This window comes from Herpailurus yagouaroundi, unplaced genomic scaffold (assembly GCF_014898765.1).
Source record: "Herpailurus yagouaroundi ecotype Mexico unplaced genomic scaffold, PumYag 100, whole genome shotgun sequence".
NCBI lineage: Eukaryota > Metazoa > Chordata > Mammalia > Carnivora > Felidae > Herpailurus > Herpailurus yagouaroundi.
The window spans coordinates 17,206,810-17,277,793 of NW_024412391.1; the positions used below are offsets into that span (position 1 = coordinate 17,206,810).

The 70,984-nt window shown below is 46.7% G+C and overlaps 2 protein-coding genes across 3 annotated transcripts; both read right to left on the reverse strand.

Moving 5' to 3' along the window:
- Window positions 1–2,369: 2,369 nt before the first annotated feature.
- Window positions 2,370–23,838, reverse strand: SMO (smoothened, frizzled class receptor). The gene is made up of 12 exons (XM_040472001.1): window positions 22,986–23,838; window positions 9,557–9,762; window positions 8,593–8,802; window positions 8,172–8,344; window positions 7,620–7,839; window positions 7,391–7,514; window positions 6,139–6,231; window positions 5,571–5,679; window positions 4,560–4,745; window positions 3,952–4,100; window positions 3,353–3,487; window positions 2,370–3,114 (listed from the first exon to the last, which is right to left on the reverse strand). Exons 1-12 carry the CDS (start codon window positions 23,320–23,322, stop codon window positions 2,678–2,680), a joined length of 2,379 nt encoding a protein of 792 aa, XP_040327935.1. The 5' UTR covers window positions 23,323–23,838; the 3' UTR covers window positions 2,370–2,677.
- Window positions 23,839–36,269: 12,431 nt separating this feature from the next.
- Window positions 36,270–56,716, reverse strand: TSPAN33 (tetraspanin 33). Of its 2 annotated transcripts, none has more exons than XM_040472003.1 (8): window positions 56,445–56,716; window positions 42,664–42,721; window positions 41,885–42,009; window positions 41,476–41,550; window positions 40,331–40,426; window positions 38,162–38,290; window positions 37,597–37,758; window positions 36,270–37,386 (listed from the first exon to the last, which is right to left on the reverse strand). In XM_040472003.1, exons 1-8 carry the CDS (start codon window positions 56,544–56,546, stop codon window positions 37,285–37,287), a joined length of 849 nt encoding a protein of 282 aa, XP_040327937.1. In that variant the 5' UTR covers window positions 56,547–56,716; the 3' UTR covers window positions 36,270–37,284. The 2 variants fall into 2 exon arrangements, with proteins under 2 accessions (XP_040327937.1, XP_040327936.1); XM_040472002.1 differs by having other exon boundaries at window positions 41,885–42,012.
- Window positions 56,717–70,984: the final 14,268 nt, after the last annotated feature.

Sequence of the window (70,984 nt, forward strand, 5' to 3'; positions counted from 1 at the left end):
TTTAAATGCTCTTGTTGATAAAGGTCAAACAATAGCTCTATCACTGCTGAGGGAAGCAGTAATGGCAAGAGTGAGTGAGGTAAGCAACCACGAAGGGGTATAGAGGGAACACAGCGCGGGAAACCTGGATGGGAGGAAAAATCCAAAGTCAGAGCTGAGACTGGAGAGTCTGGACTTGGTAGTCGGGAAGACCTTGGGCCCAGGGCGGGGATCTGTCGCTTACTACCTAGGAGGTTGTGCGCAAGTCATTTTGCTTTGCTGAGCTTATTTCTTCAAAGAACCAGCTCCTCTGATCCTTCTGAATTAACCAAGAGACTGTCAAACGCAGTGGCCAAGAGCCCACTCTGTAGCCAGATCCCCTGACAGTATCCCAGCATTACCGCTTACTGTGTGGCCTTGGGCGAACTATGAAACCTTTCTGTGCCTCACAGATCTGTGGTGAGATTCAGTGAATGAATGCATGTAAAGTGCTTGGAAAAGAGCCCGGCAAGCATTCAACAAGAGTCAACTATTCTTATAATCATTCACATATAAAGTACCTGGAACGTGATCAGATCGGTATATCAGTTCCCTTCCCCTGGAATCTGGCTCTGGGCAAAATGCTTGTGTCCCCATCACGTGAACAGATCTGGTCAGTACCCCAGAGTCAGTACCTTCCGAGTCTGTGGGTATCACCGCCTTTCCTCCACAGATCCTTTCCACCTGATCCTGAGTCCTTGCAACCTACTTTGCAGTCTTCTACTGACATCTTTTTGGAGGAAGTGGGGCTCACAGGAGGAAGTATGAATTCCTTTGCCCACAGGAGGAAGCTGGCCCTACTGACATCCCTTTTAGGAGACGCCCCCCAAGGGCGCCTGGGTGGCTCAATCGGTTAAGCGTCCAACTCTGGACTTCTGCTCAGGTTCTCATGGTTCATGGTTCGTGAGATGGAGCCCGGCATTGGGCTCCAGGCCAACAGCACAGAGCCTGTTTGGGATTCTCTCTCCCTCTCTCTCTGCCCCTCCCACTTCTCAAAATAAATAAACATATATATAAAGAAAAAAAGAAGAAGGAAGAGGCCCCTAGAGGTGGGGCCCCGGATTGCCACAAGGATCCATGCTCATCTACACTAGCGGGGGCTACTTGCCCCCAGTCGTCACTCCAGGGGCAGCTGCGTGTTCTTGTTCAATCATCTTATGGTCAGTGCATAGTGAGGCAGCTATGGCCACAGAAGAGTTTTTGTCCATATGCAGCTGACTAGCTGGGAAGGACAGCCAGCACGTTAAGCTGATAACAGCTTGACATCTGTCAGTTATGACCTCAACAGTGCCAAGCCATTGGCCTTTCAGAATAGCCCGAGAAGGAAGTGGAAAACAAATGTGGTCAGGACCAGGTAAACGGGTCAAGACCAGGGCCTGTGGATTTTATTTTACTTTACCTTATTTTTATTAAGTAATGTCTATGCCCAAGGTGGGGCTCAAACTCACTACCCTGAGGTCAAGAGTCACATAATCTACTGACTCAGCTAGCCAGGCACCCCAGCCCCCCCCCCCCCCCAAACAAGACCAGGTCAGGATCTATGGAAAAGAACCACACCAAGAGTTTATACAAAAACCTTTTATTTACTGTTTGTATTTCTTCTCCCCATCCCTATCCCCGATCTGGAACCCAGCCAGCTCCTAAGGCTTCCTGCTGTCTGGCTCTTGAAATTGGGGCCTTGGAGACATAGTTAGGGGTTATGAGAGGTGGGAATCTCCTCACCCAGCAGTTGTGGAAGTTGAAGGAAGCGTTCCTGCCTGGCTGAAGCTCCAGCAGCCTCCCAGGTTAGCCCCTCAAGTCAGAGGATCCACCCCCCACTGGATGGACGGGAGGAAGAGATAACACGCTTCTACACCACGCCAGGCTCTATAGCTGAACCAGTCTCTCACCTGGAGATGCAGCCAGCATCAAAAGGGTGGGGGATGGGGGAGGGATGGAGCATGCAGCAGTTCTGGGTCCTAATCAACGAACAGGGAAACAGGAAGAGGTTGGCCTGGTTGCACTGAAATGGGAAAGGGGAAGGAGGGTACAGGAGCACACAGGACGGGCTACTGGCCTGGGGTCGGGCCAACCGGGCACCTGTGAAGAGAGGTTATAGCCCCTACGGGAATAGGCACTTCCAGCTCCACAACCACCTGGAAGAGGGAGAAGGGAGCCCCGTCCCCACCTAGACAAAGGACTAATGACACAATAAACACATTTGGTCTGAGAGTGCCAGAAAAGGGCATCCACTGGCACAGAGAAGGGCAGCCAGCCCTCATCTGCCAGGTATGGGCCTGGCTGCCTCATTGGCTACCGCAGGCCACTCTGGGTACTGTCACCCCTGCCTCGACCGTCACTGTCCCCCCCACCCCCAAGCTCTGCAGATCTCATGACCCTGCTGCACATGGATACTGCCAGCCAGACTCCAGCTGGTGGGGCAGAAACAAGGACCCTGAGCTCCAGGGTCCTTCCCTGGATGAAGCCTGCCCGTGGAGATGTCAGGGCCCTTTCCCACAGTCCTGCTGCCCTGAGACAGACACATAGAGCCCTCCTGGGAGGGCACTGCACCCTCAGGTGCTCTGGAAGACAAGATCCTGGGGAAGCACTCTCAGGGAGGATGAAGAACCTCAGAATGGTATTTGCCGCTCTTTCCTATCCCAGGTCCCACTCTCCGGGCTCAGAAGTCTGAATCTGCATCCATGAGCTCTGCCTCCATCAGGTTGGTGCGGGAGTGAATGGGCCCCAGCCCCTGCCGGCAGCCCTGAGCCCAGGCCGCCGTGGGAACTGGGGCACTGGGCAGAAATGGATCCTGCAGGTGACTGGGTTCTGGGCAGAAGGGGTTGGAGACCAGGGTCCAGGCTCTCTGTCGGCAGGATTCCCCAGCTCCCCAGGCACCTGCGGCCACCAGGCACTTCTGCCGGGGCAGCTGAGGCAGTCGAGGAACAGCACTGGCCGCAGGGGCAGGGGCAGGGTGGTGAAGCTCAGGAGGTGGCACCAGCGGGCACACCTCCTTCTTCCTCTTCCTCCGCTTCTTCTTCCGGCCCAGGCGCTTCTCCAGCTCTGGGGAGATCTCTGCCTCAACCAGCCACAGGTTGGCTTTTTCCTCTGGGGGCACTGATGGCAGGAGAGAGAACGTGAGCCTGGGACGCTGGTCTGTCCACATCACCTGTTCTTTCCTTGGACCCCTACTTTTGAGGTCTGGGACCCACAACTCTAGATCTCTAGTGCCTCAGCCCCACACTCTACATCCTCCAGGGTCTCCCTTTTGGCAGCTGCTTGTGCTCCAGTCCCAAGAACCCCCAGACTCCATGCCCCCACCCCCCACTTCCTACAGAAGCTTGACTCCTTGTACCTGGAGTTGCCACAGGGGTGACAGACACATCCTGGGGCAGTATGGCTCCTCTCCGAGCCACCATCTTGGTGACATGCTGGGCCCAGGCAGAGGACACGTCGGCAGAGGGCTCATTGAGGTCAAAGGCCAAACCCGCTGTGGGGGTAGAAGGAAGGGCTAAGGAATCATGACTGCCCCACTCCTTGGGTGACTGTAGCTCCCTCCCAGTCCACGGAGTCCAGAAAGCCCACCCAGGGAATCACAGTGATCTACCCAGTCCCAGTGATCTACCATCACTAGAGGCCAGAAACCCAGTTCCTAGAACCCAGACTTACTCTAGCCCAGGGAGAACCACTGGAGAAGACAGAAGAAGTGAGAGGGAGATGACTCCTTTTGAAACCAAAGCACCAGCAAGCAGACCCAGGGGCAGAAACAGAGGGCAGAGTAGCGAGGGACGGAAGGGGGATGAGAGAGGGTGGAGTGTGGGAGGAAAGGAGGGGCTGCTTTCTTCCTTCCTGCCTTCCTGCCAGTCCATGTGTCCGTAGCAGCTTAGTGGGGAAGGGGGCCCAGGCGTTGCGGGGATCGGGTGGCTCCAGTGGAGGAAAGGGACCGAGGCTCACCCACAGGCCCGTCGTGGGAGACAGTGTGCATGCTGAAGGAGAGTTCCTGGCCTGGGTTCTGCAGCAGCTCACGCCGCTTGGAGAAGGCCTTGGCGATCATCTTGCTCTTCTTGATGCGTTTGGGCTCATCATCACTCTGCCCAGTCAACCTGAGAGCAGAAGAGATGGGGGAGGGGAAGTCGAGGAGCAGCCACTTCCCATCAAATCCTGTTGAAGACCGGCGAAGCCTTTCCCTCCAGGGATGGAGCCTCCAGAGGGCCCCAAGTCCCTCGAGGACTCTGAGAAGAGACCTCTGCAAAGAAGTGGGCCTAGGATGCAGGGCTCCTGGATGCCCAGTACTCAAATCGCTCAAATCATTCCCTTCTTAGAAGAAAGATGCTGGCGGCAGGCTCAGCACTTGAAGGGTCCTCCTGAGGACAGGAGGTGTCACCAGGGGGCAGTGGTGAGCCACACAGAAGGCAGCTTTAGGCAGCTCAATGCAGACCCTTAGAAAACTGGTCTGCCGGTGACTGTTGAGAGACCACGGAGCAGGCGACCCTTATTGGTGGGGACACCAAGAGTGAGGGAGTAAGGCGGCGAGGTCAGAACCGGCTGGCTGCTGGCCCCACCTGCACCAGGTGCGCCTCCAGATGAGCAGCGTGGCCTTGGTCCAGACCCAGGTGCTCATGGCAATGCCGGTTCCAAACATGGCAAACAAGTTGATCTTCTCCACCAGGAGGCTGGGGCGATTCTTGATTTCACAGTCAGGAATGGGCTTCTTGGTGGGCAGCCCGATGGTCACGTTGGCCTGGCACCTGTGGTGGGGGGGGGGGTTAGTAGACAGGTGAGGCTCTCTGGGTACCCAATCAATCCAAAGACTTTAGAAAGAGCTAAGGCCCACGGCAACGATTCACAGCCCTGGGTGCTCACTAGAGTCACTTGAGACATTAGAGTTACTTTTTATAACTACTAATGCCTGGGTCACACCCCAGACAATGAAATCACATCTCTGGGGGAGGACCAGGTATTAGTGTGGTTTAAAGCTTGCTTCCCAGACTGGAAGCTGGAGCCGTTAAGGAAGAGCCTGAGGCAGTCAGGATGTGGACTGGTGTCCATTTTAATGAGCGTTGTAACTGCTATTCCTGACATCAGCTAGTGCAGCCCTTCTTTCAGTGGATGAGATGCTTCACTCTCAGATTCATCCTCATGGTGACACAAAAAAGCACAGGCAAGGCTAGCAAGTATTAATAGGTTGTTACACGTATCGTGGAGAGGTAACTACTCCGTGCAGGGCTCTATAATAAGCTCTGTAAAAGAGTACGTGAGAATTAGAGTGACTTCTGTGGCCAACACAGAGTCGTCAGAGAAGCCCAAACATGAGAGGGCTGAACAGTTAAACACACCAGCCAGACAGTGGCTCGTGCAGAGAGGAGAGCAGAGTTGAGCCGGGACAGGAGACGTGCTTTGCCGTGTTTGCAAATTACAGAGCAATTGACATCTTGGGTGCCCAGAGCAGGATGGACAGTTTCACCTGCCCGTCAGAGGCAGGTGCCTAGCAGACCCTTGCTGGACAGCAAGGAGGGCTAGGGCTGTCTGAAGTCCTGTGGCTGCCGCCCCCAAGCCCCCAGCACTGCACTCACAGCACATAGTCCCGGAAGCTGCGCTCCCACTCAGCCTGGTTGAAGAAGTCGTAGAAGTGACAGCTGAAGGTGATGAGCACAAAGCCAAAGGCCAGGAAGCCAAAAATGCCTGTGGAGGGCCAGGGTGGGACAGAGCATTACCAATCCCCGGTGTGGGAGCAGCAGTGGGGACAAGGCGTCTGCCCCATTCAGGCCTGAAAGATGGCTGAGTCTGGGGTAAATTCACGCTAGGCTCAGTTTGCTGTATTCTCCAGAATAAGACTTGAAGGGCACTTGAGCCAACTGCGGGAGGGCCCCAGTGGGCACGAGGAAGCAGTCTGGGCACGAGCCTGAATTCTTCCATCCAAGAAGGTCCCCTTCTTTTGAGTTGCTACCACCATGACCTCTCACCCCATCCCACCCCCCATACACACACATGCCCCACAGCCTTGTCTTGTTCCCATGGCTGCTAACTTGCACCACTCACAATGCGTCCTCCAAGATCCCATCCTGCAGGTCCCACAGCCACACAAGTGTGCAGTGTCGGACTGATCAGTACCTCGGGCCAAAGGCCCTGGGGCCCACTCACCGAGGCGCAGCATGGTCTCGTTGATCTTGCTGGCAGCCTTCTCACTCAGCAACCCGGGATGGTTGCTCTTGATGGAAAACAGAGTCATGACTCCTGAACAGAAGAGAGATCTCAGACATTAGTGGGGTGAGGCCACTCTCCCGGGAGGGATGGAGGTGGCAGGCAGTCCCAGGTCTGATTACTCCTCTGCTGATGTAAAGCTTGGGGAAACTGGAGACACTTGAGAAATGGGGCACAGCTGGTGGCAGATGTGCTATGTACTTGGAAAGACGGAGGCAGAGCCCAGACAAACAGTCGAGAAGAGAGAGAAGGTGCCTTCGTCCTGGCCCCGGCTCCCCGTAAGTAAGGCAGCCAGGTCATAGCTGTGCTGATGGAAAAGGCAAGAAAAGAGATGTAACAACAGAGCTATGCGATAGAAGTATGTCAGCCACACCCATAAGCTCACATTTTCTAGCAGCCTCGTTAAAAAAGTAAAAAAGATGCAAACGAAGCTGATTTCCATACCTTCCCCGAGCAATACATCATTGTGTTTTAGTAGCATTTCAATATGTAATCCACACAACAAACTATTAATGAGACAGTTTACCTTTTGGTGTGTGCGGAGTCTTTGCAGTGCAGTGTGGATTTTGTACTTACGATACATCGCAATCTGGACCAGTTTCAACACAGGTGGCCAGTGGCTACCGTACAGGAGAGCACGGGCCCGAAACCTAAATCAAAGGCCCAGACACTGGCAGAAAGAGGTGGGCTGAACAGAAGGCTGACAGCACAGGGAGAGGAAACTGAAGTTTACAAAGAAAATGCAACACAAATGAGCTAAGAAGAGACGGAGGCGGCGGATCCAGACGGGGAAATTAGGGAACAGAGAATCTGTGCATGTTGTGAAAACTGTGTGTGACTATGTTCTGGGGGTAGGAGGCGGATGAGGAGCCAGAAGATGGAGCTCATGTATAAATTCAGGGTGCACACACATGACCAAAGGCCCTGAGTTGGTCCACGTGGACAGGGCGGGTTATTCACCATACAAGTGCACCGGGCCAAGGGCTGAGCGGGGGCTGGAACCCAGCTCAGGCTCTACTCCACAAGCTGTGAGCCCCGGCTCAAGGCTCTGGAGAAAGGGGCTGCCTTGCTCGGGCCAGCACAAAGGTTGCTGCAAAGGTAGCAGAACCGGCAGCTCCTAGCTCCTACTTACACAGAGCGGGTGCTCAGCGCTTTTTGCTGCCCGACTGGTGCCCGCTTGGTGCCTACTCACCTCGGATGAGGAAGTAGCCTCCCACAATGAGCACCAGGCCGATCGGGGCCAGCACGAAGCCTGCACGGTATCGGTAGTTCTTGTAACCCACAAAACAGATGCCGCTCACAGAGTCCCCATCCACCTGCGGCACAAAGGGGGGTGGGGGTGGGAGGGACCGAGTGGGTCACGGGCCCCCCTACCCAAGCCCACTCCACTCAGGTCCCCAGCCTCCTACCGGTCACCATACCTGGGCGACGGCAAGGATTGCCACAGTGAGGACAAACGGGAGTGACCACGTGAGCAGGTGGAAGTAGGAGGTCTTGCCGGACAGAGGCTGATAGGTGGTGCCCAGGGCTTTGAAGGAGGTGTGCCAGGCATAGGTGAGGACCACAAACCAGACGACACCAGCCATAAGGGCGTAGTACACGATGACAAAGATGATGACGCAGGACAGGGTCTCATTGGAGCTGTGCAGACATGTGGAGGGGCACTTGGGGAGGGCATTCCATATTCCCTTTATCAGCTCTCTCCACCCTGTCCCCAGAGCCTTGGCCTCTAACGTCTGGAGGTTCCCTAGGAGTCAGAGCTTGGAGGTGGGACTCAGGTCACATTCGAAGAGGTTATGGAAGATGCCCCTCTGAGCAGATGCAAACAATCACATCCCCAACGCTGGATACCGTAGGCTCAACAAGGCAGAGCTGAACCCTACACTGAAATCTTCAGTTTCAAGCCCACCCTGTCCCTTTTCATTTCAGCCTTCTGTCCGTCACCCTGGCTTCTGGGTCCTCAAAACACCTACGTGGGCTCCCCGAGCCTCATGGTTCCATCTGCACGGCAGACGATCTCCCGGCGGGCGCCGTCCATGAACTGGGCCAACCAGCCGATGCTCCCCACAAAGAAACACGCATTGACGTAGAAGAGAATAACAGCAGGGTAGCGATTCGAATTCCGCCAGTCAGCCACAAACGTGGCCTAGAAGAGAGAAGTGGGATCCGCTCTATGAGGTTAGGGTGATTCTGCTGCCACAGACACCTTTGTCTGAGCCCCCGAACCCTCTTATCCAGACCCTTCCCCCAGGGACACCCCCCAAGGCATCCTCTCCCCATTCCCTCTGCCCTCACAACGCAGACAACTGTCGATCCACTTCCCACTTTATAGGCTGTGTGTTCCGGACCCCCGTTCCCCTAACCCCTCCGCCCGCAGGCCTGCCCTCAGCTGACCAAGGTGAAGAGTGTGCAGAGGCCTGTGACTGCGCCGAAGGCCGCGATGTAGCTGTGCATGTCCTGGTGCTCGGCCTCAGTGAACAGCGGGTTCTGGCACTGGATCCCACATCCCTCCACGTCCTCATACCAGCTCTTGGGGTTGTCGGTCCGAACCAAGGGAGCCTCACACTGGCCCGAACTGTTGAACTTGATGTTCTGCACCTCATTCTGGCACGAGGGAAGGGGAAAAGGCAGTGCAAAAGGGAGCAGGAGGCCCAGGGGCACCCTTTGGCTTAATACGAGGCATAAGGGCAGCTTGGTAGAGTGCCTACGAGCACAGGCTGGAGATAGCTTTCCAGCTTTTGAAACCCCGCCCTGCCACTCAATGACAAACTATATCAAAAGGCTGGGACAAATTATTGGACCTCTCGGTTTCCCCACGTATAAGACAGCAGTCCCTACTTCATGGTGTGGTTTAAGGGGTAAGTGAATCAATGGCTGTAAGAGGCTCTTATGGTATTTGGCAGATAGCAAATAATAATAATTAGTTTTATTACCAACATTACTGCCATTAGTATTATTATTACTTATGAGCCCTCCTTTACCACCAGAACGAGATCACATCCGTCTTGGGGTCTATAGCTGTTTTACATGTGCGCGCCTGGACTCCCTAAATACACAATAAACTTCTTGGAGAGTGAGTTCCTGTCGTCATCGACCCCCGAAACTCCCCAACACCTAGCGGAGTAGGTGCTCAAAAAATATTTGTTGAACACAAGTTATCGTCTACAAATCAACAGACAATCCCTGATAGACTGGCCCCGCCAGTGAGCTTCAGTTTGGGTTTGTGGCTCATTGACCCCACGGCTGCAGATTTGGGGTCTCCTGGGGTCTCCCGGGAGAGAAGGCTGCGGGGCTCCCCTGCCCCTGCTTCCTGTTGGGCCCTGCCCTAGGCTTGCGGCTTGCCTGTCACAGCACTCACCGGGCAGCCCTCGGGGAAGTGGTCAGGGGTACAACGCAGGAAGTCAGGCCAGCCACGCTCCCTCTCCACAATGGCACAGGGGCCTCGGGTAGCCTGGCACAGGGTGCGGCTGGGCAGCTCCACCCGGTCATTCTCGCATTTGGGCATGTACACAGCACACAGCAGGGGCTGGATCACTGCCCAGCAGCGGGGGGCGTTCCGGAGGCCTGGAGAGAGGCAACAGTGTGGATACATTGTGGTGACACCCCTCCTCACTCTGACCCACAGCTGTTTCCCAGGCCTAGGGCAGGTCTCTTTGCCATAATGCGGGAGGTGTCAGGCACAGTGTTTCTCAACAGAGCATTTGGGCAGGAGGATCCTTTGTGCTGCAGGACTGTCCGATGTATTGCAAGACATTTAGCAGCCCTGGACTCCGCCCACTAAATCCCAGAACCCGTTAAGTCATCACGACAATTAAAAAACACTCCCCTTGCCCCTACTCCAGGGTTGGTGACTGCAAGAGGGCCTGAAGGGGAGTTTCTGGGATGCTGGTCATGTTCTATTTCTTGATCCGGTAGTGGTTAAATGTGTGTATTCACCATGTGAAGAATCGAGCTCATGACTCACGCGCTGGTCTGTGTGTATGTTATAATGCAATTCAAGTTTTTAAAAAAACAGCCCCCATTTCCAAAAGCCCTGCTAGGGAGCGTTAGTGCCTCTGGCTGAGGACCCCAGCTCGACTTGCCTTGTACCTTTTCAGGGGCATCCTTAAAACCTTCTACAGGCCTCTTCCAGGGGAAAGGGAGGTTGTGGGACCCACCCCTTCCAGGGCCCATGCACTAGAACGAGATGTTGCCCCTTGCCCAGACCCCAGGATCCCTGTTCCTCTTACCAAGCTGAGGTGAAATAGAGAACAGGTAGGAGCTTAAGAAGAGGTAGTCAGGGGAGCCCAGGTACTCCAAAGCCAGAGGAGGAAACAGGAAATCAGATGGAGAGAAACAGAGGAGGCTCTGTCCAGTGCAGAGGGAGGAAACATGTTGTCAGCAAGACAGAAACAGCACCCCTGCCCCAACCCAGGCACCTACCCTGCTATCCCAGGGGCGGGGCTCACTCAGCATTCCGCCCCCATTGCCCCTCCCGAATCACCCCTGCTTCAGGAATACCGGGGTCCCACACAAGAAGTTGTGTTAGGGGCGCCTGGGTGGCGCAGTCGGTTAAGCGTCCGACTTCAGCCAGGTCACGATCTCGCGGTCCGTGAGTTCGAGCCCCGCGTCGGGCTCTGGGCTGATGGCTCAGAGCCTGGAGCCTGTTTCCGATTCTGTGTCTCTCCCTCTCTCTGCCCCTCCCCCGTTCATGCTCTGTCTCTCTCTGTCCCAAAAATAAATAAAAACGTTGAAAGAAGTTGTGTTAGGAGAAGCGTCTAAGGACGTGAGAGACAAACTGGCGACTGCCACACTGCCAGGCTGGGGGCGGTAGGGGCAGATAGCTGCTCTTTTTAGGAGGGAGGCAATACAGCAGAGGGATGAGGGGCATGGACACTACAATTAGCCTGCCTGGGTCCGAGCCTTGGCTCTCCCATTTCCTGGCTGTGTGATCTCCAGCAAATTACTCTATCTCTATCTCTAGCTTCAGTTTCCTCATCTGCAAAATGGGGATTTACCTCCTGGGAATGTTGTGAAGAGTTTGATAACGCACTTGATGTGTTTAGCATGGTACCCGTCAGATAGTAAGCACTCGGGAAATATCAGCTGTCATCACTTATCTGAGACCTTTGACCGCTCACAGCTCTCACTACCACAAAGCCTATTCCAGGGGCACAGAGCAAGTTCCGGTCAAGAAGCAGTGTCCTGGGGTGCCTGGGTGGCTCAGTCGGTGGAGCGACCGACTTCGGCTCAGGTCATGATCTCACCATTTGTGAGTTCGAGCCCCGCGTCGGGCTCTGGGCTGACGGCTCAGAGCCTGGAGCCTGCTTCGGATTCCGTGTCTCCCTCTCTCTCCGCCCCTCCCCCACTCATGCTCTGTCTCTCTCTGTCTCAGAAATAAATAAACATTAAAAATAAAATAAAAATAAAAAAATAAAAAGAAGAAGCAGTGTCCTCAGGCAACTTTCCTGAGCCTCCACTCAAATCAGAATCACCTAGGGAACCTTTATCATTCTAGAGGGAGAAACCCACTCTCAGAAATTCTGACTGAGTGGGCAGGGGCAGAGAATGCACCAGTGGTTGCCAGGGGCTGGGTAGGAGGAGAATTTGCCTACAAAGGGGCAGTAAGAGGGAATTTTGGGGTCTGATGGGCTTTTCACTATCTTGAATGCAGTGGCTGACTACATAACTCTATATATTTGTCTAAATTCATAGCGAGGTACAACAAAGAAAAAGTTAAATTTACTGGATGTTTACTGAACACTATACTTAAAAAGGGGGGAGCTCACCAGAGTAAAATGTATTCTAGAGGAGCAGCAAGCAGCTGATTAACAAAAATATTATGTTATTTTTCTGGGTTTTGTGATATTTGCAGTGATCAACTTTTTAAAATGTGGAATTTCATTGTTTTTCTTTTTCTCGTTTTAAGTATTATATTGTACCTTAAAAATGAGGAAAAGAAAGACTATTAAATAAATCTTAAAAGACAATTGAAGAACCACCTAGGGAAAAAATGATTTGGATCCTTACCCCATTTCTTACATAAAAATAAGTTCCAGATAAATTCAAATGACTGCATGAGTTTTAAAAATTAAAGTACCAGAAGAAAAGATGGGATGTGGTTTTTAAATCTTAAGTAGGGAAGGCCTTTCGAAGTATGACACAAAACTCAGAAGCTACGAAATAAAAGATTTTAAAAAGACTTCAGAAAAAAATAGGGTAAAAACAAAAACCATGAGAAACGCAATATACTGAGAAAATATATTTCCAATACATATCACTGGTAAAGAGTTAATCTCCTTACATTAAAAAAAATTTTTTTAAAAAATGGGGTGCCTGGGTGGCTCGGTTGGTTAAGCGTCCAACTTTCGCTCACGTCATGATCTTGTGGTCCGTGAGTTCGAGCCGCACGTCGGGCTTTGTGCTGACAGCTCAGAACCTGGAACTGCTTTGGATTCTGTGTCTCCCTCTCTCTCTGCCCCTTCCCTGTTCATGGTCTGTCTTTCTCTCTCTCAAAAATAAATAAATATTAAAAAAAAATTAAAAAGAAAGAGCTCATCTCCTTATATGCCTTAGCTCCTCCACATCAGTAAGAAATTCATGATCCTATAGAAAAATGGGCAGAAGACAGATCTAATCCAAATGGCTTTTAAACACATTAAGAAATATCCAATCTCACTGTTAATAAACTGAAATGTGGGGGCGCCTGGGTGGCTCAGTCGGTTAAGTGGCCGACTTCAGCAAAGGTCATGATCTCGCGTCTTGTAAGTTCGAGCCCCGAGTCAGGTTCTGTGCTGACAGCTCGGAGCCTGGAGCCTGTTTCGGATTCTGTGTCTCCCCTTCTCTCTGCCCCTAACCCACTCGCATTCTGTCTCTGTCTCTCTCAAAAATAAATGAAAGCATTAAAAAATAAATAAACTGAATGTGAAATAAAACTACAATGAGACATAATTTTTTAAACTTTTAGAGGGATACAGATCAACACATTTGAAAACGGCCTATTGACAAGAATGTCAGTGAAACTGGCACTTTCGTACATTTCGAGTAAAACAGAAATTAGTAAACACTTGGGGAGACTATTTGGCATTATCTATCAACATTTTATACTAGTGATCCCACTCCACATGTTTACAAAGCCAATACACAAGACTATTCGTTGCAGCATTGTTTGTAACAGCAGAAGAGTAGAAACTGCGTGAATCCGCAGCCATCAACAGGAGACCGGCTGCATAAAATATCATAAATCAATATAATAGGACACTACACCAGGTTGAACTATTTGCACTGAAATGGAACTATCTCCAATGCATCTTATTCAATGGATTCAGTTGGGTGGGAACAGCCTGAAGAGTAGGCCACTAATGGTTGTGGGAGGAAAAAAAAAAAAAATGTGTACATTTGTACACATGTTGGATGTCTCCGAAAGAACACACAAAAACCAGTGCTGATGGTTGCCTGTAGGCAGGAGAAACGGGGAGCCGGAAGCAGAAGTGAAAGGATTTAACTTTTGTTACTTTTGAGTTTTATACTATGTGCACATACTGCCTATTTTTAGAAGTAATTAAGCTTAGAAAAATAAATATGCGAGTTACTGAGATGGGGGAAGCTCCGTAGAGAAGAGAAGGGAACAAAATTGTAGACCAGAAGAAAAGGGACATCAACTTTATCTGTATTATTTTATTCCTTTTGTTTTATTAAAATACGAAACGGAGGGGGAAAAAAGACACAGGTGTTATGTTAGTCTTTGCATTTTTCTATATTCATAGACTTCTTCAATATTTGCTACAATTTAAGCTCTGAAAATGACTTATTTTTTATTTTTCTATTTTTTTAATGTTTACTTGTTCTTGAAAGAGAGAGAGAGAAAGACAGACCATGAGCAGAGGAGGGGCAGAGAGGGAGACACAGAATCCAAAGCAGGCTCCAGGCTCTGAGCTGTCAGCACAGAACCCGACGCGGGGCTCGAACTCACATACCGCGAGTTCATGACCTGAGCCGAAGTCCGATGCTTAACCAACTGAGCCACTAAAATGACTCTTTATGTGCTTCTGGTGATCAGTCAAGTTGAAAACCATTGTTCTGAGATTGGTTTAACATTAGGAAATTCAATCAATGCAATTTACCACATTAACAGATTCAAGAAGAATAAAATCATATGATATCAATAGATATAGAAGTAGTTAATAGAATCCAACATGCAACCATGATAAAAAGAACAATAGGCAAATTAAGAATAAAAGAACAGGTTTTTTTTTAATTTTTTTAACGTTTATTCATTTTTGAGACAGAGAGAAACAGAGCATGAACGGGGGAGGGTCAGAGAGAGGGAGACACAGAATCCGAAACAGGCTCCAGGCTCTGAGCTGTCAGCACAGAGCCCGACGCGGGGCTCTAACTCACCGACCGCGAGATCATGACCTGAGCCGAAGTCGACTGCCCAACTGACTGAGCCACCCAGGCGCCCCAAAAGAACAGTTTCTTAATCTGATACAATGTAACTACAAGAAACCTACACCAAACAGCATATGTAATGGTGAAGGGTTGAAAAACTTTAGAATACAGAAAAAGTCAAAGATGAGGGTTGCTGCTACAATTACCACTTCTATTTAACAATGTACTGGATGTCTTAAGTAGTGCATAAGGCGATAAAGGTACATAAATAAAGGCTTCGAAAAGATACATGGCTTGAAAAGGGAGACCTCAAACTCATTATTCACAAATGAGATGACTGTGTATATAATAAATAATCAATTTACCTAGTTTACTGGATTCACAATCAATTGCATTTCTATACACCAGCAACAAACAGAAAATGAAATGGTACAGGGACTATTCATAATAGTATTTTAAAAATCAAGTACCTAGGACTACATCTGACAAATGACATTTAAACTCTGCACAAAACTGCAAAACAATTGAGAAAATGAAAGAATATCTAAATAGATGGAAATATATAGTGAAATGATAGGAAGACTCAATACCATAAAGATGTCTTTTTTTTTTCTTCAAATTAGTCTGTTTCCTCAGTGTAATCTCGATCAAAACCACCAACACCTATTTTTATATTAAAATACAAAAGGTCAAGGAGAGCTCAGACTCTATGAGATACTGCTGTATTATAAATACTATACTATACTATACTATACTATACTATACTATACTATAAGTATTAATAAGAACAGGGGAGGTTCTTGGCTTGGAACTCAGACACGATTTTTTTTTTTTTGACGTTTTATTTATTTTTGAGACAGGGAGAGACAGCATGAACAGGGGAGGGTCAGAGAGAGGGAGACACAGAATCGGAAACAGGCTCCAGGCACTGAGCTGTCAGCACAGAGCCCGACGTGGGGCTCGAACTCACGGACCATGAGATCGTGACCTGAGCCGAAGTCGGCCACTCAACCGACTGAGCCACCCAGGCGCCCCCACAAACGATTCTTTTTGTTTTTTTTAAGTTTATTTATTTTGAGAGTGACAGAGATGGCACGAGTGGGGGAAGGGGCAGAGAGAGAGAGAGGGAGAGAGAGAATCCCAAGCAGTCTCCACACCGCCAGCGCGGAGCCTGATGTGGGGTTCGAACCCACAAAGTCGTGAGATCATGACCTGAGCTGAAACCAAGAGTAGGACGCTTAACCGACTGAGCCACCCAGGTGCCCCTGGAACTCACAAACATTCTTGTAGAGAATTTAGGGGCCCATGAACCTGCACCGGAAAAAAAATTACATCTAACAGAAATTTGGCATTTCCTTCAATTATGAATGTAAGCCACATACCACAGTGACGTTATCAATACTTGTGTTTTTGTCACAGATATTTTGTTACAGATAATCTCAAAACACTGTTACTGTTCATCACAGCCTTGACATTATGGTGGTTATCAAACACATACTATATCTTACTTAGTGTATTAATAAAGAAGCACATATATATTAGATCACAAATTTGTTTTAATGTATTTGATAACTATAGCTCAATATAGTTCATTTCCTTTGAAATCTTATATGGTCCTTTTCAATCCTATGTGTTTTACCTTATAAACTTAAAAATATTATACTGAGAAGGGGTCCATAGGTTTTACCAGACTGCCAGAGGTTTATAGCACAAAGAAGATGAAGAACCATGCTATAATTAAGATGGTGCATACTGGCAAAGAATAGACAAAATAGAGCTATGGAACAGAATAAAGATCCCAGAAACTAGGGGCGCCTGGGTAGCTCAGTCTGTTAAGGATCCAACTTTGGCTCAGGTCTTGGTCTCGCGGTTTGTGAGTTCAAGCCCCGCATCGGGCTCTGTGCTGACAGCTCGGAGCCTGGAGCCTGCTTCGGATTCTGTGTCTCCCTCTCTCTCTGCCCCTCCCCTGCTTGCACTCTGTCTCTCTCTGTCTCTCTCTCTCTCTCTCTCTCAAAAACTAAATAAACATAAAAAAATATTAAAAAAAGAAAAGATCCCAGAAACTAAAGATATCTGGACACTTGATTTATGGCAGAACGGTGGAGAAAGGATATTCCTTTAAAAAAAAAAAAAAAAGATGCTGAGGCAATATGTATGAAACTAGTGAATTATATGTCTATAAATTGAAAGTAAAATCTAAAAAGTGCTGTTTCGTTTTTGAGTAGGCTCCGCACCCAGCATGGAGCCCAATGCTGGGCTCGAACTCAAGCGACACTGAGATCAAGACCCGAGCTGGTGTCAAAAGTCAGATGCTGTTCTAAGCCACCCAGGCACCCTTAAAACGTTTGGAGAAGATAACATAAGAGAGTAAGTTCATGACTTTGTGGTATAAAAGGACTTTTTAAAATAAGGCCCAACAGGGACTCCTGGGTGCCTCAGTTGGTTGGGCTTCTGACTTCGGCTTGGGTCATGATCTCACAGCTCGTGAGTTCAAGCCCCGCATCGTGCTCTGTGCTGTCAGTGCAGAGTCCACTTTAGATCCTCTGCCCCCCTCTCTCTGCACCTCCCCTGCTCACATTCATTCTCTCTCTCTCAAAAATAAATAAACAGTAAAAAACAATAAAAGATAAAAGAAGACACAATAAGAACTAATCATAAAAAGTTTTATAAATGACTACCTTAAAGCACAGAACTTCTTTTAGCAGAAGGCACAAAGAAAATAAAGAGGCAAGCCAAAGACAAGAAAACAGTTTCGATGCATAAAATCAATAAAGGACTCAACTCTAGCATAAATAAAGAAGTCCTACAAATCTTCTGAAAATGAGCGCCCAAAGGAAAACGGGGGCGCACGGGGAGCTCAGTTGGTTAAACGCCTCCCTTCAGCTCAGGTCATGATCTCACGGTTCATGGGTTCGAGCCCCACATTGGGCTCCATGCTGTCCACGCGGAACCCGCTTTGGACCCTCTGTCCCCCTCTCTTTCTGCCCCTCCCCCCCTCACACTCTCTCTTTCAAAAATAAATAAATAAAAATCTATTAAAAAAAAAGAAAAATGGGGCAGAGATTTGAACAGACATTTTATAAAAGGAAGAATCCAAGTGGGCAGTAAACATTTGACATGGTGCTTAACCTCACCAGTAATCAGGGAAATGCAAATTAAAACCACAAATACATACCACAATATAGCCACCAGACTGGCAAGAATTTTACATGGTGACAATACCAAGCATCAGGAATCATGTGGGCACTGGTGACTCTTCTACACGATTAGTGGGGACCACATTGGTGGAACCACTTTGGAAAACTGTTCCATATTACCTAGTAAAGTTGAAGGTATGCAATTATCTAGTTATTCCATTCCTCTGAGTATGTACCTAGGGAAACTTGAGGCGGGTGAACCAGGATATACTTAGAAGAATACTCACCACCATGTTGTTCACAGTGGCCAAAAACCGGAGACAACTTAAATGTTTAACAATAATAAGATGGATTAATAAATTGTGATGTATTCTACAATGGAACACTATTCGGCAAAGAAAAAAAACGACCTGCACTAACATGGATGAATCTTACAAAACAAGGTATAGCAAAAGAAGCAAGACAAAAGACAGAAGAATACACGTATCACGATTTGTCTAAAGTTCAAAAACACTCAAAACTAAAATATACTGTTTAAAGATTCCAAAACTAGGTGACAAAACTATAGAGGGAAAAGGAAATGATAATCCAAAACATTAGGGTAGTGGTTACTTCTAGAAGAAAAGAGAGGGACAAAGGGGAGCTTTTGGGGGGGCCCCACCATGATCTGGTTCTTGACTCAGGTGTCACTTTATAATTATTTGCTATTAAGTGCCCCTGTGTTTTATGCACCTTCTGCATACATGCAGCCATTTCACAGTTGAAAAGTTAAAAATCTCGTGGCCCTTGGCTGGCTCAGTCGGTGAAGTGTACAACTCTTGATCTCAAGGTTATGGGTTCAAGTCCCACCTTGGTTGTAGAGATTACTTAAAAATACAATCTTTATTGAGGCACCTGGGCGGCTCAGTCAGTTGAGCGTCTGACTCTTGACTTCAGCTTGGGTCATGATCTCGAGCATCGTAAGTTCCAGCCCCACATCGGGCTCTGCACTGACAGCAGATTCTCTGTCTCCTCTCTCTCTGTCCCTCTCCCTCTCTCTCTCTCTCTCTCTCTCTCTCTCAAAAATAAACTTTAAACAAAAAAAGAAAAAGAAAATCTTTATAAATAAATAAATAAATAAATAAATAATAAAAATCTAAAGGAAAAGTAAAACTCGAGCCAGTAGGTGCTTTCCTGTATTTTCATCCTTTCCAAATGTACATATCTTAACTGATTCTGATCACCAGCCAGGTTTGGGAAAAGCTCTAAGGAAATTCTTTCCGGTCTGCCCCTGCAAACAACCCAGCGTCACCAACAACATCCCTCCTCTCATCGCTCAACCAGATTGTCTTGAGAGGAAAAGAGAGATTCCTCCCAGAATTCTCTGGCTCTTTTCTCCTGGCTGCCCCCGGCTGAATGACAAGGCCACACACCCCTGTGCACACACAGAGCACAGCGGTGGTCAAGGAGGCTACGTGCTGGCTGTCAGGGGCCTATTTCCCTCCGCAGCCACAGGTCTCTGCTTCCTTGCCCCATTTACCAAACCAGATTTGGCCCAAGGTGGACTGTGGCCTGGATATTATATTTGTCTGGTCAGCTTGGAATGCCTGAGAAGAGACATTTCAAGCTGTAATGGGGAAAGATGCTGAGTGCCTGAATGAGCCCAAGTCCAAAGGGTTGAAAGATACAGGAGGGACCTGAGCTCTTTACAGATCCAGAAAGCAGTCCAGCCTGGGCTATAAACTTCCTCACTCAATGGCATACTTCCAAAAGGCTCAGCAGTCTGGGCCGAGGAATAACACAGTGGCCGCTCTCTTCAGCAACTCCTATTCCAGATCTGCTGGTAATCTCCACATACACGTCCACTGAGCACCACTAATTCACATGGCCCAACTGAACCCAGGCTTTCTTCCTAAGCCTACTCCTCCTCCAGCATTCCCAGCTTAGTGGAAGAGAACGATATCACCTTCCCCGCGAGCCTGAAAAACCTACATCCTCCTGCTCACTCTTGCCTTCCATCTAACTCATCAGCAATCCCATGGGTTCTAGCTCTAAAATTCTGGGATCGGTCCACTTCCTCCAGCCTGCTGCCCCATCCTCTCTCACCTGGATCTCCACCTCCATCGTGGCCACCACCATCTCTTACCCGGAATACCATCCCCTAAACAAGCAACCAGGCTCCATGCCTCCCCTCCTCCCGTGGCTTCTTCACACAATACTCAAAGAGATCTTTCTAAAATGCAACGGTGATTACATCTCTCCCTTGCTCAAAAGCTTTTAGTGGCTCCTTATTATCTTCTGGATAACATCCAAACTTCTTAATATGGGGTATGAATCCCTTTATTTTCTAACTGCCTAGGTCTTATCTCTTATAATTCTATCCCTCACCTACTTTGATCCAGCTCTACTAAAATCGTATACTCCTAAAGTAGTAAGCCCTCTCACCTCACCTTTGCATGCCGTCTCCTCTTCCTATTCCTTCCTATCCTACCTTTCCTTGGCCCAAAGAATTCCTACTTGTTTCTCAGATCATAGGTTAAATGTCAATTCTTCTGGGGGGTCTTCCCTTGCCCTTTGTGTTCCTTCAGCACCCTACCCTGTCACAATGCCTCTCCCAGGAAATGCTAAAGCTGTTTGTGTGTCTTCCCCTTAATGGCAGGAATCACGTCTGTATTCCTCGTCTTTACGTGCCCCAGAACCTGATCCAGGCTGACACGCAGCAAGCACCCAATGCCTAATTTAATGAATGAGTGGATGGCTGTGTACTCAGAACTCCGAGGCTTTAAAAAAAAAAAAAGCGAAGAACAAGTCTCTACCTTCAAGAGGTCACAGATGAAGACAACCTAGATCATTTTCATCCTTTACCCACAAAAATACCTCCAAGAGCCAGGTGACACTGACCACCTAGACATGGTCAAATCAAGACCACTAACTCGGGACGGGAAAAGTCACTCACCAGAGGCTCCCGGCTAAAGGCCTGTCTGTGATTCTTACACTTGGCTCCGATCTACTCCACCCGCCACCGACCCCACCGCCCAGAACATCTAGCAGAAAGACCCAAAGCAGAAAGAACAGCTAGAATACACTTGGGAACGTAACTGAGCTGAGGGATGATGGCAGCAGAGAAAAAATTCCGAATGAACTAAAAACCTGAGCCCCAGGCTGGCACCTCTACAGGACCCTACTCCACCGGAGGCACAGCTAGTAAGGATCAAAACCACACAGCCAGGGGCGCCTGGGTGGCGCAGTCGGTTAAGCGTCCGACTTCAGCCAGGTCACGATCTCGCGGTCCGTGAGTTCGAGCCCCGCGTCAGGCTCTGGGATGATGGCTCAGAGCCTGGAGCCTGTTTCCGATTCTGTGTCTCCCTCTCTCTCTGCCCCTCCCCCGTTCATGCTCTGTCTCTCTCTGTCCCAAAAATAAATAAACATTGAAAAAAAAATTAAAAAAAAAACCACACAGCCAGCAGATGGTTCTAACTCCTAAACTTCCCTGCTAAAACACTTCTGCCTTGCTCAGCGGCTGCTATCAGGAATACGGACTGGAAAGAGGTCCAGACCCTTCCTCCTTGATTTGATGGTAACTACAGAAGGGCAGCATCACACATGCTTTTAACTTAGGAGAATTCAACCATGGGCCCCTGCAAAATAACTAAGTAGAGAGAGGAGGGGCAGGGGGGATATCCTCTCAGTGTGAGCAACTTAGAACTGGGTGAGATTCTCGTGCTGAGATTTGTATTTTCCACACGACTGGCTCCTAAACACAAACCTTCTCAGAGAAATCTGTTTACACCTTTCTTTTGTGTTCCTTTTTTTAATTCTTTCCGTCTTCTGCTCTTTTGCATTTATGTAACTTTAAGGACTAAAATTATAGTTTCTACGTATTACCCTTCTTATATACTATATTATGTGTTACACATTTATACAAACATATTACCATAAAAAGAATATATATGCAAAAATTACCTACACCTTAGGTTATGGTAGCTTATGAACTTTTCAAAGCTCCTGTTGATTACACATGGTTTCTGCCTACACGCTGCCTTTAGAACCCGATACCCACTAAGGATGTAGGTCCACCAAGGGTACCATCTTCCACGTTCCTCTGCCATCTGCCAGAATGATACCAGGCCAGGAATGATAGGGCTTTGTCCAACATTCAGCAAAGACTCAGAACTCTAGTGGCCAAGTTGACAATGACAGGCAGCCTATATCTCGGCTCCCCGCTTCAGGATCATCACCAGCCCCCAGGGTGGAACCGAGATGTAGGGCACCCAAGGCCTGCCACATTAGAAGGAGCTTGCCAAGTTGGCTCCTGACTTTTGATTTTCTTTTTCATGGACAGCTTGGAAATCACACTGACTAGAAGCAAGGGCTGACAAAACCAGTTCCCTTCCCCAACCCCCCTTCAGGGCCCTAACCCAGAAGAGTGACAAGTGGGGAGATCATCCACTCCACACTGCTAAGGAAGGATTTATTTGGGTTTTTTAGGCCTGGCCATAATCCTAACCTAAGGTTGGGGGCTTTGGGACTTCAGGCCACTATGGAAGTATCCACAGGCTCTCAATATCCCGGGCTTAAGTGTCCTTCTGCAGCCCTGACCAGCCTGAGGATCCAAATTTCCAAAGAATACACAAATAATCCTTAGAATAGTCTCATTGCTTCACGACCTCAGAAAAGGATCAGAGTCCCCATTTTTCAGACGAGGAAAGGGTGAAATCTGTAATAGCAAGACAAGATCACCGTTTTCTGGACTTCCTGTCTCCCCAAACAAGATTTCTGGAAATTTCTGGTTAACTTTTAATTACTCAACACCAGGGGGTTTCTTATCCATCTCAAATTTCACTCAACTCTTCCCCCCCCATCCTGTCCCTCAATTGCCTAAACCTTCTAGCCCATCTTTCCTCTTCAACTCCACTTCCCGGTTTGTCTTCCAAGATCTAAACACCTCCTTGAATCCTCAGGGGCTCCGCTCTCAGAGCAGCGCTTACGAGGAGCAGCTCCACTTCTTAAGAAACATCCTTTCCCGAGGCTCAGAGCCCCTGCCTCATGGGCCCCTCATTCCCCCGCATCCTTTGCGCACCCACCCTGCTCAGGCCTTTTGTGACCGGCTCCCTCAACCGTCTCGCCTCATCACCGAGGGTCCCAACCTGCTTACAGCCGGCACCCACAGTTTCAGACTGTGTTCCTCCACCTCTCCCGGGTGCAGCCCTTGCCCTCGCCAACGTTCAGGCCTGAGCCTATTCTTGCCCAGAGTCCCGCATCCCACCACCGCAACCCCGGCTCCGGCTTCCGCGCGCTTACCCGACCAGAGCACGAGCTTGCCGTGCGCTTCTTCCTGGGAGTCCGAGTCCCCGGCCAGCAGAGTGGAGGTGGCCCCGTAGGGCAGCGCCGAGCCCAGGCACACGTTGTAGCGTAGCGGCTCGCAGGAGGCTGCCCGGCCGCAGTGGCTCAGCAGCGGCGGAGGGCCGGTCACGGCCGCGCTCCTTCTCGCGCTCCCGCCCGCGCTCCGCGGCCCAGGCCCAGTCGCGTTCCCGCTCAAGGCCGCCCCCCGGCCTGGGCCCCCCAGCAGCAGCAGCAGCAGCAGCAGCAGCCCCAGGAGCAGGATCCCTGGCCCCAGTGCGAGGCGGGCAGCGGCCATGGCCAAACCCGCCAACTCAGCAGAAGCCCCGGCGCCCCCGCCCGCTCCCCGGAGCCCCCCGGCCACACACGCAACCCTTGGGGCCGCGGATGTGGCTCAGGCGACCTGTGCGCCCGGCGAATCCGGTGCCGGGCCCCCTCGCCCGCTCCGCGAGCCGCGGGCCCTCGGCGCCCAACTTCGCAAACTTTGGAACCCGGGGCCCATGTTGGGCGGCGGAGGCCCCGGCCGGGATGCACAACTCCCTACTCTTTCTCCGGGCAATCCAAGTTGTCTTCAGCCCCGGGAGCCCCCTGGGCCCCCAATCTCCAGCCCCATTCCCTCTTGAAACTATCTTCCAGCCCCGCGATGGAGGCCAGGCGCGGGCAGGCGGTGGGGGATAGCTCCCCGGCTTCGCCTCTGCGCCAGCCCCGCGGCCCAGCCGCCACCTTCGCCCGAGCGCGCCGCAGACCCCCGACTTCTCCCCACCGACTCCCCGGCTCCTTTGTTGCTCTAGCTCGTTCGGCTCTCTGGAATGCACGGGCCTCGCGGAGCCAAGCCCGGCCCCACCTCCGCCACGGCTTGGGGAGGGACTGGCAGAGGGAGGGAAGAGGAGGGGAGGGGATGCGAGAGAGGAGGAGCGCTAGCTTCAGTGTCCCGGGCGCCCGGAGGGGCCGGGACCTGGGGGCTCTGGGGACCTTGTTCGCCGCCCTGGCGCAAGAGATGCGAGGAAATCGTGGCTGGGAGCCGCAACCAGACTCAGCGGGCACCTGATCGGCCTGAGGATCTTTCGACTTGGCAGTCTGCAGGGAATAGATAGACTCTTCTGGTTTACAGTGGGAGACACGGACGGGGTGGGGGGGGGGGGGGGGGGGGTGGTGTCTGAAGTCAGCGGAAGACTCTTCTGCATCCTTGCCCAGTCCCCCAACCCCGCCAGTTTTTTCTGGTTTCGGTTAGATCTTTCAACTTGTCCCGGGGTCCCATGGATGAGAACCAGGGTTTGGGGGACTCACTTACTCAATCCTTCCAACTCGGGACCTGTGGGAGAGAGGAACTCAGAGTCACTCAGGGCAGCTGCCCCGTTGCTGTTACCTGTGAGAGCAGGTGTCTGGAAACCAGACGTGCCAACATCAGCCTTTATTGCTACAAATGTGTGAAGTGTGAACTGTGGTTTCCAACGATTGACCCTGGCATGTCTTTGGTTATGGTCGAAGGAAGCCATCCCATTTTGATGGCCCTTGTTGCTCATATGCTGGCTGAGGAAGTTTCTGCTGCTCCCTTTCCCTGTTCTGCTCGTTTTGCCTTTCCTCACTCCTTTACTTGTGGTGCTTTGAGTCACCGTGCGACAATTGACACCTATAGCCAGGGGTCCAGCCAGGAGAGTGGACTTACACTGAGCAACTTTCCCACGTTGCAACACGCTAGGATGGTTTCTCCTTCCTCACCCCTACCCTAACCCCTTCAGCATAGCTGATGTAGACTAGTTTTGTTAGGTTTGGCCGTTTAAGAGCAAATTAGCTAGTGCACTTCAGCAACAGCCTCTATTTGTAGGCAAGCCCCAGAGACAGAGATACCGAAAGAGGATTTAATTCAATTTAGCAAATCTTTCTGAAATCCTAGATGTACATAGATAGCACCATAATAAGCATGGTATCCTTGCAGAACTTGAGAACTTGCATTTCACTGTGGAGAGAGTCTTGCCCTCAGGAGATAGTAATATATCATAATAAAGTAGCAAAGCCTTCTCCACCAGGGCAGGGACCTTATTCTATTTTCTGTAGTCACAAGGCATCCAGACAGGCATATTAATCACTTAAGTAAACTGCCAAAGTGAGGCGTACAATGAGCGTGCAATAGGAATTTATAGCAGGGAGAGGTTGGTGTGGGTAGAAGGGGAGGAAGTGGGATTTGAAGCCAGCCCTGAAGCATGAAAAGGAGGAGTTAGGAAAGTAGAGAGGAGCAGAGCTGGCGTTACGCATGGAGGAAACTGTAATATACCCCAGAGCACGACTGGCCTGGCAATCAGGACGTGGTAGAGGATAAGGAGGGGAAATGATTGGTAAGAAGACTCAAATGCCACATGGAGGCATTAAGGTTTAATTCTATTGGCAACAAGGAAACAGTGCAGATTTTTGATCGGAGGAGTGATATGCTTAAGAACATTAATCAGGCAACGTGAGGATTGTATGAAGGGCAAGATGCTGGAGGCAAGCGACCATTCTAAGGGAAGTCACTAGTGATTTATGGAAGAAGTGGGAATAGACTGTGTCATTAGAGCATAAGATTCCCGCTGGAAAATCACTTAAACATTGTTACCTCCTTGATTAATTCTTCTGTGATATAAATGAAATGCTGCTATAACCTGTCCAAAGTCTGAGCCACAGAGAAATTCACATGATACCACGTTGACATTTTGCTTTGTGAACTTTCTCCACTTATTTTTTAACTGGCTGTTAGTGCGGCCGTTTTGAAGCTCTGTGCGATATTCCACGTATTAGAAGGAGCCTATGGACATGCTCGGGCAACTCCTTACCTCTCTATCTAAAAATGTTAGTAATTCATTAAGTGCGAAGACGCTACCATTCCTCGTCTGGTGTTTCTTGGCAGGTGTGAGGAAGAATACATCACTGCAATATAGTTACTTTTACACTGGAGATAGAAGAAGGTAAATGGAGAAGATCCTAAGGTGTTCTCTTCTGGCCAGAATGTTCTTCCCTTCGGGAGGAGAGAGAAGATATTCTAATTCCTCAACTCTGTGTGTGTGTGTGTGTGTGTGTGTGTGTGTGTGCGCACATGTGTGTATGTATGCATAACAGAAGTACACATAGAAGTATACTTCTGTTTACCAGGCTTCCGCATTCCTTTCTGGATATCTTGCTGGCCTAGGCAAAGGGCAGCAGGAAAGCAGACTGAGACAATTCTCACAGCACTGAGCACAGCTACTGGGCCAGGTTCCCATCAGTGGCAGCTGCAACAATAGTCACGGCTCCACATTTAAAGTGCCAGTGCTGTCGTGCAGAAACAGCAGAAAGTGGAGTCAGACAGCGGGTTTGGGAGAGGAAGACAAGTGCTCAGTGGGGACTGGGGAAGAGACCCTAGTGGTTCCTGAATGGCATCCAGGGTCTTGGACAAACTCATCCATCCCCTCTTGTAGGCATACCAAGACCTGCCATCTCCGTTAGAGGCTCTTCAGGGTTACTTGACACACTTCTGGTCTCCAACCTGGTGGCAGGGCTGCAGAGTGTCTCTCTCCTGAGCCTGAGTCTCCCCCACCCTCAGTTCCTCAAGAGTCGGAACCCCATCTACATGCCGTGACACAGTCCTTCTGTCAGGGCCATGAGAAACTGCCCTGTGTTGAAAATGCATTACGGTATTTGATTTGCTACAAGTAGCTTCTTGATTTCTGAGTTATGCTCACCAAATATTTTGGCATTTTAAAGTTACACGTTCAACGTTGACTCTCTGTCGTTTGCCTCTGTGCCCTCCACTACAAAGAATGAACCTGAAGCTGTCTATGGAATATCGATGGTATCTTTGAGAACTTGGTTGCCTTCTTATGGTTCAATTGTCACACCGGCCAGAATTTAGGGCGTAATTTTGCAGCGCTCCATTTTCTTCTCCTTCTAGTGTTTCTTATTTTGTAACTAGGGGTCAAGTCAGAGAGAAAGGACAATCTGGGAAAGGGGCTAGGTAAGCTACCTCCTCAGAGAGGCAGCACAACAGATATGGAGTTAGAGACCTGAGTTGGACCTTACTAGCCAAGGACATTTTTGAACAACTTATTCTAAGCCCCTATTTCCTCCTTCACAAAAAAATGATATGTTATCAATTGTGTTTCTATACATAAGCAGTAAACAGCCTGAAAAGGAAGTTAAGATGGCAATTCCATTTATAGAGCAGCTAAAAGAATTGAATACATAGGAATAAATCTAACCAAGGAGGTAAGAGACTTGTACACTGAAAACGACACAACATTGCTTGAAGAAATTAAAGACCTAGATAAATGGAAAGACACTCAGTGTTCATGGATAGGAAGACTTAATGTTAAGATGCCAATAGTACCCAAAGCAACCTACAGATTCAATGCAATCCCTATCAAAATTCTAACAGTCTTTTTCACAGAAATAGAAAAGCCAATCTTCAAACACATACAGGATTTCAAGGGTCTCAAAACAATCTTGAAAAAGATTAATAAAATTGGAAGACTTACACTTCCCAACTTTGAAACTTACTACAAAGCTGCAGTAATTAAAACAGTATGGTACTGGCATACAGACAGCCAATAGAATAGAATAGAGAGCCTAAAAACAAACCCTCACATATATGACCAATTGATTTTCTACAAGGATGCCAAAACTATTCGAAGGGGAAAGGACAGTTTTATCAATAAACAGTAATGAGAAAACTGGATATTTATATGCCAAAAAAATGAAGTTGTATACTTACCATACACAATGTATAAAAATGAACTCAAAATAGATCAAAGCCTAAATTTAAGAGCCAAAACTATTAAATTCTCAGGAAGAACGTATTGGAGAAAATCTGCATGACATTGGATTTGGTGCCAGTTTCATGGGTATGACCAACAGCACAGCCAATAAAAGAAAACATAGATAAATTGGACTTCATCAAAAGGAAGAACTTTTGTGCATTAAGGGATACTATCAGGAAAGCAAAATCCAACCCACAGGATGGGAGAAAATATTTGCAAATAATGTATCTAATAAGGAATTAATATCCAGGATATATAAAGCACTCCTAAATCTCAACAACAACAACAAAGCAACCCAAGTTTAAAAGGGCAAAGACTTGAATAGACATTTCTCCAAAGAAGATCTATAGATGGCCAAAAAGCACATGGAAAGATGCTCAACATTATGAGTAATTAGAGAAATGCAAACCACAATGAGATATTACCTCACAGCTACCATACTAGGATGGCTATTAGAACACACATACACACACAGAAGATAACAAGTGTTGGCAAGAACAGGGAGAAATGGGAACCCTTGTGCGTTGCTAGTGGGAACGGAAAATGGTTTGGCTGCTGTGGAAAAGTTTCATGGTTTCTCAAAAGCTAAACACAGAATTGCCATATGACCCAGCAATTCCACTTCTAGGTATGTGTCCAAAAGAAGGGGCGCCTGGGTGGCGCAGTCGGTTAAGCGTCCGACTTCAGCCAGGTCACGATCTCGCGCTCCGTGAGTTCGAGCCCCGCGTCAGGCTCGCGTCAGGCTCGCGTCAGGCTCTGGGCTGATGGCTCAGAGCCTGGAGCCTGTTTCCGATTCTGTGTCTCCCTCTCTCGCTGCCCCTCCCCCGTTCATGCTCTGTCTCTCTCTGTCCCAAAAATAAATAAAAAACGTTGAAAAAAAAAAATTTAAAAAAAAAAAAAAAAGAAAGAATATGAAAGTCAACGTACACTTCACACATTATACAAAAATTAATTCAAAAGGAGTCACTGACTAAAATATAAGCATAAAACTATAAAACTTCTAGGAAATAACATAGAAGCACATTTTCAGGACGCATGACTGGGTAGAGTTCTTAGACTTAACACCAAAAGAATGACCAATAACTAATAAGAGAAGAGGTTGATAAGTTGGACCTCATCAGAATTTAAAACTTTGTGCTGCAGAAGACACTGTTAAGAAAATGAAAAGACAAATTACAGACCAGGAGAAAATAACCACAAATCGAATATCTGACAAAGGTCTAATGTCCCGAATATATTTTAAAAAATTCTCCATACTCAGCATTAAAAAACCAAATAATCCATTTAGAAAATGGGCAAGACGTGCACAGTCACTTCACCCAAGGGAATATAATGGTGGCAAATAAGTACATGAAAAGATACTCAACATCATTAGTCGCTAGAGAAATGCGAATTAAGTCACAATGAGTGATCACAACATACTTATCAAAATGGCTAAAATGAAAAACAGTGATTAGCACCAAATGTTGGCAAGGCTGTGCAGAAACTGGATCACTCATACACTGCAGGGGAACGTAAAACGATACAGCTTCCGCCAGTTTCTGGAAAGACCATACAGACACTTACCATACAATGGCACCATACACTCCTAGGCATTTAGCCGAGAGAAACAAAGACTTATTTTCACACAGAAACTTGTACACAAATGTTCATAGCAGTTTTATTTGTAATAGCCCCAAACTGGAAACTAACCAAACATCTTTTAATGGGTGAATGGTTAAACAAACGGTGGTACATCCATACCGTGGAATACTACTCAGCAACGAAAAGGAAAGAACTATTGATACAGGTCACTCGGATGTATCTCAAGGGAGTTATACTGGGTGAAGAAAAAAAAAAAAACAGTTTCAAAAGGATACCTAGTGGGTGATTCCATTTATGTAGCATTCATGAAACAACATAATTATAGAGATGGAGACCAGATTAGTGGTTGCGAGGGGTGAGTGATGGTGGGGAGGGATCAGTGTGGCTACAGAGAGGTAACACTGATGTGTCTTGTGATGATGGCACAATTATTTCTTTGTAATAGTTTTATTGAGCATAATTCATACATGTAGGTCAGTACCTTGATCGTAGTGATGATGACACAAGACTACACATGTGTTAAAATTACCTAGAATTATGCACACATATTCAAATAAGCACATGTATAACAGGTGAAATCTGAAGAAGCTCTATGGATTGTACTAATGTCACTTTCTTGGTTTTGATACTAGACTAATATTGCAGAAAATGGTAACATTGGGGGAGATTAGGGAAAAGCACATGAGACTTCTCTGTACCTTTCTTTGCAACCTCCTGTGGTTCTCTAATTATTTCAAAATAAAATGTACTTTTTTCAATTTAAGGCATTTTAAAACTGCCTCACCCAAAAGAGCACTCTTCTGTCCCTCTCTACCCTTACGTCCTGCTTTATACTTCTTCATAGCCTATATCTCTTCCCGGCATTATGGTATATGTAAGATATAAGATAGAACATTTTGTATAAATCTCCTTCAGTAGAATCAGGAAGGCAGGGCCTTGTGTTCTCCACTGCAACTCTGTCCTAGAATGGTACTTGGCACGTTTGTCTTTGTTGACTGCGTGAGTTTACCTGCCTTCCTGTAGATGTACATTTCATTTACTGTGTCTATAAATAAATTGGCCTTTACAGCCTCCTGCCAGAGTCACCTTTATCAAGGTATCCACCCCAAACTCTCTGTTCAGAGAAATTTCAATTTCCTTTTTTTTAAGCAATAATATTTTAATACATGCAATTCTCTAATGGGGAATAAGCAATTTGACTCCACTGTTTATTCCTTCCTGGCTCCAATCAGGCCTTTTGGGAATATGTCCTCCTTTAGTGTGTTTCCGGGATAGTTAAACCTTCAGCTATGAGAAGGCAGCTAAATTAAAGGTCCTTGAATCTGACAGAGTTGACCCCGTGTTCCTCAAAAAGAGCTTTAGGAGGGCAATGCTTCAGAATGAGTTGTTCAAATAAAATGAACATTTTTTACAAGAGAAAGAAACAGTACAAAGAAAATCCATTAAACTCTCAGCCTTCTATCTTTTTTTTTTTTTTTTAAGGTTTATTTATTTGGAGAGAGAGAGGGAGCCCATGTGCAGGGGGAAGGAGCAGAGAGAGAGGAGAGAGAATCCCAAGCAGGCTCCCCACTGATTGTGAGTGCAGAGCCTGACCCCACAAATCTTGAGATCATGACCTGAGCTGAAACCAAGAGGGGAAGCTCAACCCACCGAACCACCCAAGTGCCCGTTAGCCAGCTATCTTATTACAAATGGTCACAATACCTTTTGGTATGCATCTGTGGAAGGCAAAATAATGGGTCCTAAAAATGTTAACATTCTAATCCCTAAACTTGTGAATATGACACCTCGCCTGGCAAAAGGGACTTTGCAGATGGATGTGATTAAAGTTAAGACTTTGAAGTGGGGAGATTAGCTTGAGTTATGCAGGTGGGTCCAATCCAATCACTTGAGTCCTTAAAAGGAAGAAAATTTTTCCAACTGTAGAGAACCAGAGAAATAGTGTTGCTGACTTTAAAGGTGGAAGAAGGGGCTTCAAGAAGCTGGAAAAGTCAAGAGATTCTCCCCTGGAACCTCCAGAAAGGAATGCAGTCCTGCCAACACTTTGGTGTTGGCCCAGTGAGACCCATGTATGTCAGATTTCTGATTTACAGAGCTGGATGATAATAAGTTTGTGTTGTTTTACGCACTAAGATTGTGGTACATTGTTCTAGCAGCGAGGAAAACCAACAGGGTATCTTCATCTGATTATAGCTTTTCTATTAGCTTTGCTTGTAAGCAATAGAAACCAAGTTGAGCTTCCTTAGGGCGAACGAACCAGGCTTCTCGGGAAGCCTACAGTGTCTCAGGGAACCCAAAGCAGGACAGCCGCGGAGCTGCAGAAAGGTTATAGGATCATAGTGAAAGCGGCCACTGGGAGCATCCTTCCTCTGCCCCTTTCTTCTCTGCTTCCCCACTCCCCATCTGTTTCATTCTGCTCTTTCTGTAAATACTTTCTCTGCTACTTAGTCCATAAAGTATAAGAAGCCCGAGCCTCAGTTTCCCTTTGCTTCTCTTTCTGCACCAGACCAGTCAGCCCAGGCTGAGACTAGAATCTCATTCTCAGTTTTGAAGGGAAGGAACTCTGACACAGTTTGGGCTAGGTGCCTGTTATTGGATGAATACAGTTTCTCATTGCTCCTCTCTAAATGTATATATATTGAACCCCAACCCTCTCAGTACCTCAGAATGTGACTTTATTTGGGAATAAGGTCATTGCAGATGTAATTAGTTAAGATGAGGTCATACTGGAATAGGATGGGCCCTTATTCCACTATGATTGGTGTCTTTATAAGAGGGAATTGGGACACAGACAGATTGCCACGTGAAGAGAGAAGAAGAGGTCGCAGTTAAACTGCCGTAAACCAAGGAATGCCAACTAAGGGTAAGGCTCTGGAGGCTTAACCAGAAGCTGGAAGAGTCAAGAAAGGATCCTCCCCTAGAGGCACCAGGAGCATGGCCCTACCGACACCTTGATTTTGAACTTCTGGCCTCCAGAACTGTGAGATGATAAGTATCTGTAGTTTTAAGCCACCCAGTTTGTGGTACTTTGTTACAGTAGACCTAGGAAGATAATACAGTGCCCAAGACTGATCCAGTTAGCTCTATCTAGGAGACCATGTCTTACAGTACAAATATGGCTCCTTAAGATTCACCCCTAGGGGTTCCTGGGTGGCTCTGTCGGGTAAATGTCAGACTTTGGCTCAGGTCATGATCTCGCAGTTGGTGGGTTCAAGCCCCACGTCAGGCTCTGTGTTCAGGGTCTGGAGCCTGCTTCAGATTCTGTATGTCTCTCTCTCTCTGCCCCTCACCTGCTTATGCTGTCTCTCAAAATAAATAAATGTTTAAAAAAAAAAATTCACCCCTATGGCTTGAGGGGTAGGGAGTCTGTTTCCAAAGAAGGAAGAATTATCGTGAGTTGGGCAGGTACATTGAAAAGCTGTCCACTATAGATCCCTACAGCTAGGATCAATATGATATTCCAATTTTAATTTTTTTGTTTTTCTTGAAAATAATTATTTTACCCCCTAGAATGCAATCCAGTGTATATGACAGGTGAATCTCAGTTGCTTCTTTCTCATACTGTAATCCATTTGTCCTAACATTATTAGTGATTACCCCTTCCTTTCATCACTGTGTTTATTAGCCAGTGAGTACTGATGGTTGAAAATGTTTCTGGAGTCTCTATGCTATTGCATTCACCTGATTGATTTACTAAATTCCTGGCATGGTAGTGAGAAGACTCTAGAGGCTAACTTCCAATCTAAATTCTAGAGCATCACTATTCCTCACTTTATTCCCTCCTCTAAGTATTTTATCCACGGCAATCTGGAATATCTAATTACTCTTATATTTTGTGGGGAGAGGGTGCAGTTTACAAAATGTTCCTGACCTCTTTAGAGCAATGGCCCAGGGGAACTCTTCTGGTAGAAGAAGCTTTCTGTGTCCCCTTTTTGAAACTGGTCCCTGACCCTATTAACATATCTGTTCTTTAGGATGAGGGCATGTCAGGAAATAGCATATTAAAGGACCTCCATATTAAACTGTGTCATAAATATGTGTCTGTCATACCGTAAGCACTCAATAAGTGTTAGGTAATTTCTCGAATGAAGGCCAGACAACACCCACCTCAAGCTTTTGCCAGTAACCAACAATAGCTCATTCCTACCTTTCCCCCACCTTAAATCATACATGAGAGTGGGAAGGGGGTATAGTAGGCTGAATAATGGTCACCCCAAAATATCCATGTCCTAATTCCTGGAACCTGTGTGTTTATTATCTTACAGGGTACAGGGGACCTTCCAGATGTGGTTAAATTAAGACTCTTAAAATTGGAAGATTATTCTAGATAACGTGGGTGGGCTCAATATAATCACAAGAGTCCCATACGAGGGACATAGGAGAGACAGAGAAAGAGTAGATGTGACCACAGAAGTAGAGATTGATGTATTCTGAAGATGGAAACAGGGGCCAGGCAAACAAGTAGTCTCTAGAAGTTGGAGAATTGATCCTCTAGAGCCCTCAGATGGAACTCAGCTCTGATCACACCTTGATTTTAGCCCGGTGAGACCCATTTCAGAGTTCTGACTTCCAGAACTGTTAGCTAACAAATTTGTGTTGTTTTAAATTTGTAGCAATTTGTTACAGCAGCAACAGGAAACAAATTGACTCAAGTCCTTGCTTAAATTTCAGGGTTTGAGGCCCATAAAACCTAGCAGTACCTTTCTTGCCAGGTCGACCCCAGCCAGATTTTCACCATCCTTCAGGCGGTTCCCTCCACATCTGCCCATCTGGCCTGAATTTTGCTGCCGTAAGAATTTTCTTCCATTCACCCACCTTTGAGGCCTAGATTTGATAGCTATTCTAAGATACTGGTGTTAACCCCACCGCTTGTTTGAGACTAAAGTTATTAGAAACAACTTCAGGGGGGGCGCCTGGGTGGCGCAGTCGGTTAAGCGGCCAACTTCAGCCAGGTCACGATCTCGCGGTCCGTGAGTTCGAGCCCCGCATCGGGCTCTGGGCTGATGGCTCAGAGCCTGGAGCCTGTTTCCGATTCTGTGTCTCCCTCTCTCTCTGCCCCTCCCCCGTTCATGCTCTGTCTCTCTCTGTCCCAAAAATAAAAATAAACGTTAAAAAAAAAAATACTTTAAAAAAAAAAAGAAACAAATTCAGGGAGCAAATTAAATTAAAACATGAACTAACAATGAGAACACTTTTTAAAAACTGGGGCATTTTCTCTCCCAGCATCGGGCCAAAGAGAAAGAAAGCTAGAGGAGAGACCGAGAACCAGAGACACTGAGAAATGAATCTAGCTAAGAACACTGAGCTGCACTATAAGCTTCTAAACGTTTGCTAACGGCCCTTTAAGACCTAGGACTTGGGGGCACCTGGATGGCTCAGTTGTTAAGCATCAGACTTCCGTTCAGGTCGTGATCTGGCAGTCCGTGAGTTTCATCTTTGGGCTCTGTGCTGACAGCTCAGAGTCTAGAACTTGCTTCAGATTCTGTCTCCATCTCTCTCTGCCCCTCCCCTGCTCCTACTCGGTCTCTCCTCTCTCTCAAAAATAAACATATAAAAAAAATTAAAAAAAAAAAAAGACCTGGGACTTGGGCAGAAAGCAGAGACCTAAGTAAAAGTGTAGCTTGTAGTTTAAGAAGTCTGGGTTGGAATCCTGGGTCTGCGGACCACCGTTCTGTTCTCTTATTCCGAGAGTTCCCCAAACAAGCCCCTTGCCAGGTGAGTTCCTCAAAGCCACTGAACCAGGAAAGTGCGTCACCCCAACTCCTAACCCAAAAGGTCCCCGTCACCAAAAGAAATATAAAATGCTTTATAAAATCTACCTTCGACACAGAGAAAGCGCGCTTTTTAACTCTTCTCTCAGAATAAAATGCCCTTACTTTTAATTTTTTATTTGTGATGATTTTTTCTTTCCGTTGTGTTACCAGCTGGAGCTAAACATTGGCTGGGGCCCCAGGCGGCTGCTGGAAAGACGCCCTCCCAGGCGCAGAAGGCTCGTTTGGAAGAAACTGGGGGCGGGGAGAGAACTCGAGACTGTCTCTCCAGCGCTGTAGGGACTCTTTCGAGTCTTTCCCCGGCCCCCGCTGTGCCAAAGCTCCTAGTCTGAGACCCCCGACAGCAGAGGGCGGCGAGGACCTTTTGGGGAACACTAACCGGATAGCTGGGCCACGCAACCCCCAACAGCTCCCTAGTTACCCGGCTCCCACCTCCTCCAGGGCTAGGGGCGGAGGCGCCTGCTTCGGCCGCCGCGGGGGCGGAGACCACCCACAGCGCCGCGCGGCCCCGCCCCAGCCCCGCCCCCGACGCGCCCGCCTGGCCTCCCAGCTTGCTGCCCTCGCACGCTCCTCCCCGCGCGAGGAAGCCAGCAGCTCTCTCCGCTCGAAATTTCGAAATTTTTTTTGAGTCCTCCCTAAAAACTAAGGTGGGCCGCAGTACGGGCTCCTGCAGGTAAAGATGGAGTAGGCGGCTGGAGAGTCCAGACTGGGGATGAAGAGATGCCCTTCCTCCTCGTTCCCCTCCCCGCTGTAACAGAGAATACTAGATTCTGATTTCCAGCTGTACTCTTACCTACCCCCATCCTAAAAGTTTTGGGCAGCAAATTTGAATTCACTTTAGTTTGGGAAAAAATTAACGTCAGGTTTTGAGATAAAATTACCCTGTTCCCAGATCAGTATTGGGAACCTTTCGACCTAATTTAGACTAGAGAGGGCGGGGTTGTGGGAGGGGACTAGTGCATCTGGTTGCGGGAGAGATGGAGCGAAGGATGGGGCCCACAAGGTGCTGTGTTTAGGGGAGTCTCCAGTCCCCACCTGGAAGGAGGGCCCACCCACTGGGCCCTTCTACCCCCCCCCCCCCCGCCCCCTTCTAGTTGCCAGAATGGAAAATTCATGGAGTCAAGTTTAGCCCAGGTCAACAAACTTTTATTGCCACTTCTGGCTCCCCCTGCCCCAGCAAGGTCCCTGCTTTTCACACTGTAGAAATACTGAGCTATGGTGTAGGGGAATGGCGGGGCGGGGGAAGGGTGGGGGGGTGGGGAGGGATTACCTAGCCTCCCTCAGCACTGCCAAAGTTAAAGAAACCCCACTTGCTGGAGAGGGAGGGCCAGATGAGAGGAATTCAAGGGCACAAATGGCTCAGTCCCACCTCTGCTGGCTGCAGAATATAAAGACCATGGTTCCAAACCTTTTAAAAAGGGTGGAGTGGGGGAGACGGATGAATTTGGCTGCTGTTGTACCCCTTGCCCCTGCTGCCATGTTTCCATGGAAATGAGGGAGGGGCAGGATGCAGCTCACTCTCACTACCTGGGAGGATGGCAGGGCGGCATTTGGTAAACATATCGCCTTCCACTCCTACCCAACACATTCGACTGTCCCCAGCCGACCCCAAGCTCACTGCCTGTTCCATTCCCTTCTGGAGCTGGTATCATGCTAACTGGACTCCAGGTAGGGCTGCTAGTGCCCACTCTCCAGCCAGGTCTTGCTGTCAACAGATGGAATCAGAAAACATCCAGCAGGCTCAGTAGCAGCCCTAGTGGAGCTGTAGGTCGTAGTGCCTCCGTGTAAAGCAGCACCTAGTACCCCCAAGACTCTGTGCAACTGCTGTTTCCCAAACACCTCTGCCCAGACAAAACTCAAAAACAAAAAAACATAAACCCAAATGTGTAAGGTTAAAAAGAATACAAAATAACTCTAACAATGGTGAGGGCTAGGATGGGGAAAGGAGGAGGGTCATCCTTCCTAGACTTGAGCCACCTATGCCCCCTGCCTTCTGCCCAGCTGGAGATGGCTTCTCCCCACTGGACTGCTGCTGGGGGACTGGAGTCCAAGTCTCCATTTGGTGATGAGAGCTATGCCCACTGCTGTTGGTCGATGAGGCTCGCCTGTTGCCAATGTGAGGAGGTGCAGGATGGATTCTCAGTACCATGGGTCGGCCCGGTGCTGCTGATTGTAGAGCTGTAGCTTGATCTGATCTTTGATCTGATTCACAAGGATCTGAGACAGCAGGATTCCTACCAGCTGGGAGAGGCGAGATGGATGGGGCCCTCAGCAATGAGTGATGTCTTTGTTTTCCCTGACTCAGTCTTCCCAGTGTGGTCAGCACCATCCGATCCCCTGCTCCTTAGCAATAGCTGTGCCTGACACCCTAGCTGATCCCCAGGGGCCCTCCCCAAAACAAAGGAGTCTTTGCAGAATTATACGACCCACAAGGCTTACAGGGTAAGTTACCTGGGGGATGGCCAGGCCCAGTGCTACACCACCAAGAAGGAAGAGGTTGCTGTGTATCCAGTTGACCAATTTGTCAATACAGCCATTGGTATAGATGACTTTACTAGCTTCCAAGTAGTCAAGGGCCTGCATACCTTGGCCACACATGGTGTTGATCACTGCCTGGGGAAAGAGTTGAAAAGCTAAATGGGACTCCTATTTTCAAACTTTCTCTTTTGGGCCCTAGCTGATGGGCTTCCCACCCTTCTTAAACTCCTAAAATGTTAGGGAATACATGTGGAGGATCCTAGCTTGGAAGTTGCTAAACGCAAGCTTCCTTTCCTCTGGGAGGTCTGAGTTCAGTTCTCCTTGTTTTAGAGACCTGCACCTTCTGAATCCCCATGTGGACTGTGGGAATGAAAAGTTAACAGAGCCATTAGATTGGGGTGAAGAAAAACATCTGACAGCTGTCCTACAAAACTGACCGGTTAAGCTACTGAATGGGGAATTCCCAACAGCGGCTACCCTAATTGGAAAGTAACTGAGATTGCTGCCCAGGAGGAGATGAGGTGGGATGTAGGCTCACCTGGTTGGGGGTAGGCAAGCAACAGGAGTAAGGCACAGAGCAGCGCTCACGGCTGGGGTTGTCTTCTGAACAGTTGAAGTACATGTTCTGCGACCAGTCCTTATAGGAATTCCCTCCACAGCAACTGAACTGTAACAAAGCCCACCACAGAGGTTAAGAATCACCCACCCCTCACATTGAGATGACCAGGGGAATTCTCACAGCAGCCAAAAGTCTGTGGCCAGCTTCCAGTTGTAAGTTCAGGTTGTGTTTAAACACAACCTTAGGGGCGCCTGGGTGGCGCAGTCGGTTAAGCGTCCGACTTCAGCCAGGTCACGATCTCACGGTCTGTGAGTTCGAGCCCCGCGTCGGGCTCTGGGCTGATGGCTCAGAGCCTGGAGCCTGTTTCCGATTCTGTGTCTCCCTCTCTCTCTGCCCCTCCCCCGTTCATGCTCTGTCTCTCTCTGTCCCAAAAATAAATAAACGTTGAAAAAAAAAATTAAAAAAAAAATAAATAAATAAACACAACCTTAAACCTTGAGTTCACATTTCTCAGTGGCCTTCACCTTTATATATCTTGTTATAACAACCAAAGTTATATATTTTGTTTTTTATACATTCAATTATGAGCTCCTTGAAGGCAGGTTCTGGTTTTGCGGTCCTGCATAATATAGAGGCTGGCAAAAGGAGGTGTTCAAAAACACTGGCTGAAATACTTAAAGGATTGGTGTTGAAAATATCTGTCTTAATACAGAGGAAACAGAAGAGAATCTTCAATATTGTGGGCCCCTAATTACTCCATAAAAGTAAGGAGGATCCAAGTCAAGTTGCACCAAGGGAAGAGGAACTCAGTACTGGTCTCAAAAGCACTTTTATTTAAAATTCAACTTTAGGGGTGCCCGGGTGGTTCAGTCGGTTAAGCATCCGGCTTCAGCTCAGGTCATGATCTTGTAGTTCGTGGGTTTGAGCCCCACATCGGGCTCTGTGCTGACAGCTCAGGGCCTGGAGCCTCCTTTGGATTCTGTGTCTCCCTCTCTCCCTGTTCCTCCCCCACTCATGTTCTCTCTCTCTCAAGAATAAGTAAACATTAAACATTTTTTTAATAAAATAAAATTCAACTTCTGATTCATAGCAGCATCACTTCCTTTTTTTTTTTAATTTTTTTTTATGTTTATTTATTTTTGAGACAGAGAGAGACAGAGCATGAACAGGGGAGGGTCAGAGAGAGAGGGAGACACAGAATCCGAAACAGGCTCCGGACTCTGAGCTGTCAGCACAGAGCCTGATGCGGGGCTCGAACCCATGGACCGTGAGATCATGACCTGGGCTGAAGTCGGACGCTCAACCGACTGAGCCACCCAGGCGCCCCTAGCAGCATCACTTCCATTTAGAAGTGACCCAAGTGTGCATTGCAAGATGAATGAATTAACAAAATGTGGTCTGTACATACAATGGAATATTATTCAGCCTTAAAAAGGAAGGAAATTTTGGCATATCCTACAACATGGATGAATCTTGAAGAACTGCTAAGTGACTAAACCAGTCACGGAAGGACAAATACTATATGATTCCACTTATATGAGGTCTGTAGAGTAGCCAAATCATAGAAAGTAGATAGTTGTTGTTAGGAGTTGGGGGAAGGGGAAGTGGGGAGTTAGTGTTTAATGGGGAGGGTTTCTCTGGGACAGATGAAAAAGTTCTGGAGATGGATGGTGGTGATGGTTGTAAACAATGTGAATGTACTTAGTGCCACAGTTTCATATACTTAAAAAGGTTAAAATGGTAAATTTTTACGTTGTGTATATTTTATCATGATTTTAAAATTTTAACTTTTAAATAGGTAATATGTAAAAATCTGCCCATTTCCTTATTCCCCTAAAAGTAACCACTTAGAATTGTTTCTACATATCCTTCCAGATTCCTTTCGTAAATATTAATACATATTTTTTCCTCCCTCTTTTTATACAAATGGCAGATTACTATATATACTACTGTTCTGTTCTCTTAAAAGTACTTTTAAAGTACTCTACTGTGCATGGTTTTTTGCCAAACCTCCTTCCAGAATCCATTACCTGACAGGTAATGAAGAAGCCCACAGACCTGAAGGGTGAGGTGCCTCTTGGGATGGCATTAATTTTTGCCTACAGCCTCTCAGACCACAGCTGACCTCCCCCCACTCTTAGCCCATACCTTCTTCTGGCCAAAATCAATGAGGTTCTGTAGGTCCAAGTCATCTCGGTAGTGCACAATGGCATTATTGATGATCTCACTCACTTTCCCTCGTGCCTGCCAGAGACATGAGTAGGGGATCAGAACACAGGACTAACCCCTAACCTGCTCCTCCCTTCAGGAATAACCATGACAGTAGCCATCCTTCTTCATTGAAGTCAACCTTGAAATCGGAACCAAGTCCTAGGTTGATGGCCAGTTCCAAAAAGCCTATCCATCCCTGGGCCCTCAGGTACCAGTAGGTAAGAGAAATGCAGGACCTGCTGTTGCCACTTCTCAAGGCCACATTTCAAGATAATCCAAGATTTATCTATCTGGGAACACTATTAACCACAAAATACTTGTTGATGCAAAGCAGAGAATCCAATATATAGATTTTAGTAGAAAAGGGCTTACAAAGCTGAGACACTGACCTCTAGTGGACATAAGGAAACTGCATCTCTTTAGACTCCAAACAGATCTGTATCATTTTAGGATTTTACTAAGCCAGAAGGACTAGGACATTCTTCAGAATGAACTCAGTGACTCCCCATTTCATAGTTTACACCATTCCTTCTTCCTTCTTGCTCCACTATTTTTCTCAAAGTTTCTATAGTTCAATACGACTCCTGGCAGTCATTTGCCCTTTGAGAAATGAATTCTGGTTCTTAATTAAAAGGACGATCACTAAACAGACCACTTCCAGACATGGTGAACACTGCTCAAAATCTTGTTTAGTTTCCCCCTTCTTTCCTTCTGTGTATCCCAGTAAGCAACTTTCAGAAGAAATAAAAGTTTCTTCGTATTGTCTACAGTCCACTTGATAATTATATTTTACCCAATAATTTGCCATTAAAGTTTGTAGATTGCTTTGACTTTGTGTTCATAGAGTTTATTTTCCTGTTGGCCTCTGTAACTGTCAGAGGGAAAACACCTTACAATCTGGAAATCCTCTCTAAATATGGTGACTTTAAAGGCCATTTGTTCATCCCTAAGGAGAATCTTTCCAAGGCTGATGCTTCTCAGGGGAAGGAGTGCTGGTTAATTAATCAGGCTAAGCATGGGCAGGAACCTTCTCTTCCTCCCTCCGGTTCACACCTAAGAAGCCCCTGGGGCCCCAGTGCTACCTTGTCTGAGAAGACAAAGCCCAGGATCCCTGCAGCCAGCTGTAGCAGGAACACGATGGTGAGGCAGAGTGAGAACTGTAGGGAGTGGGCAGGGAAAGAAGACAGTCAATTACCATGCTTGGGTGTAGCCCCTCCCAGGGCCATGGGGAGTACTGGGTACTGGGGGCTACAGGCACTTCTCCCAGAGGCCCCGCACATAAGGCCGCCGCTGCCTCTCACATGCTGTCTTGAGGGTGGCCACCCTGTGCTGACTCATCTGGGCTGAGCTCTACAGCGGGGAGTGGACAGCACAGGCCTTGGAGAGTAGGTGGGACAGATGAAACTGAAATGGTAGTAGGAACGGCATCAGGAGGCTGGGAGGCATATGGAGGGGGCCAGGGTCTTTCTGGTGGGGTCCCTGACCACTCACCGTCTGTAGGAGGCAGATGTTCTCACGGAGGGATCCAATGCAGCCACAGAAGGTGAGTAGGAACATGAGAACGCCCACCACGATCAGCAGGATGGCAGGGTCCACTGCCAGGCAGGCCAAGGCTGCTTCTGGGGGAGAGGCTGTCTCAGTCTGAGCCTGGTGCTGTCTGAGAGTGATACCCAGGGACGAGGTGGGGGATGCCCTCCAAAACTGTTCCCCTCTGGTGGGGGAATCTCTAGTATGGTTGGATGAAGGTATGGGGAGGCAGTACTCTCCTCCGATGGGGAGAATAAAAAGGACCGAGAAAGGTTTGTGGCATTTAATTTGAGGAACTAACAAATAACAAAGTGAGAGCTTTTATTCCCAGGCTTAAGAGAGGACGAACCACTTGCGCTCCAGAAATGAATTAGAATGGCATTAGGCTCCCCGTTTTGCAGATTCCGTTTCCTGGAGACTTTGTGCAGTAGAACTGGAATGGAGGTTGAGTTACTCCAGGACAGAGTGAGGGAGGGGGTAAGGCCTCTGATTACTCTCTGCTCCCAGAGGCCTACCTACTTTCCTAGACACTTCTTAAGCCTAAAATGTAAGCATATCCTGGAAGATTCGTGGGAGTTCAGGGAAATCCAGGTGAACTGGCCTGGGTGGCCTAATACCCTGCGGTAGGGTGCTCAAATCAGGCTAGAGGGCGGCTGAGGAAAGCATGTTAGAGGGCCACGGAGGCAGAGGAGGAAGGGGCTTGGCAAGAGTCATAGGGAGATAGAGGGGGACCTATAGCTCACCTGCATGCTTCATCAGCCGAGCATAGACTCCCACAGCCACCATCACCATGGAAATCACCTGTGGACACAGGAATGAGGCAGACTCTGAGATTTTGGAAACCAGGGGGCCCTGAGTGCTGTAAGTAACCTTAAGAGAAGCAGGAAGATGACTTTCCCAGGACCCAGAGATGACCATCTCTTCCTCCCAAGAGATACAGTTGATGGCATCTGTTTTGCCTTCAAGAAAAGCTTTTACCAAGATGATCTCAACTGATCCTCACAACACAGTTATCTTGTGAGGCGGCTGTTCTCCTCATTTTACAGATGAGGAAATCAAGGCAATACGAGGTTACAGACCGTAGCTAAGAATTGGGCTTTGGAACCAGTCAAACCTGGGCCTATGCTAGACAAATCTCTGAACCTCAGTTTCTGTATCTGAAGATGAGAATTTAAACAACTACATCTAAAAAAATAAAAACCACTGTGAAATTAGATAAGATAATGTATGGAAAGCATTTAACACAGTGCCTGACAATAAATATTATCTGTCATTACTAATAGTTAACTTTTCCAGGGTGACACAGAAACTCTGAAATTTTGAATTTGAATCCAACTACCTCAAAGGGCAGGTTTTAAAGCTGAAGCAGGCCTGAGTCGACGAACACTCCCGAGTGTCTAAATCTCTTGGAGGTCAAAATGGTGTCCAATGCAAGAATGCAAGCACATAGCAATGGAAAGAATGCATCCATGAACACAGGTGTGTAAAATGCAAACTGGCTTGGCAAGGGAGCCTTTATCTTTATAAACCTGGATTCCAGTGTGGAGCACAATAAGAGTTTAAATGCTTCAAACTTCCTGGCTTCTCCCTGAGAGATCAAACCCATCAGAGACTACCAACAATCCCCAAAGGGGCCTTTTCTGCCCTCCACCCCCACCGCAGGCCTCCAGGAGTGCCGGGCAGCCCAATGTGCACATCTCTCGGCCACTCTTTCTTTGTGCCCAGTCCCCAGGCTGGTGCTAAGCAGCAGCTGGCTGTCACCATGGCAATTGCTGGGGCCACACTCTGGCTAGAGGGAGTTCTCAGCAGCAGGGACTTGACCAACTCAGTGGGGAAGGAGATGGCTGGCTAGACTCCACTGTCCTACAAGACAGAGACCAGCTGGAAAAAGCCATCTTGGGGCTTTGGTGGGAGAAGGGAATAGGGCCCCTATAGAGCTAATAGGGTCAAAGTAGTTACTCAGGTTACTCAGCAGAAAGATATTTTTCCTCAGTGGCCTCTGCTTTCTGGTGCGTTTAGCAGTAAATGGAAACCCTTATCTAAAACCGGATCTTTCAGGACTCTTCCCTGACTATATACACAGCCTTGCCCCCAATCATTTGACACTGCTTCTGACTCAGGACTAGGTGTGTTATCTACTGGCCCTCATGCTCTTTGTCTGGGAGAGAGGGAGCTGCTTGCAGAGCTGTGAGTGGGGCTGGAGGTGCCAGCTGGCTTGCTGTCCCCCAGGACAACCAGGCTGAGGGAGCAAGGGGGAGTGGGTGGGAGGCAAGGCAACCACACAACAGAGATCTCAGTCATCCCTCAGCCTGTAGGCACAGCCCTTTGCCAGAGTGATTGAGCAGCCTGGCCTGCCCTTTAAAACTCCCCATAGCCACTTAACAGTTCTGAATATCCCTTTACTGAATCATTTAAAGATATGAACCTGCTCTTTATTTCTGTTCTTCCCAGACTCCTCACTGTTTTACACATGTTACACTTTTGCTAGGATGTATAACTTGCCACAAAGATGGCCTCTGATTAAATCCTAACGCAGCTAAAACAACAAAGTAAAGAGATGCCACGTATCACGGTAACTTAATTCCCTGTGTGGGCCTGTCATGACAGCAGTTGTTGTGTCTCTATCTGTGGTGGGTAGCACAGAATAGTGTTCCCCCAAAAGGTGTCCTGTCCTAATTCCTAGAATCTGTAAATATGTCTGGAAATGGAGAGTAATTATCCTATTGGGCCTTAGAAGAGGGAGGCAGAAAGGTCAGAGTCCGAGAAGGAGATAGGTATGACAATGGAAGCAGAAATTGGAGGGGTGTGGTGCCATGAGCCAAAGAAGATGGGCGGCCTTTAAAAGCTGAAGAAGGCAGGAAATAGATTCTCCTCTAGAGCCGCCAGAAGGCGCCATCCCTGGTGATACCTTCATTTTACCCAGGGAGACCCATTTTGGAATTCTGATCTCTAGAATGTAAGAAAATTGTGTTGTATTAAGCTACGAAGTTTGTGGTAATTAGTTATAGCTGCATTAGGAAACTACCACACTATCCAAATTCAAGTCATCAGCTGCTATGTACAAGGTACTCTGAGGACTGCAAAAATGAGTGAGATGTAGTCTTGTCCTTAAGGAGACTGCACGCTATGTGGGAGAGGAGCAAGAGCATCTACAGCCTATGCTTCCCCAACTTGAGTGTCATTAGAATGGGAGGAAGAGCAGGGAGGGAAGAACTGAAAACTGCTGATGCCTTAGCTGCACCCAAACCACATATTGTAATCCAGGCAACAGTATTTCTTTCTTTCTTTCTTTCTTTCTTTTTTTTTAGTGTTTATTTATTTACTTTTGAGGGGGGGGGTGGGGGAGGAGAGCGCACGAGCAGGGGAGGGACAGAGAGAGGGAGAGAGAGAATCCCGAGCGGGCTTCTCGCTGTCAGTGCAGAGCCCGATGCAGGGCTCGATCCTATGAACCGTGAGATCATGACCTGTGCCAACATCGGGAGCCAGACGCTTAACTGGCTGAGTCACCCAGGTGCCCTGAGGCAACAGTAGTTCTGAATGTGTTCCAGGTGATTCCAATGTGCAGCCAACTTTGAGAACCACAAGCCTAAAGCACACTCAGCCAGGGATCTAGAGCAGCAGGTACGGGTTACATTAAAGTCAAGATGAAGACTTTAATATTATTGTTAATATTTAATATGATCACTAATGATACTGCTTTCCTGGGGCTCACTAGCTAACTAAGGATTGGTATTTCTATCACTGATCTCCCTCTTCATCCCCGAGTCACAGCTTGCTTGCCCTTTCACACTCCTATTCCTGCCCACATCTCCCACCCTGAATTCCTCAAAGCTACTGCCCTCCCAAAGTTAATGCTGCTGCCGTTAATAGCATAGCATTTTAGAGCTGAATAGAACCTTAGAAATGAGCTCAGCCACTCACCTTTTTATAGATGAGGCCCAAAGAGCAAAGTGATACTTGGCCAAGTGCACATGGGTGCAGAGGAAACATCTGGACTAAACCCAGTTTCCAATCTCAGTCTGGTACTCTTTCCACTCTATCAGGCTTTGCCACAAAATCCTTAGAACACCCCACAATACCACCAATGACCTCCTTTCACGATGAGGATAGAGATAAAGATACTTCTTAGAATGGCTTTTCATATTCTGGCTAGAATGAAGCCTCACTGGAAATTTTTAAGAGCTAGACACAGTTTTTAAAATAGCTGAGTCTAGCAAAAGGCATGTTCCTGAAGAGTTGTCAATCAAATTATATAAAATAACTTGCGTGCACCAATACCTTTATCCTTATATAAGGTGAGTAATCACCTTATAATGAAAATAACCAACCCCTGGGCTCCTTGGGAAAATGGCTGAATCTCCTACTGGAGCAGGAGATATAGAAGATAAGCCTGGAGTATCTCGCAGTGCCAGAAAGTAAGGAAATGCTAAGACACAAACAAAAAGACCCTCCCTCACACTGAGGTGGGTATGCCAAAGGGACATCAAAATAAGGAAGAATGAAATTATTACCCCAAACATAAAATAAGTATCTATGAGTCCATACTGTTAGAAAGGACTTAAATTAAAAAAAAAAAAAAAAAGGACTGAAATAAATAAACGAGGGAGAAAAGAAAATCTCCCATGCAGAAGAATTGCAAATGGTTTGTGTCGACAGTGTACTCTCAAGGAGGTAGAGCACAACTCCCCGCTCCTAAGTGTGGATGCTCATAGTGACTTCCTTCCAAAGAGCACAGTACGGAAGAGGGGGGGAAAGAGGGTGGAGACATCTGATAGACACTACCTCGGCCAGGGGAGTAAGATCAACATCAACAGAGGTAAATCACAGGTATACGATGTGATATGATGAAAATGACACTCTGGGGCGCCTGGGTGGCTCAGTCGGAGAAGCGTCTTACTCTTGACTTCGGCTCAGGTCACGATCCCAGGGTCGTGAGATGGAGCCCTTCGTTGGGCTCTGCGCTGAGCATGGAGCCTGCTTAAGATTCTCTCTCTCTCCCTCTGCCCCTCCCTCCCCCTTTCTAAAATGAAAAAAAAAATTTTTTTTTGTTTAAATTTTTTTTTTTGATGTTTATTTATGTTTGAGAGAGAAAGAGAGACAGAGTGCAAGCAGGGGAGGGGCAGAGAGAGAGGGAGATACTGAATCCGAAGCAGGCTCCAGGCTCTGAGCTGTCAGCACAGAGTCTGCTGTGGGGCCTGAACCCACAAACCGTGGGTCAGATCATGACCTGAGCCAAAGTCGGACGCTTAACCGACTGAGCCGCCCAGGCGCCCCAACCCACATTTTTTAAAAAATATCAGACTTTCTTAAATTAGGATTCATAGGCATGCAATGTCACAAACTTTAATCAAGGGGATTTCTAAAAAAACACAACAAAACCGAAACCAAATAATCAGGGGGATTTTCTCCTCACACCAAAGTGTAAGGCAATGTTAAAACTGTTCAGGTGTCAGAGCCCCAGGAAGCTACAATGCTCTGTTGGCATACCCCATACAATTTGGACATATTAAATTCTTCTCGTCAACTTTAATATGCTATCGCTGCTCTCTAATTTACAGCTCATACTTCCCTTTCCCCAATTCTCCCAATAATGTCCTTTATAACCTTTTTTTTCTTTTTTCCTGATCCAGGATCCCATCAAGGATCATGCATTTAAGATCAAGTCTCCTTTGGCCTCCTTTGCAGCTTGGCTTCTTTTTTCTTTGTTTTTGGTCTTTCAAGATACTGACTTTGAAAAAAAAAAAAATGTGGTAAAGTATGTACACCACAAAATTAACCGTGTTACAGTCCAGTGGTCTTGAGTACATTCACATTGCCGTGCAACCATCACGGCTATCATGTTCCAGGACTTTTTCATCACCCCGGATAGAAATCTCTTACCCATTAAACACGTACCGCCAGAAAGTAAGGAAATGCTAAATAACAAACAAAAAACCTCCCTCACACTGATGTGGGTATGCAAAGGGACATCATCCCCTCCACTCCTCCAGCCCCTGGCAACCACAAATCTGCTTTCTATCTCTAAGGTTTTGCCTAGTCTGCACATTTCCCGTAAATGGAATCATACAGTATGTGGCTCTTTGTGTTTGGTCTCGTTCACCGAGCATAATGTTTCAAGGTTCATCCCTCCTTTGGCGTGTGCTTCATTATTTTTATGGCCTAATAACATTCCATTATATGGATATAACAAAATGTATTTATCCATTCATCCATTGATGGACATTTGAATTGTTCCCACCTTTTGGCTACCGTGGTTGCTGTGAATGCCGGTGGACAACTTTTTGTTTGAATACCTATATTCAATTCTCTTGGATATATATCCAGGGATGGAATTGCTGGGTCACACGGTAATTCTGTGTTTAATGTTTTGAGGAGTTACCAGACTCTTCCATAGTGGCTTCAACATTTCACATTCCCCCCCGACAATGTGCAAGGGTTCCAGTTTCTCCACATCCTTGCCAACACTTGTTCTGACATTTTTTTTTTTTGACACTGGCATTTTTTTTTTTCTATGCCCAACGCGGGGCTTGAACTCACGACCCCAAGATCAAGAGTCACATGCTCTACTGACAGAGCCAGCCAGGTGTCCCAACACTGGCATTTTTTTAGAAGTCTAGGCCAGTTGTTTTGTGGAACACCCCTCAATTTGGATTTGTCTGATTGTTTCCTCACAATTAGATTCAGATGACACATTTTAGAAAGTGGTTATTAATTTTTGAGAGAAAGAGAGAGATTGGGGGTGGGGCAGAGAGAGAGAGAGAGAGACAGACAGACAGACAGACAGAGGATCCAAAGTAGGCTCTGCACTGACAGCAAAGAACCCAATGCAGGGCTTGAACTCAAGAACCAAGAGACCATAACCCGAGCCGAAGTCAGATGCTTAAACTGAGCCACCCGGGCACCCCTCAGATGACACATTTTTGACAGAAATACCACACAGATAGTTTTGTGTCCTTCTCAGTGTGTCATGTGAGGAAGCACAACATAAATTTCTATCCTAGAATTAAGGAAAAATTTACTAAGTGATGACAAGGCTGTTAGGCATATGTCTCTACATCTCATAAAACAATAATACAGGCACTACTCTAGTTTCCTAGTTTCCATAATACTTGGTGCTACTTGTCCTCTTCCCTTTGCCTTCTGCTAGGGTTTGCTGGCAGATAAGCAGCCACAGATGCTAATGTTCATGGGAGAAAATAGAAAATGGAGAAAATTCTCTGCCTTGTTTGACTTCTTTTCTTGCAAATTGCAAAAAGACGTCCATGATTTGAGGTTTTTAAGAAAAACCCTTATTCTAGCCCCAGGATACTACTTCAGAACCATCAGTGATAAGAGAGGAAAAGTTACAGGGCCCCAAGATGAAACTCTAAACAAGAGTTCTTCTGGATCTAGTGCCCAAATGCCAACAATTACAGGCATGGACTTCCACTGGATTGTACCTTAAGACAAGGCGGTGGGATGAGCCCTTATAAGTGGACCTAGGAAAGGTCCTTGGAGACAACAGTGGGGTCTCTGTTCCCATGACAGATATAAAACAGCTCTATAAAATATAAAATACAAAGACATCATTAATTAACACTTCTCTCTGGCTAACAGTAGAAATGTGGGCAAAGGTGGTGGGAATGCAAGCTGGTGCAGCCACTCTGGAAAACAGTATGGAGGTTCCTCAAAAAACTAAAAATAGGGGCGCCTGGGTGGCTTGGTTGGTTAAGCGTCTGACTTCGGCTCAGGTCACGATCTCGCGGTCGGTGGGTTCGAGCCCCGCGTCGGGCTCTGTGCTGAAAGCTCAGAGCCTGGAGCCTGTTTCAGATTCTGTGTCTCCCTCTCTCTGTGACCCTCCCCCGTTCATGCTCTGTCTCTCTCTGTCTCAAAAATAAATAAACGTTAAAAAAAAAATTAAAAAAAAAAACTAAAAATAGAACTACCCTACGACCCAGCAATTACACTACTAGGTATTTATCCAAGGGATACAGGTATGCTGTTTTGAAGGGGCACACGCACCCCCATGTTAATAGCAGCACTATCAACAATAGCCAAAGTATAGAAAGATCCCAAATGTCCATCGACAGATGAATGGATACAGAAGACGTGGTGTATATATATACAATGGAGTATTACTCGGCAATCAAAAAGAATGAAATCTTGCCATTTGCAACTACGTGGATGGAACTGGAGGGTATTATGCTAAGTGAGATTAGTCAGTCAGAGAAAGACAAAGATCCTATGACTTCACTCATATGAGGACTTTAAGAGACAAAACAGATGAGCATAAGGGAAGGGAAGCAAAAATAACATAAAAAGGAGAGGGACAAAACAGAAGAGACTCTTAAATATGGAGAACAAACAGAGGGTTGCTGGAGGGGTTGTGGGAGGGGGGATGGGCTAAATGGGTAAAGGGGCACTAAGGAATCTACTCCTGAAATCACTGTTGCACCGTATGCTAACTAACTTGGATGTAAATTAAAAAATAAATAAATTATTAAAAAAAAAAAAAGAAAGAAAGAAATGTGAGCAAAGGGGGTGTGAGGCAGAAGGAAGTCAGGCCCAAGGTTAGCTAGCCTTCACCTAGACTCAATCCTTATCTATCTGCCTTTTGCCAGAAGGAGCACTCATCCCAGCTCTCCAAGGCCATCCCTAACAGGTGACCTCCAGGAGCTATTTCTAGCAACAGTAATAGCTGTCTTTTGTCAAGCGCTAAGGGGCAGGCACTGGGCTAAATAAACACTTTATACACGCTATTTCATTGAATTCTGACCACAGTCCCAAGAGGGTGTTAGCATCTCTATTTTACAGAACTGATGTTGGGAGAATTCAAGAAACTCTCCCTGACTCACTCAACAAGTGAGCCGCTGAAGTGGGACAGGAACCTGTCTTTCTGTCTCCTGAGCCTTGTGACCTCAGCCACCTGGCTGCCTTCCTCTCTCCACCTCAGAGGCTCACAGCAACACCAGGGCATGTGCATTCACCTGGGGGCATCACGAGAGGTGGGAAGAAGCTGCCTGCAATTCTCTTGGGGGAGCAGCTGGTAATCTCCAAACTGGGCAGGGCTCAAGGGGAAGTAAGATAGCACTGGGAGGTGATGATGCCAGCAGGGCCCAGAGGGAAGTCCCTGGAACAGCACCCTGAAAGGAGAAGACGGCATCACCACACAGGGCCCACCAGCCCCCGAGACAAAGCCCTGGGCCTTCTTTGTCTCCACATTGTAAAGTCCAGTCTGTGCGAAGTGGGTGCATCTGTCTCAAAGTCCTCTCCTCTTCCTTGGAATCTCTTCTCCTCTTCTGTTGAAGGGGGGTGGGGGAGGACACACATTCTTTGCGTGGGAATCAAAAATCCTTCCCCTATCCAGAGGGACACTGGGAGAGAGGGGTCTGCACCTTCAGTTTCAAAGTCCTCTCCGTCCTTATTTTCGGATAAGCCTGCTAGACCTAAAGCAGGGCCCCCTCTCTCACTGCCCAGGGTCTGCACACACTTCTGGGGCCATCCCAGCACCATTTGTTCCTGGGTTTCTGAGGTGTAGACTCTCTCTGTGAGACTGGCTCTTGGCTTTCTCCCTCTGGATTGGATGGAATTGTCCTCCTGGAGTGGGGGAGTCCACAGAGCTCTTTCCTTTCCAACGTCTGGGGCCAACCCTTGAATTTTTTTTACGTTTATTTATTTATTTTGAGAGAGAGAATGAGAGGGCAAGTGGGGAAGGGGCAGAGGGGGAGACAGAGAGAGAGAGAGAGAGAGAGAGAGAGAGAGAGACTCCTAAGCAGGCTCCATGCTCAGCATGGAGCCCGACTTCACTTGGGGCTTGATCCCATGACTGTGAGATCGTGCCCTGAGCCGATATCAAGAGAGTTGGACGCTCAACCTACTGAGCCATCCGGGCGGCTCTGGAGCCAACCCCTTAGCTTCTCCTTAGGCCGTGGCTGGTTTTGGTTCCCCAAGGTTATAAACAAGGGAGAGAAGTCCACAAGGACTCACAGTAATGTAAACACTTGAACTATCGCCCTGGAGTTCCCAGCCTGACACAGAATCTGCTATCAAGACTCTAAGAGGTGCTACATGTTTTCTTTTATTCTTTTAAAGGCTGCTTGAAGTTTATGATTTCCTACTTGGTACAAGGCAAACAGAGCTGTTGAGATAAGAAGGCATGTGTGTGACTTGACAGCATAGGATATCCTTCTTGTCTTCCTTTTTAGTGTTTTGTTTTGTTTTGTTTTGTTTTGTTTTGTTTTGTAATGTGACTATTTCATTTATTAAGCCTGCCTAGTCTACAGGGGAAGGAGGAGAGTTGGGGGAGGGGGATGGGCTCCGCTTCCTAAGGTATTCAGGTGTGAGTATGTGGGTGTGGGAGCGTGTGTGTGTGTGTGTGTGTGTGTATGTTGGGGGTTATGTTGGGTGATAAAAAGGTCTCTGCCATTCAGGAGGGATTTTTCCAGGTTTGATGCCTGGTCATTTCCTCAAGGCTTCTGAGCCAGGTTACAACAGATGGTACTGCAGGTGACATGGGACATTCTGAGTGCACTGAGGACTCCAAGACAGTGGTCCTGGAGGGGGGTGTGAATTTCTTAAAGAAGACACCTCACCTGGGGCGCCTGGAGGGCTCAGTCGGTTAAGTGTCCAACTTTGGCTCAGGTCATGATCTCATGGTTCATGAGCTCGAGCCCCATGTCAGGCTCTGTGCTGACGGCTCAGAGCCAGGAGCTTGCTTCGGATCCTGTGTCTCCTTCTCTCTCTGCCCCTCCTCCACTTGCGCTCTGACTCTCTCTGTCTCTCAAAAATAAATAAATGTAAAAAAAAAAAATTTTTTTTTAAGAAGATACCTCACCAGAGGCCTGGATCAATCTAGGAATGACCTGGATGGGGGTCCACCTGTGCTGCAGTGGAAGTGGAAAAATCTGGGTGCCGTAGATAGTAATTACGTATGGCCCTGAGGGACATGCTGGGGGCAGATGGCTGACCTGCCTTGAAGGAGGGTGCTAGGCCACGGGACCCAGTGCAGAAGAGAACGAACACAGCTGGATCCCCTCTTCCCAACCAAGAATGCTCAAGGACTTTAGGTTGTGCTGCATCTCGAAAGACTAGTGTTCATAAGAGAGGAAGGAAGGGCATCTTGCCTTCACCCTATAGGGGCTGCTCCCTCAGCTGCCATTCAATAAACATTCAGCAAGTACCCACTCTGCCAAACTCTGCTGGGCACTGAGAAGCAAGAAGTGAATAAGGCAGTCTACCCTCAGGGGCCCGAAGTCTAGAAGACGAGACATAAATAAACACCTAATTGCAGCACAGGTAAGGGATGTGGCAATCAAGGTATATATGAGGTGTATGTATATAAGCCCTGAGGCATAGCCACCAAGGAAGCATGGGCTGAGACACAGGGACTGGAAGTCTCAGTTCTGCCTGACTCAAAAGCCACCCCAACTGCTGCCCTGGGTGGGACAAGGACCAGTAAGGAAGGAGGTGACTGCTATGGGCAGCACTGATAATGTTCCTGCCAATGTATGCCCAAGGCTGATAAAGCATGTACTATGGCACTGGTCTTCTCTCTGCACAGAGCTGTCCAACACAGGGAGGGGAGGAAAGTCAGCTACTTCTTAACTGAAAGATCGTAATACAACTTTTGGAATCGTGGGGCAACTACTCCAGGTCATGGGATCCCAACAGTCAGTAACCCAGCAGCACGATTCTGGGGAGAAAACCAGAACTCCTAGGTAAAAGGGGAAGTGAGATCTGAAACACGAACAGGAGGAATTGGTCCTGCTCCCAAAGAAGCCAGCAGCTTTCTGAGTCAGACTAAATGACCCAAGTGTCAGGGTTCCAGAGCAGCAGCAGAGATAGCCAGTGCTGCCGCCACCACTGAGTGTGAGCCCAGACGACACTGGCTACCTTCCCATTGTGTTCCAGCACAGAAACAAACAGCACCCATACGCGGCCCCCCAGCAGCTGGCCAGAACATGCACTCTGCCTGGAAAAGGGTGCCATGGGTGTCTGGAATTTGATTAGGATGGTGAAAGCCAACAAAAAAGAAAGCACTGTAACCAGTCCCTGAGGAGGGTGGGAAGAAAGATGACCCCTGAGCTGGGGAAGCAGCCCTTCATCTCCAACCGCACTTGTGTGGAATGTAGCTCCGAGGCTCTGGGCCTGGGGGGAAAGTGACACTCAGTAACACCCAAAAAGTACTGTCCTCTGAGAAGGTCGATGTCCCAGGGACACCAGGACACAGAGAGATGCATCCTTAGATCAAGCCCCAGGTCCTGAGGAAAGAAAACAGTCCCTAAAGTGATGTATTCATCTTTAAATAGTTCACAGAGGCAGAAAAATTTTCTCCTTTAGAGGAGAAAGATTAAGGACAGAGAGACAGATATATTGGCTTAGGGTCACACAGTAAGTTGATGCCAGAAAGAAACTGGGCCTCTTGTCCTTCATTGTGCCATTTCTAGAGCCTCTGACTTTTTGTGAGTTTAAAGTAGGGCCAAGAAGGGGCTCTTCTCTAATTTGGGGTGGTGCCAACTTGGTTAGCAAGGTCCTCTGACCTTGAATGAATCATTTTTACCAAGGCAAATGGGTCCATGGAGCCAAACTCTCTCCCTGGCTGCGACCTCTCAAAGTCATTTGTCTGGTAAAAGGAGGGGTGGAGCGGGGTGGGGAAGTCCAAGAAAATGACCATGAATGCAAGTGTAACAGATGCACCCAGCTGTTGTCGCTGGGGAACCCAGATAAGGGTGGGGTGCCACAGGCTCCAAAAAAGAAGCAGAGTCTTGGCTGATAAAGAAAGTCAGAAGGTGGATCTGAGGTCCCTGGGATGCTAGGTCCCTGGGATTCTGTGAGCAGGTAGGAGGGTTCACTGGGACTTGCCCTTAAGTAGGGAGTTTCCCTTAGAACATCCCCCAGCCTGGGCAGAGTATTGGTGATTTTTTTTTTTCTTCTGTTCTTCCCTAACCTCCAGCTGAGGCAGAACCTAGACCATGGGAAGTTGGGCTAACTGCTAATACTGCTGACTACAGTAGCAGCCATCTGGGCCAAGGACTTCCCCTAGAGGCACAGTAGTTCAATAGAAAAACCACAAGATCAAACTTACTAACCAGCTGTTGGACCTTGTTGGATAAAAATAATTAATATCTCTGGGCTTTAGTTTTCTCATATATAAAATGTGGGTGCTGGACAAGATGTCTTCCAGATTTTTCTTTTTTTTTTTTTTTTTCCCAGTGCTAAAACTGAGAATTTGTTAGGGACTCAAACTTCATTTTGAGTGAAATGGTACAATGGCTGAGCTCTTATCACCACCCTCTGGGATTTCTCTCATTTGTCCCAACAGGCTAGCACTTATGCACTTTGTGTCTGTTCTTCAAACCACGGCCCCTGTGAACCTTTATGGCAACTGGCTTAGATGCTGGGTCTGCTCCCTCTCCTAGGAAACATATTTTAAACTCATGCTTTCTCCCGCCTGCACATCTGAACTTTAGGTCTCAGGTGGAAATATGGGCAGGGATAATGGGCACCTAAAGCAGCAGCTCTGGCTTGGCTGGAGTTGGAACAGATATGGGGGTTGGGGGAGGGACCTCTCTATGTTCCCAAACCCAGAGGAGCTCAGGGACTCCATAGATGTGAAACAGGATTGAGCTAGCATTTCATGAGCTGGTCCAGCTAGATTCTTAACTCCAGCAGAGTACTTCTGCTATCTCTGATTATACTGGGTTCAATTTTGGGGAGGAGGGAACTAGGGCCTACAGAGGTGAACATATTGCCCAGGTTAAATCAACGATCAACTGCAGGCTGGAGATGGGAATCTCGATAGCCCCTGTCCAAGAGTTTTTTCACTTTTCCACCCTCATCAGAAGATTCTGAAAGGACTGCTGGCCTTCCAGCCCAACACAGGGTTGGTCCAATGTAGAGAAGATGAAGACTGTCAGGCTCCAGGGGATGGAGTTTGATCCTGAGAAAGGTGGGGCAAAGTTTGGGACAGTGATGGGAAAGACATCCACATCTGGAGGACATTCCTGCCCCTTCTCCACCTTTGTGGGGAGGGGGGCACCAGAGGCCTCCAAAAGGAAAAGGTGAAGAAGCCCTGTAACCCATCCTCTCTGATGTTAGGGGGAGGAACGGTCCGGGTTCCCCTGGCTTTCTCTTTTTTCTTTGCTGCTGGGCCTCCCAGCCCCCAGGCCTGGAAGTCCCCAATCATGAATGTACCAGTGGGTCTGCTTTGGGCCAACAGGAAAACCCGCGTCTCGCTCGCAAACCCATTTTCTGGCCTGCCACAGATGCCCAGAGGATACCCCTAAGTCTTTACTGAATCTCTTGCATTACCCTCCCTCCCCCCACCTCCCCACCCAACGCCCCCTCGCCCCCTCGCCCCCTCGCCCCCTCCAGACGCGGCGCCACCGTGGTGTCCCTCCCCAGGATGAATTACCCCAAAGTGTCATCAGCCCAGAAAACTAAGCAGGCATCCCGGGACGCCCCCTCCTCAGAACGTGGGCGACCCACTCCACGCTCGAGGGGTGCCCTGCATCCCAGGTGCCCCCCCAAGACCCCCAAGACTCACCCAGAAGAGCATGTTGAAGAAGAAGAGCAGGTATTTCACCAGCGGGCTGACGAAGGTGAACTCCTCCCCATAGGCGGCCGGCGCCCCGGGTCTCCGGGCCATGGTCCCGCCGCCGTCCCCCCGGGGGCCTATCTCCCCGCGGCGGCCGGCCCACCTGCGCGCCCTGCGCCCGGGGGCATGAGCCGCGCCTCCGCGGGAGCCCGAGAGGCGGGGGAGCTGCGCCGCGGTGGGAAGTGCCCGAGCCGTGCGTCTGGTAGGAGCGCGGGCAGGGGAACTGCGCCGCCACCGGAGCCGCCGGGAGTCGCTGGAGCCGCGGCGCGCAGCGTGAGCGGCGGAGACTCCGCGGCGGCGGGTGGACCAGCCTGGTCCGCCCGGCTCCCAGGAAACCGGGCCCGCCCCTGGTTGCTCATTGGCGCGGCTGCCGAAGCCTGACTTCTCATTGGTCGGTCGCTGATGTCACTAAGTGTCCAGCCATCCCTCTCCTCCGAAAGGCGGGGGAGACACCTGTTCTGTGAGGGACAACTTGTTAAAGGGTCAGTGGTTCTGCCTCCTCCCCCGAGAAGGGAAGCATCCAGGCAGCAGCCGCTCAAGGGAAAAGGGATGGGAAGGAATGCCTACTGCATCACACACCCACGTCCCCTACCCGGTTGCCGTACACATATGGAAAGACACCTACGTTAAAATCAACAAGTACGTACACCGCGTGTTGAGCAATGCGCCGAAAGCTGGGGGAATGCAAGAGAGTAGAGATAATTCCCGGGGGATGACAATAAAATCGGGGAGACAAAACTAACCTACATGTAACAATTAGAAAATATTTAAGAGTAGCGGCAACCCTGTGTAGTAACTACATATTTTAAATGCTTACTTCAGAAGCTCTGTGACCCACTGGCTGAAATTTGGAAACATCACCAACAATTCTGCCATCCTAATTCGTTACTGTTTCAATCCTCCTCCCTATTTCCTTAGAATCTTTTTTAACATGTTGATCTGACACAAACAGGTTGAGAACAGTGCAGGTGGTGGATACTGTGCTGACTACCATAAGTAATGCAAACACGAATATAGATTGAATGTCGTATCCCCCCCCCCCCCATTCATGTGTTGAAATCCTAACCCTCCCTCTCAAGGTGATGGTATTAGGAGATGGGGCCTTTGGGAGGTGCTTAGGTCATGAGAATGGAGCCCTCATGAAAGGGATTAATGTCCTCATAAAAGAGACCCCAGAGAGCCCCTTCACCCCTTCCACCGTGTGAGGACACAGGAAACAGACAGCCACCTAAGAACCAGGAAGTGGCTTTCACCAGACATTAAATCTGCCTGAGTCTTGATCTTAGACCTCCAGAACTGTGAGAAATAAGTTTCTGTTGTTTATAAACCCCCCAAGCTATGGTATTTGCGTTTCAGCAGCCTAGATAAACTAAGAAAGGGATTCCACCCTCATCAGTTGTGTGACCTGGGCAAGCTAGTTAATGCCCCTGAGACTCAGTTTCTTCGATGTTAAATGGGGGGAGTCCTGTCCTATAATGTTGATGTAAGGATTAAATGAGACAGTGCATGCAAATCGCTTGGCACAGAATGGCAAATTGGACAGTTCACTAAAGGCAGTATTTTGTTTGAGCAGAATTTAGAATCCGGTAGGGAAATATGATAACTGCACAAATAACTATAACACATTTATTTAGTGGAGGGTGAGCGAAGATATCATGACAAGCGAAATTAAGGGAGGAAGAGACTTAGAATAGCAGAGATGAATGGGAAAGGTAATCCAGGTGGACAAAAGGATGAACCACATCCCAGAGGCGCAAAAGCACAGTGTGTTTAGAGAAAAATAAGCAGACTGGTTTGGCTAGAGCATAGTATGCCTAGTATAGTGGAGGAAGAAAATGCTGACTGATGCCAATACATGTTGAGTTAAAGTCGTGGAAGGGTTTGAATGCTAGATTGGAGAGTTAGTGCTTCATTGGTTTGGAAATAAAATTTGTGGTTTTTTAAAGATTTTATTTTTAAGTAATCTCTACAAACGTGGGGCTCAGACTTATAACCCCGAGATCAAGAGTCACATGTTCTACCGACTGAGCCAACCAGGAACCCCTGGAAATAAAAGTTTTGAAGAAGGGAATGATGTAAGATCTGCTTTTTGTTTGTTTGCTTTTGTTTTTGTTTTTAATGTAGAGTGGCAAAGAGGCTGCAGTGTGGAAGGTTTGTTGAGAGACTACAATTAGTAGTCTAGGTAATCAGAACTTGGGATCTGATTTCAAGGCGATGGTCAGAGTTGATAGAAAAGGGTTGTAGTGAAGCCATTGGGAAGACAGAATCTCTATGGTGGGGGGTAAGGTTGACAGGAGCTCTAGGAATGGGGTTCAGAGAAGTGAACGGGGGCGCCTGGGTGGCTCAGTCGGTTGAGCGTCCGACTTCGGCTCAGGTCATGATCTCACAGTTAGTGGGCTCGAGCCCCGCATCAGGTTCTGTGCTGACAGCTCAGAGCCTGGAGCCTGCTTCGGATTCTGTGTCTTTCTCTCTCTGCCTATCCCCTGCTCACACTCCGTCAATCTCTCTCTCAAAAAATAAATAAACATTAAAGAAAAATTTATAAAAAAAAAAAAGTGAACAGAGGGCAGGTTACTGAGACATGGGCCATTAACAGATGACCACTTGGAGAGTCATTTTAGTATGGGGGGGGGGGTTCAGAAGCCATTTTACAAGAAGTTAGAACTGAATGGGTAAGCAAGGACAGGTACCTTTCTTCAGACGTTACAGGGGTGAGAACTGAGAAGAAAGACCAAGCTGCTGGAAGTTTCTAGTAGATGACGGTTCAGAGATCAGTTTTAGTACAGACAGGTAGATGAAGGCAGATCCCAAAGGGTCAAGGAGGAAATGGGGGGAGGGGGGTAAAGTGGATAAAGACTGTAGACACCTCAGTCTGGAAATTTAAAAATTATAGGAGCTTTGAGGAACCTTAGAATGAAGGGCCAGTTCTCTTTCAGCATTCAAGAGACCTGACGTGTATAGTCAAAACAAGCCAGTAAAAAGAGACTGAAGTGGTAAAGGATGGGGCGGTTTTGGAGTTAATGTGTAGAGATGGGATCAGCAATCAATGGGATGACCACCGTGTCCAAGGACGGACAGGATGGAAGTGAGGGTAGTGCCTGTACAGTAGGAAGCCATGCAGCTGTAGAACAAAGAATATAGAAATTCTACATGTACTCAGTTGGAACAATCTCCAAGATAAATTATTAAGTGAAAAAGGCAAAGCGAGGAATGACGGGGATAGTATGTTACATTCTGCCAATAAACAAACAAACAAACAAACAAATAAGAAATGACGTTTGTATTTGCTTGCATCTACCTAAATAAACTCTGGAAAGATATAAAAGATACTAAGAAAAGAGGTTACATCCTGGAGTAGGTGAGAACTAAGGTGCAAAGAAAGACTTTTCACTGTGTGTCATTTTTTTTTCCTCTGGCTTTTGAAGCATGGAGTATATTAACTATTCAAAGTATTAAATTTAGGGGCGCCTGGGTGGCTCAGTCAGTTGAGCATCCAACTTTGGCTCGGGTCATGATCTCACAGCTCGTGGGTTTGAGTCCCGCGTCAGGCTGTGCTGACAGCTCAGAGCCTGGAGCCTGCTTCCGATTCTGTGTCTCCCTCTCTCTCTGTCCCTCCCCTTCTCATGCTCTGTCTCTCTCTGTCTCAAAAATAAATAAAAATAAAAACATTAAAAAACCCCACAAAGTATTAAATTAAAAAAAAGTATATCCTTGGGGCGCCTGGGTGGCTCAGTCGGTTAAGCGTCTGATTTCGGCTCAGGTCATGTTCTCACGGTCCGTGAGTTCAAGCCCCGCGTCGGGCTCTGTGCTGACAGCTCAGAGCCTGGAGCCTGCTTCCAATTCTGTGTCTCCCTCTCTCTCTGACCCTCCCCTGTTCATGCTCTGTCTCTCTCTGTCTCAAAAATAAACATTAAAAAAAATAAATAAAAAAAAAGTATATCCTTATTATGGCACGCTAGGCAGACATTTAAAATAATGTTAAGGCACCTGGGTGGCTCAGTTGATTAAGTGTCTGACTCTTGATTTTGGCTCAGGTCATGATCCCAGGGTTGTGGGATAGAGCCCACGTCAGTCTCTGCACTGAGTGTGGAACCTGCTTAAGATTCTCTCTCTCTTTCCCTCTGCCCATCTCCCCTGCTTGCACTTGTTCTCTCTCTCTCTAAAATAAAAAAATAAAAAATAAAAAATTGCATAAAATAATATAGAAAATGTAGATACTGACTTGGGAAAATATCTATGATACAGGAAGCGCAGAAAAGCAGATTGTAGAATAAAGTACATAAAGTATCTGATAACCAGGAAATGGCTTTGACTTATTTCAGGTCGTTGGAAGGCATTTTAATCACTTGGAATGTATAATGTGTCCACTTAAATTGAAATCACAAAGATTATGTAATAGTATGTAACATTTTAACAATGTAAATGAGAAATTCTAAACAGCCTATTCCCAATAGGAAATATGAGTAAATATCAACAGATACAAATCAAAGAAAGCATAAAAGTAAAATTATTTGCATTGATGTGGTAGGATGTATTACAATTTCTAACCTTGAAATTGTTTATTATTTAGGTGATTATGAACAGAACTAAAATATTTGAACAATATTTCTGTAAGGCAAAAAAAAAAAAACAGTCACGTGGCTGGAGCTAACGTTGGCAAGAGGGTGTGTGAAGGAAGAAAGAGTGACAAGGAGAGAAGGTGCAGATCCTGTGGTTCGGGAAGGAGGAGTCTGGAGTAGATAGAGCAGGGCAGGAGACTGGAGGGAAGGCAGTTCAGCAGCGGCGAAAGCCCTGCTGGGGTGGCTGATGACTTTGTGGCTGTCCCAGTTAGCTGGGCCGGTGATTTCCTTAAAAAATACGTGCTTGCCTAGAAAGCCCACCGTGAAAACTGCAAATGCTGGGAACTGCAAACAGGCAAGTAACTGATTCTGTGATGGTTTGAAATGTACCATTGAAAAGCATATCTGTGGGATCTAGGATTGTAAAAGAATTCACTGCTGGTATGTGAGTCTAGGAAAATTGGAAGTTTTGTCTGCAAACCTCTGTTTAGTGCTTTAAATTTTTTTCTTCTATTTTAGTTTTTTATTGATATGTACCATACCTACAAAATGCATTGTTCTCTTATTTATGTGCTCTCCTTTCTACCTTTTGTACATGTTCTTTTAAAATCTGAGATCAGGGGCGCCTGGGTGGCGCAGTCGGTTGGGCGTCCGACTTCAGCCAGGTCACGATCTCGCGGTCCGTGAGTTCGAGCCCCGCGTCGGGCTCTGGGCTGATGGCTCAGAGCCTGGAGCCTGTTTCCGATTCTGTGTCTCCCTCTCTCTCTGCCCCTCCCCCGTTCATGCTCTGTCTCTCTCTGTCCCAAAAATAAATAAAACGTTGAAAAAAAAATTTTAAATCTGAGATCAATACGAAACTTTATGCCCAGAGTAATCTCAGTTTTCTAAAATAAAAAGAAGTATATAGGGGCACCTGGGTGACTCAGTCAGTTGAGTGTCCAACTGCAGCTCAGGTCATGATCTCTTGGTTCGTGGATTTGAGCCCCACGTCCGACTCACTGCTGTCCAGAGCAGCAAAGAGCCTGCTTCGGATCCTCTGTCCCCCACCCCAATTCACCCCACCCCTGCCTCCCTGCTTGTGCTCTCTCTCTCAAAAATAAATAGACGTTTAAAAAAAAAAAAGAAAAAGAAGTATATTTGTAACGGTATAGAAGGAAATGCATAATATAAATAATGTTTATCTCTGTGTGGTAGGATAATGGTGCTTTTTACTTCCCTTTTTCCCCAAATTTTCTTTAGTGAACATGTTTTACAGGCAAAAGATGTTTAGGGTTCTTGTTTTCACTTTTGATTAGAAATGTTTTCAAATACGTAGAAAAATGTTTTCAAATACACAGATTGTTCTTTGGAAAGAATAATCACAAAACATCTATATTCCTAATGCCAAATTTTCACATTTTGCCATGTTTCCTTTTTAAGCTACCGCCATCATAACATTCCATCCTAATTAATTCAGTTTTCATATCTAAAAATAATGATTTCTTAAACATAACTACAATAACATTATAATTCCTAAGAAATTTAACAATTCCCTAATATCCTTTTGTGCCCAGTTCATCATACTCACATTTCCCTAATTTACTCCCAAATATCTCCTGGAGCTGGTTTGTTCAAATTGGGATTTAATCAAGAACCAGCCATTGCTGGCCGATTTGGTGTTACGTGGGGCTCTTTCTAAGAAACCTTAGTTGGAACTTCATAAGCAATCACAACGTTTCGTGAAGAAGGTGGCATTGGCAATCTGGGACCTTAATGATATGTCAGAATTGGGGCACTGGGGTGGCTCAGTGGGTTGAACATCTGACTTCGACTCAGGTCATAGTCTCACCAGTTGGTGAGTTCCAGCCTCACATCTGGCTTGCTGTTGTCAGCACAGAGCCTGCTGTGCTGTCCCCCTCTGTCCCCTCTCTCTCTCTGTCCCTCCCTCGCTCAGGCTCTCTCTTTCAAAATAAATAAACATTTTAAAAAAGAAAGCATATGTCAGAATTGACATGGGGAGAGAAGTGAGGAGGTCATTTCAGGAACTGAGATCAAAGTGAGAAGATGAAAGAGAGAAAGGTAGCAGGTGTGTTTGGGGAGCAGCAAGTAACCCAGTTTATTTGGATCAAAGGAAAAGGAATAATGGGGGATAGAATTAGTAAAATAAATTTGGAGACAGATCATGGAGGGCCTTGAAGTGTTTCTAGTCCACCATGCAGACGGCTTGCGAATCCTAGTGAACCCCACGTGTGAATAACCCTGTGAGACAGTGGCTATGTTTTGATCACCTATATATCCCTGGCACCTAGCAGAGCATACTTCTAAGATGCTCAGAATGTATTCATTGTTGAAAACCCAGTGCTATTGAAGAATTTTAAATTGAAGACTAACATGCTAAAATCTCCTTGGGGGAAGATTTAGGAAATTGGTTGGTAATGATGGGGAGTAGAATAAGAATTTAGAGAAGAGAAGTAGCTGAGTGGATTGAGGCAATTGAAGAAAACGTTGTAGAGGAGGTGGGGCTGGGTGAACTAGATGGGGAAGCAGTAAGCAAAGATGAGAAGTCAGGAATGAGTTGAGGATAGCATAATGACCATTGAGGAGAACGTGTTTTGGGATGCTCTGAGAAATGAGATTCCAAAAGAGAGGGTCAGGAATGGTTTGGGAGTCTAATGTTGGTCAACATCTCTGTTATCACTTAATAAATGACTTCTGATCATACTTGAATTCAAGATTTGGGGTTTTCTTATTTAAAGATTAAAAAAAAAATTTTTTTTAGAGAGGGGCGCCTGGGTGGCTCAGTTGGTTGAGCGCCTGCCTTTGGCTGTCGTGATCTCACAGCTCATGGGTTTGAGCCCTGCATCAGGCTCTGTGCTGACAGCTCAGAGCCTGGAGCCCGCTTCGGATTCTGTGTGTGTGTGTGTGTGTGTGTCTCTCTCTCTCTCTCTGCCCCTCCCCCGCTCGTGCTCTGTCTCTTTCTCTGTCAAAAATAAATAAGACAGAGGGGAGCCTGGGTGGCTCAGTTGGTTGAGCGTCCGGCTTCAGCTCAGGTCATGATCTCACGGTTTGTGAGTTCGAGCCCCGTGTCGGGCTCTGTGCTGACAGCTCAGGGCCTGGATCCTGCTTCAGATTCTGTGTCTCCCTCTCTCTCTGCTCCTCTTCTGCTTGTGCTCTGTCTCTCTGTCTCTCTCTCAAAAATAAATAAACATTTAACAAAATTTTTTTTTAGAGAGAGAGCACGCATGAGTGGGGGAGAGGGGCAGAAGGAAAGAGAGAGAGTCTTAAGCAGGCTCCATGCTCAGTGCAGAGCCCGACATGGGGCTCGATCCCACAAACATGGGATAATGACCTGAGCTGAAATCAAGAGTTGGAGGTTCAGCCAACTGAGCCACCCAGGCACCCCCTGAGATTTGGGTTTTTTTTAATTGTGTCTCCCTATGTTTTTCACGTAAGAAGAACTTGGAGTGCAATATGAAAGACAAAATTGGATGATATTATTCTGAGCCTAAAAAGAATTAATAACTCAATAAAGCCTAAATGAAGGGAATATTAAATAAGAACTATATTGGATTGTGTTCATTTTAAATTTGTTAGACAATTGAAATGTGATACTGAGCACAACTGCATATATGACATGGAAGCAAATTTAGTTAATAAAGAAAGCAGAACATTTGCTCAAAACCACAAAGGAAATTGTGTATTCTTCTTCTTTTTTAACTTAATTTTTTATTTTTTTAAATTTACATCCAAATTAGCACATAGTGCAACAATGATTTCAGGAGTAGATTCCTTAGTGCCCCTTACCCATTTAGCCCATCCCCCCTCCCACAACCCCTCCAGTAACCCTCAGTTTGTTCTCCATATTTATGAGTCTCTTCTGTTTTGTACCCCTCCCTGGATTTACATTATTTTTGTTTCCCTTCCCTTATGCTCATCTGTTTTGTCTCTTAAAGTCCTCATATGAGTGAAGTCATAGGATTTTTGTCTTTCTCTGAGTGACTCATTTCACTTAGCATAATACCCTCCAGTTCCATCCACGTAGTTGCAAATGGCAAGATTTCATTCTTTTTGATTGCCGAGTAATACTCCATTGTGTATATATACATATATATATACATATATATATGTATATATATGTATACATATATATGTATATGTATATATATATGTTTGTATGTATATATATGTATATGTACATATATATGTATGTATGTATATATATGTATACATATATATATGTATATATATACCACATCTTCTTTATCCATACGTATATATCTTTATCCATATGTATATATATGTATATATATACCACATCTTCTTTATCCATTCATCCATCGATGGACATTTGGGCTGTTTCCATACTTTGGCTATTGTTGATAGTGCTGCTATAAACATGGGGGTGCATGTGTCCCTTTGAAACAGCACACCTGTATCCCTTGGATAAATGCCTTGTAGTGCAATTGCTGGGTGATGGGGTAGTTCTATTTTTAGTTTTTGAGGAACCTCCATACTGTTTTCCAGAGTGGCTGCACCAGCTTGCATTCCCAATTTGTGTATTCTTCTTGAAGCTTGACAGTTTATTCCCTTTCCAGAAGGAGGATGGACCCTCCTTGATTATATTCAAATGATCAAGGTGTGAGGATTGATGTAGAACTAGAAAAAACAAACAAACAAATAACAACAACACTAAACTATATTTACCTGGATGCCCAGAAAATGACTCAAACCTGTTTGGGTTATTTGGGGGGTGGTTCTCTACACTTTCTGAAGACAGGGATCACCAGGGAAGTTTGTTAAAAAGGCAGAGTCTCAGGATCTAGCCCCATCAATCCTGATTCATAGTTGGGAGGGCAGGTTAGGCAACCAAACACATGGGAAATTTATCTTCTTAAACAAGCAGCCTATGTAATTATGATGCAGATTGTCTACGGACCATACTTTGAGACACTTTTCGAAAGGACCCAGTATCTTTTCTTAGGTGAGAACATAACTTGTACAATTAAAAAATGAGTTGTAGTTTTAAATAAATTTTTTAAATTATTTTATTTTTGAGAGAGACAGAGCGTGAGTGGGGGACGGACAGAGAGAGAGAGGGAGACACAGAATCCGAAGCAGGCTCCAGGCTCCAAGCTGCCCGCACAGAGCTTGACGTGGGGCTCAAACTCACAAACGGTACGATCATGACCTGAGCTGAAGTCAGACGCTTAACTGACTGAGCCACCCAGGCACTCCTTAAAAATAATTTTAGTATATGTGCTGCCGAAGCGAGCACACCTTAAAATAATTAAAAACAAAAAAATTTTGTTAGATCTGTTCATTAGATCTGCAAGTAACTGAAAACACAACTAACAGTGGTTTAAACAAGTCAGTTTGGGTTGGTTGGTTGGTTGGTTGGTCGGGTTTGTTTTTATCTCGGGCAACAGGAAGTCAGCGGTAGACTGTCCAGGGCTGGTCCTTTGTGCTCAGTGATTCAATAATGTCCCCCAAGGAACCAATCTCCTTCTATTATTCTGGTACCTTTCTGTTAGGGTACAACTTTAACTTTCATGGTCACATGGCCACTGCATATCCAAGTATCGTGTCCACGCTCCAGGCAGGGGAAGTGAGAAGAAAAGGTGCAAGCCAGACACATTTGTCCCTTTCACAAAGTGGTCACAGATGCTCTACCAGCAATGTCTGCTAATATCTCATTGGCCAGAACTAGGTTACTTTGCCACCTTAGCTACAAAAGTTCTGGGAAAGTAATACGTATAAATGTGCTACTTCCTTGAGAGGAAAAAAGTGTCTGTGATCATGTGGGGAGAACCAAATATTCATTCCTATTTTTTGTAAGTTAATTTATTTATTTTGAGAGAGACAGAGACAGCATGGGGCGGGGTGGGGGGAGGGACAGAGATACAGGAAGAGAGAAAGAACCCCAAGCAGGCTCTGCACTGTAAACACTGTCAGTACAGAGTCTGATGCAGGGCTTGAACTCATGAAACCATGAGATCATGACCTGAGCTGAAACAGAGTCAGATGCTCAACGGACTGAGCCACGTAGGGGACCCACCAAACCTTCATTCCTGAATAGTCTGGTCCTTTAACAGTCCTGCCTGTATGGTAGTTTTTTACTGACTTTAATCACATAGTAATATGTGATTCTATGTGTCTCAGAGATACCTCAGGAGACCACCTGCATTCCAGACATACTCCCCCTTACCTCCATTGTGTAATAACTTCTCAATTTCCCCTTATTAATCAGGATCAATCACCCCAACCAGTACAGTAATCCTTTCCCTTGTCTACTGAGTCACTGACTGTGGCCACTTTGTTCATGAGCTCGTTGGGCAAGAACAGCGATGGCTGGAGAAAGAGGCCAACGTATCCACGGGACAGGTCTTCTTGCCCAACTGATTATTAACATCCTCCTCTACTGAGGTTGCTCTTTGTAAGCCTCCACATGGAATAGAAATATCTTTTCACATTCTGGGACCATTCATATACTTCTAACCACATACTGTTTCCCCAGATCTTCCCTAGATCAATTTTCCAATCACGTTACTTCTGTGTCCCTGACCGTCCAGCAATATCATTAGTCACTATCATGAGTCAGTTTGTATAAGTACCTGTAGCCATCCCTCTTTTCAGGCACAATGAACCACAAGGTACCCTGCTTGAGTTCTGCCCACAGGGGGTAGTTTCCTTTCCACTAGCCTAAGGGCCACCTTGCAGTGGGGCTGTAGAGGTATAGCCACCCACTTTTGAGTAGAGCCAGCCTATCACACAAGACAATTTGTAAACTAACCCTAAATTCTTTATTCCATAGTCAACTGGTCATCAGGAACTCTCCGTGAAGCCGTAGATGCAGGTGGAGGAGGAAGAGGGGGCAATGTGCAAGAATACGGGCATGAGTGTCTGTGCTACTTATTCATGTAAATTTCTTGTATCTTCAGGACCTGCTTGATCTCAGTCTCCCAATCTTGTATACGCCACTTCCATTTGCTAATGGACTACTGCCATGCATGCCCAACTCTATGGCTTGGTGGATGGACAGCTCAGGACAGATCAGGTGGATCATGGGCAAGCAAGCATTCAGAATGTACTAAGGCCCAGAAGCAAAGCAGAGCTGTTTCTCAAAAGGAGAGTGGTTATCTGCAGAGGATAGCACAGCTTTACCTCAAAGTCCTAAGGGTCTGTGCTTTGATTCACCTACAAGGGTCTGCCAAAGTCTTCAGACAGCTGTTCTATCTGCCATAGACTCTTCAAACATCATTGAATTCACTAGGTCTTATGAAAAGCAGCAAAGAAGCTTGCATGGCAGGCTGGACCCATTGCAGGTCCTTCTTTTGTCCTGAGCTGCACTCAAAAATGGCAGCTTTTCAGGTCATTCAATAAATAAAAGTAGCATTCTCTAATGAGGCATATGTTGCCTCCAAAATCTAAAGAGGTCCATAAGATACTGTGTTTCCTTCTTAAAGATAGGAAGGATCAGGGTGGAACAATCTGTTCATTTAAAAAATTTTTTTTTAATTTTTTTTTTTTTTGAGAGAGAGAGTGAGTGACACAAGTGGAGGAGGGGCAGAGAGAGAGGGGAACAGAGGATCTGAAGTGGGTTCTGTGCTGAGAGCAGTGAGCCTGATGAGGGGCTCAAACTCATAAACCATCACCATGACCTGAACTGTAGTTGGGCACTTAACTGGCTGAACCACCCAGGTGCCCCCATCTGCTCATTTTTTTTTTTTTTTGAAAGAGTTATCTCAAGTGCTTCTAGAAATTTTACTGAGGTGGAGCCTCCGGAATTTTTGTGGGATTTATTTCCATCCCTCATGAGTATTACCAATGTGTCTCCAAAGTTCCTACTTTCTCTTTATTGGGTCAAGTCAAAGTGATGTCATCAGTGTAATGGACCAGCATGATGTTCTGTGGAATGGAAAGGTGATCAAAGTCCTTGTAGATTAGATCATGACATAGCACTGGATAACTGATAGAGCCCTGAGGTAGGAGAGTGAAGGTGTATATTCGTCCTGCCGGCTGGCAGTATACTGTTCTGATTGCCTTTCCCAATATAAAAGAAAATATTCCCAGTATAAAAGAAAAAAACATTCACCAGGTCAATAGCTGTCTACCAGGTGCTAGAAATAGGTTGATTTGTGCCAGCAAAGAAACCATAGCTGGAATAGCAGCTACCATGAAAGTCACCACATGATTGAACTACTTTCATTCTCCAAGATGTACTTGTCTTCATGGGCCAAATAAGCAGGTTGATTTGGGATGTTATCAGGAATCGTGATGCTGTTCAAGTCTTTGATGGTGGCACTAATCTCACCAATATTGTGTTGCTTTTAGTTTACTTTATTGATAGATAGAGGCAGCTCTAAAAGCTTCCACTTGGTCTTTCCTACCATAATAGCCCTCACTCCACGTATTAAGAAGCCAATGTGGGGATTCTGCCAGTTGCTGAGCAGAATACATTATAGAATGTATAATGTGCCAGTTATACATTATAGAATTAAGAAATAACCCAGAGGGTGGCTATGGGAACCCACTGGGTCCACTGTGAGATAAACCCGATGCAGAGTTCCACTGATCACCTGACAGATATGGTGGATCACAGTGGCATTTTGGGTGTTCAGAAATCAGTATCAGTTCAGAGCCAGCGTCTAATTCTCCCTAAAATGTTTATTTCTCCTTTCCTAATGTTTCCAGGGAAATGGTTTCAGTTCCTATCAGAGGAGGCTGGGAAGAAGATTTACAGTGAGCATATTTACGTGCAGAGGATTCCTTCCTCAAGACCCAATTCCCCTTCATGCAAGGAGCTCTGGGTCTGTGAACTTGCTCCATTCTGGGAATTGGTTGGTTGATATAAAAATAATGCAATCCACCAGTATGTATGTCACCTTTTCACAGGTTATATTCTGTACCCCATCCTGTGGGGTATGCAGTAACTTAAATCTTACGGGTCTAGGAGCAATGAGAAGCAGTAGGGATGAGTCCTTAGGAGGTCCTGCACTCTCTCGCAAGGGGAAAACCATTATGAGTTCATCAGGCAAGGGGAGTCTGTTGCCAATTCTTAATGGAATGACATGGAAGCAATAAATAAAAGTATTGAAGTACAATTGAATTTTGCATTTAAAGTATGATCAGTTCTTTGAAGATGTGATTTCAAAAACAGATGGGACTTGTCTCTTTTTTGAAAGAAAGGTTGGATATAAATCAGGTTGCATAGTCTACATTCATTCTGTTATGAAACCCACATATTTGTGACAGCAATTGCTAGGGTAGAAATCACCACTGGCAATTTCTACCACTATTAGTCTTGGGTGTTATGTTCCCTTGATTAAAGGAGAGCTGTGGCTCACCTTTTCAAGGTGATATATTTGTAATAGGATACCGCTTTCCGGGGTACTTTTTGTGGGCACTAACCATGAATGAAAACCTGTGATAATAGGTTTAAACTATTTAATCCATGAAAAGAATTTGGATCCTTGCATCCAGAATGAAGTTATGCTCATAGGAGTGTCAAACCCAGCATAGCAAACATGCTGTGGGCACCCATTATATTTCAGACATTGTGCTAAGTACTAGGGTATAAATAAGACCCAGCCTTGGGCATAAACTGAAAAGCACACAATCTAGCTGCAAGCTTAGCTAAATTGTTCAGATTCAAAACAGAAATTAGACTCTGCTTTGTCAATGTAGATAGAAAATAAATTTGAAAAGAATCAAGATAATTCTAGAAACAAGGTGCCAGCCCCTCTTTAAAAAAAGAATACAAAAATAAAAATAAATTTAAAAATTAAAAAAAGAAAAACTAGGGGCGCCTGGGTGGCTCAGTCGGTTAAGCATCCAACTTCAGCCCCGGTCACGATCTCACGGTCGGTGAGTTCGAGCCCCGCATCGGGCTCTGGGCTGATGGCTCAGAGCCTGGAGCCTATTTCCGATTCTGTGTCTCCCTCTCTCTCTGCC

Coding starts and splice junctions, on each gene's coding strand:
- TSPAN33 (XM_040472002.1), bottom strand. CDS start 56,546: ATGGCCCGGAGACCCGGGGCGCCGGCCGCCTATGGGGAGGAGTTCACC. Junction 42,722..56,444: donor TCTTCAACATGCTCTTCTGG/GTGAGTCTTGGG, acceptor CTGTGTCCACAG/GTGATTTCCATGGTGATGGT. Junction 42,013..42,663: donor TCGGCTGATGAAGCATGCAG/GTGAGCTATAGG, acceptor CCTCTCCCCCAG/AAGCAGCCTTGGCCTGCCTG.
- SMO (XM_040472001.1), bottom strand. CDS start 23,322: ATGGCCGCTGCCCGCCTCGCACTGGGGCCAGGGATCCTGCTCCTGGGG. Junction 8,345..8,592: donor TCTGCACACTCTTCACCTTG/GTCAGCTGAGGG, acceptor TCTCTCTTCTAG/GCCACGTTTGTGGCTGACTG. Junction 4,746..5,570: donor AGCTTCCGGGACTATGTGCT/GTGAGTGCAGTG, acceptor CCCCCACCACAG/GTGCCAGGCCAACGTGACCA.